Source organism: Gouania willdenowi, chromosome 10 (genome assembly GCF_900634775.1).
Source record: "Gouania willdenowi chromosome 10, fGouWil2.1, whole genome shotgun sequence".
NCBI lineage: Eukaryota > Metazoa > Chordata > Actinopteri > Blenniiformes > Gobiesocidae > Gouania > Gouania willdenowi.
This window is the reverse complement of record NC_041053.1, coordinates 39,676,286-39,747,684: the sequence shown is the minus strand read 5'-3', so window position 1 is coordinate 39,747,684 and position 71,399 is coordinate 39,676,286. Positions and strand designations below refer to the sequence as shown.

General features: G+C 39.2%; 4 protein-coding genes and 1 pseudogene across 7 annotated transcripts in view; 4 read left to right on the top strand and 1 right to left on the bottom strand.

Annotated features, from left to right (window-relative positions):
- LOC114470813 (E3 ubiquitin-protein ligase RBBP6-like) overlaps positions 1-7,235 on the top strand; it is a 7,615-nt gene extending 380 nt beyond the window's left edge. Inside the window, exons 2-11 of the mRNA XM_028459144.1 lie at positions 889-1,210; positions 1,954-2,053; positions 2,377-2,416; positions 3,756-3,874; positions 3,994-4,100; positions 4,223-4,326; positions 4,421-4,707; positions 5,181-6,552; positions 6,649-6,733; positions 7,161-7,235. Coding sequence (XP_028314945.1) covers positions 1,045-1,210; positions 1,954-2,053; positions 2,377-2,416; positions 3,756-3,874; positions 3,994-4,100; positions 4,223-4,326; positions 4,421-4,707; positions 5,181-6,552; positions 6,649-6,711 — 2,358 coding nt within the window. The 5' untranslated portion in view covers positions 889-1,044 and the 3' untranslated portion in view covers positions 6,712-6,733; positions 7,161-7,235. The remainder of the gene's footprint in view (positions 1-888; positions 1,211-1,953; positions 2,054-2,376; positions 2,417-3,755; positions 3,875-3,993; positions 4,101-4,222; positions 4,327-4,420; positions 4,708-5,180; positions 6,553-6,648; positions 6,734-7,160) is intronic.
- A 6,461-nt stretch (positions 7,236-13,696) lies between these two features.
- Positions 13,697-41,052, bottom strand: ncbp1 (nuclear cap binding protein subunit 1). Of its 3 annotated transcripts, none has more exons than XM_028458974.1 (23): positions 40,897-41,052; positions 39,240-39,328; positions 36,456-36,556; positions 36,219-36,375; positions 36,036-36,143; positions 35,106-35,227; positions 34,958-35,027; positions 34,334-34,549; positions 33,497-33,594; positions 33,366-33,429; positions 33,158-33,268; positions 32,229-32,293; positions 32,086-32,148; positions 31,913-31,987; positions 30,636-30,739; positions 30,436-30,558; positions 29,467-29,569; positions 28,343-28,436; positions 27,611-27,714; positions 26,658-26,775; positions 25,654-25,800; positions 24,464-24,577; positions 23,959-24,369 (listed from the first exon to the last, which is right to left on the bottom strand). In XM_028458974.1, the coding sequence occupies exons 1-23, from the start codon at positions 40,928-40,930 to the stop codon at positions 24,256-24,258; spliced, it is 2,394 nt and encodes a 797-aa protein (XP_028314775.1). In that variant the 5' UTR covers positions 40,931-41,052; the 3' UTR covers positions 23,959-24,255. The 3 variants fall into 3 exon arrangements, with proteins under 3 accessions (XP_028314777.1, XP_028314775.1, XP_028314776.1); XM_028458975.1 differs by having other exon boundaries at positions 24,228-24,369; positions 25,654-25,797; XM_028458976.1 differs by lacking the exons at positions 23,959-24,369; positions 24,464-24,577; positions 25,654-25,800 and adding an exon at positions 13,697-13,756.
- Positions 31,142-31,258, top strand: LOC114471698 (uncharacterized; annotated as a pseudogene).
- A 25-nt stretch (positions 41,053-41,077) lies between the features above and the next one.
- Positions 41,078-50,144, top strand: tstd2 (thiosulfate sulfurtransferase like domain containing 2). The gene is made up of 9 exons (XM_028458972.1): positions 41,078-41,355; positions 43,467-43,741; positions 44,222-44,330; positions 44,419-44,538; positions 45,718-45,823; positions 46,095-46,210; positions 47,985-48,143; positions 48,242-48,380; positions 49,821-50,144. The coding sequence occupies exons 1-9, from the start codon at positions 41,218-41,220 to the stop codon at positions 50,039-50,041; spliced, it is 1,383 nt and encodes a 460-aa protein (XP_028314773.1). The 5' UTR covers positions 41,078-41,217; the 3' UTR covers positions 50,042-50,144.
- Positions 50,145-54,941: 4,797 nt separating this feature from the next.
- sec24b (SEC24 homolog B, COPII coat complex component) overlaps positions 54,942-71,399 on the top strand; it is a 37,065-nt gene continuing 20,607 nt past the window's right edge. The window contains exons 1-11 of one of the 2 annotated variants that reach the window (XM_028458970.1): positions 54,942-55,257; positions 57,605-58,216; positions 59,632-59,739; positions 62,316-62,450; positions 65,143-65,226; positions 66,309-66,472; positions 67,975-68,159; positions 68,879-68,981; positions 69,168-69,294; positions 69,395-69,504; positions 69,795-69,907. In XM_028458970.1, coding sequence (XP_028314771.1) covers positions 55,164-55,257; positions 57,605-58,216; positions 59,632-59,739; positions 62,316-62,450; positions 65,143-65,226; positions 66,309-66,472; positions 67,975-68,159; positions 68,879-68,981; positions 69,168-69,294; positions 69,395-69,504; positions 69,795-69,907 — 1,835 coding nt within the window. In that variant the 5' untranslated portion in view covers positions 54,942-55,163. The remainder of the gene's footprint in view (positions 55,258-57,604; positions 58,217-59,631; positions 59,740-62,315; positions 62,451-65,142; positions 65,227-66,308; positions 66,473-67,974; positions 68,160-68,878; positions 68,982-69,167; positions 69,295-69,394; positions 69,505-69,794; positions 69,908-71,399) is intronic. The other variant, XM_028458971.1, reaches the window with a different exon arrangement.

The window sequence follows — 71,399 nt, the reverse complement described above, 5'->3', positions numbered from 1 at the left end:
GTTATGTTATATGTAAATTTTAAATCTAGACTAAATATTTAATTTAAGTCTAAATGTTATATATATATACATATAGATTAAATATTTAGATATATATTTAACTTTTAGATATAACATACCATTTAGATTTAAATATTTAGATTTAATGCTTTTTTTTATCTTTATATATGTGGTTAAATGTTGTGTTAAATGTAGGAAAATGTGTTAAATATGAGAAAAGTGAGATAAATAATGAAAATGCATTAGCAACAACTTTTATACTAAATTTTTACACTTGGCACCCCATAGTTTTGTAATATTGTAAAATTTAACGACTAATTTAGTGATATTACTAAGTGAATTATAGTGCCAGAGTCATTTGATGACCCCACTTTCTCCGTCTTGTCAGTGATTTTTGTCAGAACAGATTAAAACTGAAGATTCATTTGGAAATATAGCTTCTATTTTGTCCTGGATGTTCATAATTGTGCATTGAAGAGGATTGTTACTCCATTACGTGACTTGTGGATCGTGTGGTACATTTAACGGTTACCTGGCTAACGCCATTAGCTTAGCATTGTTAGGCCTCCAGGTGTAGCGTACTAACTTTTGCTTTAGTTTGCCAGTTTTCGGGGTCTAATGGTGGTCACGGACTCTGTAGTTATTTGAAATAGCTCTGTTGACGTTTTGTGGTTCATTATCTGAACTACAGTCACTGTCTGTGGGACTAAGTGTCACGGAAGGCCGGGGCCGCTGTTCACTGCCACACGGGCGGCTCGCAGGACGGCGGTCTGGGCTCTCCGTCACGGACACTACGGACCATTGATTGTGTACAGCTTGTACCTAATGGAGCTGTACGCACTTTCCTTGATGTGCTGACATACTGGTGTGTTCTGTGTTTGTTTGCAGACGAACTGAAGGAGTACGAGGTACCACTCAACGGTGATCTGGCCTTTCTCTACAGTTATTTTAATCTGAACAAATCAAGGACTCTATTTCCCACTTTGTAGTCAGCAAATATACAAGGTTTATAAACTTCAAGTGAAAGTGTAAAGACGTGTAAAAATGTCCTACATTCACTATAAGTTTGTTTCCAAAATGGAACAAAAAACTATCACTTTCAATGGGTTGCACATCAGCCTCACTGAGCTCAAGAAACGAATCATGGCTCAGGAGAACCTGAAGGCCACAACCTGTGAACTACAGATCTCCAATGAGAAGACTCGAGAAAGTACGTAACCCTAACCCTTGCTATGCAATGCTTTGTTTTATGAACTTGGAATGTGCGTCAGATTTAATTTCAGAAATATCTTGAAATTAAAAATTAAAGCAATGTATGAACAATTTCATCTTTACACATTAGTATGTAGGCTCTAAACTGAAATTACTTTTGTTTTTGAATCTAAGGATTTAAAATATGATGAAATGTAATCTGACTACACATTGATTGTTTTACCATATGGTCTGCTATTGGTATTGATGGGACACACAATGTATAACAGGCAAATATATCAGTTGACATCAATTTTCAGTGTGTGGTATTTTGCAAAAAAAAAATTTGTGAAATAAAATGTCAGCAAAATAAAAAAGTATGCAATGCATGTATTATTATCTGTTTATGAGCCGTATTGTTTGTATGAAAAATGCTGGCATTATGGAAATAGAAATATTTTTAAAGGTGGAGTATGGGCAGTGAAAGTGAAACTTTTTGTCAGCCCAACTCCCTGACACACAACAGACTCTGGATTGATTTCTTTATGAACATGTGTAAACAAAAACAACATAAAATAAAAGGAATGTCACAAAACAAGTCAAAAACACAAAGTAAGAACGTTCTGATTATAGCATCATCAGTGTTTTCAGCTTTTCTCACTGTGTAAACATGCAGCGTAATTATTTCTATAAGCTTCCTAAACTGGTAAAATGTCAAGGCTAAATATTTTTGTGTGTTTTGTAATGTTTTCTTTTTTACAGAATACACAAATGATAAAGTTCAAATTCCAAAGCTCTCATCTGTCATCGTCCGTCGTAAGCCGATCGGTGGAGTGAAAACAGGTGGCAAGATGTTAACTCTGTAAGTATATTATTTGTACATCAAAAGATTAAATTGAGAAATTTCAGATGTAATTCATTTTCATTTCTTGTGATTTAAAAAAAAAATGCTGCTCCCAAACATGACATAGGTTTAAAACTTTTCTTCTGTTGTTCTTTGTCTAGTGATTGTGCACACCTTTTTTCAAAAAACCTGACATCTTTCATACAAAATAATGATAAAATTCTCACAAATCACATGTCAATGTTTCAGAAATGACCACAAATTCAAGAACATTCTATCAGTAATTAGTGGAGAATCATGAAGTTGTCTGATTGCATCGATGTGTTCTTTTGTTTCTGCAGACATTGTTCTCAAGCATCTGTGTTGGAATCAATCAAACCCGTAAGTAAAACAATCTCACTTCATCCATTCTATTATCTCATCCTCTTTCCTGCTTCTTGAGCAATTTTACAGAACATCCTGTTCACACACATCAAGTTTGATATTTTTTGTTTGTTTAGTGTCCAGGTTCTGTGTGTTGTTGACTAAATGCTATTCTAGGTTAGCTACCTGATGTTTTTAATTGGACTTTTATCGTTATCAGGTATTCCAGTTAAAAGTGGTTTATCATTATTTCGGCTGCTAATTGTGTTTGAAAAATGATGGTAAACCATTTATTCTGCTGCCTAGGAAATTAGAACTATTAATTATTATTATTAGTATTATTATTGTTATTATTAATATTATTATTATTATTATTCCTGATTTGCTTCAAAAATTTAAAAAAAAAGACTTTTAAAACACTCCTATATAAAACCAAGCCATTATTATTTATTTATTTATTCATTTATTTATTTTTTGGCATTAAAAAAAAAAAAGACTTTTAAAACTCTGCACATCATGTAAAACTATTTAGCGATCCACACAAACATGCCAAAAGCTGCTTTAATTTTTCAAATATTTTGGCATCAAACTAGATAGGTAAAAGAACTGAAGAATTGTAATTAATTTAATGGCCTAGCAAGAAGAGATGAAACTTACAGTGTGTATAGTCCAACTTTAGAAAAGTAAATATCACTGTTTTTTGTTACCTAACTGTGTGCAGTGCTTTACAATAATATTGGACACTCCCATTAAACTGTTGAACATGAGTTACAACAAAAATCATCTTTGGTGGACCAATATTTATGGAATTTATAGATTTTTTTGTTAAAATCTTGTGTTCTCAAAAAATTCTTCCTGTTGTACGCACAACTAAAATAGATTTATTTGATGTTTAAATGATGTACCGGTACTTGGATTCCTGAACAAAACAAAACAAGACATCATTTTAAATATTCCATTCCAAACAGTAAAACGTTGAGTTAAGTTAATCAAAAAGTCCACTTGAAGCCTCTTTTTTGACAGTTGGACTAATAGATTTGTTAAGCACTGTACACCTGTAATCTTTTTGTTTTTTTTATTTTAAAAAATCTGTCAAGACAAAACCATTGGTAATTGTATCTTAAACTACTTGCTTCAATGTGCCTGTGTTAAAATGGACTACTCTGCAGAAGATCATTCAAGTTTTTGCAAAGACAAAAAGAGTTGGACTGGACACAGATGTGGAGGGGAACTGTCTGTCCAACAATGTCTGCTAGAAACTTTAATAATTCAGCCAGTAACTGTCATAATTTGTTCAGTGCTTTTTGAAAAACTTATCTTTTATAGGAGAAAGAAATGATTTAATTTTTTTCCTCAGGAATCCCAGAAACGGGACAAGGAACGTAAGCCAGCGAAAACCAGCAAGGGCATCCTTCAGAGCGTTATAATGAAAGTAGAGCCAGACACCAAAGGAGCCATGCCGATCCTGACTGCCGAGTATGTATTACCTGCTTTCAGAAATAATGAATATAATGGCACATTAAAGTACCACTGCCATGTTTATTTCACTTATGTAAATGTTTGTTGCTAAAATAATGAAACGTATGTCTTTACAGTGAAGCATATGAACTAATCCCAGATCAACTTCGATGTCCAATCTGCAACGATCTGATGATCAATGCTGTATTGGTACCCTGCTGTGGAACCAGTTATTGTGAGGAATGTGAGTAAAAATCTGCGTCTCACCAACTGCATAACATTTCCATAGTTGACCCTTGAGCTAAATAACGTGTGAACATGTTATAGTGTTAACGCGTAAGTTGATTTTGTGTGTTTTGTCTCAAGGTATCCGAACTGCCCTGTTGGACTCGGAGGATCACGACTGTTTGACATGTAAACAGTCTGATGTTTCCCCTAATAGCGTCATTGTCAATCGTGTCCTCCAAACGGTAAACCTGAGATGCACACACACTACCCATATTGTTATTTACTTGACTTTGCAGTTTTCAATATAATAAAATGCATCTGTGTTGATTCATGCAGGTTGTGACGGACTTCGAGAATATGACAGGATACACAGTGCGTAGGCGTGCACAGGTGCAACACCCAGCTCCGCCTCCCGTGTACCCGTCCCCAGCCCCCTACGGACCCCCACCACAACCATACCTCCCACCATACACCTCAGGCCCTGCCCTCATTCCGCCACCCATAATTAGTTACCAGCCTCAGTCCGTCTATGCTTCTGGACACCCAGTTTTTAATCCTCCATGGGGGGGCCCTGGTTCCCAGCCCCCGTCTGTCAGTCTTCCACTACCCCTCCAGATGGAAAAGTGAGTAACCTGTTAGTTTTGGAAGCCTCAGATAATCCACTGAATGTTAGGAGCAGAATCATCCCTCAAGTTGTAGTTGCTTTGCAGAAAAACAGTTTTAGCCTTTTTATTCACTTCAAAAGCTTTGTTCATGTTGTCTTGTTGCAAAACAAGACATTAAAAAAGATCTAGAATTCACCCTGATGAATGCCCTGCTCACTCATATATTTGACCCTGTGCAAAGTGGCTTTTCTGTTCTCTTACTGTAATATTTCTCAGTAAATGTGGCACAACAGAAGGAATGAAAGATGATGACCTACAAAGTGGTGTAGTTGAGGATTCAGACAGTGATTGGTCAAAAATGATTTATTAAAGTGGTATATTCTGTTTAAAATGCTTTAACTGCTGGTTCTGACTCAATTCACTAATGCAATATGAAAAAGTTCAGGGCATATAAAATAGTTGATACATTCCTTATCTTTTTTTTTTTTCAGAGCTACCTCCAAACTTGATGAGGTCACAAAAGGCTGCCACAAAGACGGTCAGTCTGACCCACGTTCCCCATTTTCCAGACGCGATGGGCGCAGTTATGAACAACGCTCACGGCCAAGATCTGGCTCTCATTCAAGGTCTTATGCCTACCGGCGCTCTGGGTTCCCGCAGTCCTCCTTCGCTAATCAGGGACCCTATAGATCTAGATCACGGCCTCGCTCACATGTTGGCTATCGGGCCCGCAGCCCTGGTGGACAAACGCCACCTCCCCGAGAACTGCCACCATATGAAAGAAAAGGACAGAGTTCTGGAAGCCAAAACCGCTGGGACAGAGAAAGGTATCGACAGAGGGAGAAGAACTATGCAGACAGCACGTACTTCAACGATTATGACAATCAACAGCCCTCAAAGTATCACACGGGTCACAGCAGTAGGGATAAGGAAAGAGATCGTATGTCGTCTTTACCCAGAAATTATTCAGTACATGAGAGCGCGAGACGAAGAGACAACAGGACAGACAGAAGAGCTGCGCCTCCTCCTCCTCCATCCTCTTCCTCATTTACTACCAAGTCCAGCTATGAAATCCCAAAAACCAACAAGGGTAAAAAGAGAAAGGCCGATGAACCAGAATCATCACCAGTCAGAGATGAACCAATGGATGAATTGCCCTCACAAAATAAAAAGTCTTCCTCAGCATCAAAGGCTTCAGGTAGCACAGCTGCCTCTAAAGCTGCACCTTCAAAAAGCTCTGCAACAGCTGCCAAAACCTCCACTAAGTGTGTATCAAAGGATCAGACTGACAAAGCAAAGACAGAGAAATCCTCCATAGAAAAGACCAAAACTGAGGTGGACGGTTTAAAGTTAAAAAGTGATGAAATGAGAAGATCAGAAGATGCTCCAAACTCAACCACACCCAGAAAAGAAAAGAACAACAGTTCTCGTGCAAGACATTCACCAGTGAAAGCCCCTCCACAGGCCGCCCACAGCCTCCGTCCACCACACCCCCCACTTGATGATGGACATCACACACGGATTAGAAGAGACGATCCACAGGGTGGTGGTTTTCATTCACTGCCTCCCTCCAACCAAAATGGCCTCCGACTTGTTCACCGTCCTCCATCCCCAGCTGAAAGCCGAAGGAGGATGAGAGAAGAAAGTTGGACTTCACGCGGACCACCTCTGGGAAAGATGAGGAGAGTTGATGGCCCTGGGATGGAAAGTGGAGCAAACTCCCACTCACAAGCCCCTCGTCACCCTCACTTCCACAGAGTCCCACCTTCTGACAGGCCTGGAAATCGTCCTCTGTCTGGTAGCCGTGAGCTAAATCGTAGTGATCCTAATCGTATTCCTACTGAAGCTCTCATGAACACTGAAGTAAGACTTTTTTCTGTCATTTTTGGCACATTCCTCAACTAAAGGTTATGCTACATAGTTGTCATGACACTCTTATCTTTTTTTTTCTCCTAGCAGGTAAAACCACTGAGGAGATTTAAGTTAAACAGAGATATGGGAAGAAGAGGCAGCATGAAGTAAACATCAAAGATTGTCTTGTAAAGTAAGTAAAATTAAAAAAAAAAAAAAAATTAGTCTATGCATGCTCACGTCCTTGGTAGCAAAGGTAAAATGGTGGACGTTCCAGCAGGAGAAGTCTCCATCCCGGCATTAGGCACAACGGTTACATAGCAAAGCAAAAGGAAAAAGACAGACCAATGTGGAGAAGCAACAGTCTAGAAGCACAAACATACTCAGGAGGAAAGGACTGCTTTGCGTCCTCATTATCTAGATAACGTGACTTTCTCCAAGTCTAATTGTCCTTTTTTTATCAGTGTAATGTCTTTCATCTGTAAACCTATCAATATATTATTTTTATTATACTTGGAAGTAATTTTTTATTTGTAAAATTGCCATTGATTGATTTTGATGTCCTTTACTCATATTTACGTTTCTTAAAGTGTGTTCTTTTTCATTTTGTTTTTAAAAAGAAGATCAACTCAACAAACAAAGAGAGACTTGGAAAAAGACCAGGACAATGTTTCCTCCATCACTGCAGAGCAGCCTTCATCCAGCTCAGTCACGAGTCTCTCACTTCTTTTGTAAAATCAAATAAAAATGTCATAAAATGCCATTGTTTTATTCATATTTTTTTTTTGTGTGTGTGTTTTGGTTTGCAATAATGAGGTACATGAAGGATTCTTCATAAATCTAAATTAAACATTTTTACAGTACAGCGTATCATATTAAAATGTACATACAGTGCACAAATAGTTAATGTACTACACACTCACTACTGAACAACATGCAGAGAACTGTATTTAAAAAACAACAGAAGGAGCTGATCTACTACAGACCTTAGAGCAGAACACATTCAGGTCACAGAAGACACACAGTACACCAAAAAATATCATTCACAATCGTCCATTTTTGAAAAACCACCTGTAACCACCTGTAATAAATAATAGATCACAAAAACCTATTCAAATTAAGTTAAATTCAATTTAAAACTTAGTTAACGGAGTTATGTAAAGCAAACATTACTTTCTTAAAATATTGAATTTTACTGTATAACATGAATGACCTTTATTAATTTTACTGATTAAGAATAAAAGTTTAGAATCACGTTGATTAAAAACTACCTATAGAAATAAAGATTACCCCAAGCTGTGGTTCCCAACCAGGGGTACACATACCCAGAGGGGTACGGCAGCACACTGAAGGAGCTACTAGTACCCAGAAACATTTCTTAATCAATTTTTTAAATCATAGGAAAATGTTAGAATATACAGAAATCTCTACAAACATTTTTAACCAAGGAAATATATATAATATAAAATAGTTATGTATTTGTTTATTGTTAACCTATCAGTACGATTTTTGTTAAAAGCCCATACATAATATGCCTGTTTATATTGCCTAATATGACTGTAATAATAAATAATCTTTTATTTAACTCAAAACCTCCACATCCTAAACATGAAATCAAATCACCAATTGCATGTACACAAATGGATTAAAACCTCTCATAACGCAACCAACCAGAATTAATAAACACAGCTCAACACTGATAGATAACATCTTCACAAACATACAAAACACAGATGTAAAGAGTGGTATATTAATAAATGACATTTCAGATCATTTACCAATATTTATGATACTAAACACAAAAGAGAAGAAGAACCGTGAAAATCATAACACACAGACATACAGGAGACTGGAAGGAGAAAAACAACTAGAAAACTTTAAACAACAGATAAAAAGAGAGACGTGGGAGAGTGTCTTCAAGGAAGAAGACGTGAACGTAGCGTATGACACATTTACAGACACAATAACGACAATATACGATAAATGCTGCCCTTTGAAACACATAACAACCAAAAGTAAAATAAACAATGTACCATGGATTAATAAAAAAATAGCCAACGTATGCAAAAAGAAAAACATATTATATAAAAAATATATAACAGAAAAAACATTAAAAGCAGAAGTACGTTACAAAAAATACAGAAACAAAGTTAATAATTTACTAAGAGAAAAAAAAAGAGAATATTATGAAAAACAATTAAAAGAGAATAAAAACAAAAACAAAAAATTGTGGGAAATAATAAACAATATAACCATGCGCAAATGCAAAGAAAAAAATGCAGACCATTTTATAATAAACAATGTAAAAGAATACAATAAAAACATAATAGCACAAGAACTCAACAGTTTTTTCATAAATACTGGAAAAAACACAGAGAAAGGAATAAATAAACACCCAACACTTAAATGGAACCATTATGACAATGAGAAGAAAGACATTGATAAGTATCTTGTACTTGAAGAAGTAACAGAAGCAGAGGTGGAGAGAATAATCACTACCTGTACCTCAAAAAAATCCAGAGACGTTAATAATCTAACTATGAGTCTAATAAAAACCATAACAGCTGAAATAACCCCGCCATTAACACATATAAGTAATCTCTCATTCAAGAATGGCGTTTTCCCAGAAAAGATGAAAATTGCAAAAATCAGACCGATTTACAAAGGTGGAGAAAAATGGAATTTCACTAATTATCGACCTATATCAATATTACCACAATTATCAAAAATTCTGGAAAAACTGTTCATGAACAGACTCGACAAATTTATAGAAGACAATAATATACTACATGAAGGACAATATGGATTTAGAAAAGGACGTTCAACAGCAATGGCTATAACTGACATCACGGAGAATATAAGAGAAGCATTAGAAAAAAAACTATTTGTATTCGGAATTTTTCTGGACCTAAAAAAAGCCTTTGACACAATTAATCACGATATTCTTGAACAAAAACTTCAAAATTACGGAATAAAGTACAACGCCTTAAAATGGATTAAAGGCTATATGACAAATAGGAAACAATATGTTGACTTTGAAGAACACATATCAAAATGCCAAACTATACAATGTGGTGTTCCACAGGGTTCAATTTTAGGGCCAAAACTGTTCATTCTATACATAAACGACATTTTCAAAGTCTCAAATTGCCTCAAACTAACGTTGTTTGCAGATGACACAACCATTCTATGCACAGGCAAAGACATTAACACTCTAATAGAGTCAACAAATGAGAAAAAAAGAAAAAAAGTCATTTTTTAACATGACGGTCCTGTTTTAACGTTGATTTCTACCTTCAGACTGATGTCATCACCTCCATACCAGCAGCTCTCCCTGCACTGTGGCCTCCTAATGCTAGTTTTAATCAACCACAAATTAGAAATGAAAACTAACAAGAATTTTGACAAAATACATTTATTTGTCAATATTTCACATCAACCAACTGTCCATCATTTATCTGGGGACATGTCTCATGTTGTAGGTGTTTGTCACAGATGTTGATGCCTTGATGACAGAGGCAGGGGGCTCCCACTTAAAACACTGTGGCCCAAGGCAGTGCTACCTTTACCTCAGCTCTCCTTGTCTGTAACAGAAAGGACGTCATTAAAAAGATAATCATGTAAAAAAAACATTAAACATCAAGTGATCTTTGATTGAATGAATGTCTTAGCAGCAGACTATGTCTATAGAAATACTGTAGTATTTCCCACATTAATTAATTAAATAACACTGGTTGGAGCAGCCAGGATGGACTGGAGATTCCAGTCAGAGAATCAGGAGGACTGGATGATTTAAGAATGCTTCTTTAATGATTACAGCTGATTGTTCCAGAATGACAGCATATACTTTCATGTAGGTACATATGTATTTGTGTATGTGTGTGTGTGGTCTGGAAATACAATAAGAATGTGAGAATGAATTAGCAAGATAATAACAAAGATAAACATAAGAACACAACATTTACCCAGCAGAAACCGAGCTACATTATAAGCCTGCACAAGCACTGCAGCAGTCCTATGCTAAGTTAGCATTAGCTCAGATGACAGCAGACAGGCCTGAATAAACCACTAATTAAAGCCTTAAATATCTGTCGAAACAGCAGTCAGTGTCAGCAAAATACACATAAACATCAGCAATATATATTCAAAGGTAAATTAAGAACATTTAAACAGTAATTTAACTTACTTTAGAACAGATGACGCACACATGGTAGCTCTGTCGTTTCGTTGTCGTAGAGGGCTTGTGGAAGAGAAGAATCTCTGCGACAAATGAGGAACTATTAAAAATTCAAACTTGGTTAGATGTAAACAAATTAGCCCTAAACGTCAGTAAAACAAAATTCATTAATTTCGGAAAGAGAAATAAAACGGTAGATATAAGACTGAAACTAAACATAGAAATAATAGAACAAGTAAAAGAATATAGGGTACTAGGAGTGTGGATGGACGACAAGCTGACCTGGAAAAAACATATACAAATAGTTAAAAACAAAGTTGCCAAAAGCAGTTACATCCTATGGAAGCTTCAACAAATCCTACATACCAAATCACTTAAAACAATCTATTCTTCACTCATAGTATCGCACTTAAACTACTGCTCCGAAATATGGGGTAATAACTACAAAACGTATCTTGAACCACTATTTAAACAACAAAAAAAAGCTATAAGAATTTTACATAAAGTACCATACAACACACACACAAACGATTTATTTGAGAAGTCAAAATACCTAAAACTGCAAGAAATAATACACTACAACACAAAGGGGGGCTGCATCAAAAAAACTACCACATCGAATACAAAAACGTTTCACATACAATCAAAATCCCTATGAATTCAGACATAATAATGTGTTTAGACCAAACAGGGTCATATCAAACGTTGGCAAACATAGTACTGTGCATAGAGCCATGAACCTCTGGAACAGCCTTGACGAAGAGACACAACAGTCAGATAATCTGAAACAATTTAAGGACAAAACGAGGAGTACATTTTTACACACATACAGATCTCAAGTCAACTCTTCATTGAACGCTACAGCGACGACATGGAACTCATTAACTGGTCATTGAGCGCCATTGACAAAATCTTCTCAACGAGGCAATTGCTTCAGCACGAAATACCGTGTCCAAAGGACACATACCCAAGTGGATATGTCATGGATGCACGAGGGAGAAGCCAGATGCTCTGTCTCTCCCAGCTGACAGTAGAAGATGTGGAGGACATCTATCTGCTAGGAGTCATGATCTTTGGCCTGCTAATGATGGGGGTATGTGTCTGTGCATGTGCCTTCCGGATGGATCGTAAGCAGAGACGACTTTCAGAGGATATGAAGGTACTCCGAAAGAAGAAGAACTTCACGTTTGGAGAGTTGGAGGAACGTAAACAACGACTGGAAAAGAAAGCCCGAGGAAATACGGAGGAAAAAGACTGTGAGGAGGAGTAACAACAGGAAAAATGACTGCAGACGAGAACACATCATAAAAAAAAGGGACAAAAAAAAAAAAAAGGGAAGAAACGAGGTTGGATGTAAAATTATCTGTGTTCAAATTAGGGGACGGATCTGGATAAGCATAATGCTTTTTTCCGTCGCCCTTTCCGGCATGAAAAAGGACAAAAAAAATAAATAAAAACTAAAAAAAAATGATGTGATTTTGCTCTGAATGTCAAATGAATTTCTGTGAATGCAACCATGTCGGAAATGAACTGAATAAATAAATCAAATCCCAGTAGTTTATTAAATCAGTCCAACCATGATGTGTCTACTGTATCATCCTCAGGAGATGATGATGATTGTTCATATCTATAGTGTTGTTCTCCTGAGGCTGTTTGACACTGAAAACTATCTAAAGTTGGACATTTTTAGGGTTAGCGCTGGTGTGTGTGTGTCATCTCTCTATTCTCCAACAGTCCCTGAAAGCACCACACACTCACATCCATGTACACTGAACACACCACATAGAGTGGGGGTCCTACGTACGTGGATACCACCACGACAATGTTGCTGGCTTTGGCATTTCCTGTGTTTTACTTTGTGTGTGACGGTCTGACGGACATGTCTAATGTTCTGGTCATTTATACAAATACGGAACAAACAGCGTTCAGTTTTGGCTCAGTACGGGACGCACCATTTAATGGTCAAATAAGGAACGATTCCATATTTTAAGGGACGGTGGCAACACTAAATATAATTGTAATTGCCTTTCAGGGGGAAAATAATAATTAGAATACACCTTTTCACAGGACGTCAGCACTTGACTTAGCAACGAGTGGTAATCATTTGCCTGACAACAGCTATTTACCGCTGATTTTGCAGTCTGGCTGATTTTTATCGTATAAAGCCCAAATCCTGCGTAGTCTTTGGCTGTCATAACCACGCCTGGCTGAAGGAAAATATATCATTTTACAGAATACCGACAGAAAAAGGCCAAAAACAGAAATTATAGATCCAAGCACTGAGGCGAACAAACGTAGATTAAAACACATGGAGCACAAAATCAAAGTGGTCATCTGTTTACAGTAGACATTTTGCTAATGGTAGATTGTGTATTTGAGGGATCTAATTTCATCCTGACTGATTTTATGACATTATGAATTATCCTACATTTAAACTGTAATTTATTCAGTAATGTCTGAAATGTTTATGGCTAGTACGTCTAACTTGAAGACAAGCAACGTGAAATTAACAGTAAATATACAATGCGTTGACTTGTATATTAACTGTAAGTATATTAAAGAAACAAATGTGCTTCATATACCCAGTTAAGTTATATTTTAGGCTGTATTATTATTAGTATTATTATAAGGGCTGCCAAGTTTCAGAAAATGACAAGAGTGAGACTTGAGTGACCTGATGCGTTCCGGTGAAAAAAAACAAAAAAGTCATTTTTTAACATGACGGTCCTGTTTTAACGTTGATTTCTACCTTCAGACTGATGTCATCACCTCCATACCAGCAGCTCTCCCTGCACTGTGGCCTCCTAATGCTAGTTTTAATCAACCACAAATTAGAAATGAAAACTAACAAGAATTTTGACAAAATACATTTATTTGTCAATATTTCACATCAACCAACTGTCCATCATTTATCTGGGGACATGTCTCATGTTGTAGGTGTTTGTCACAGATGTTGATGCCTTGATGACAGAGGCAGGGGGCTCCCACTTAAAACACTGTGGCCCAAGGCAGTGCTACCTTTACCTCAGCTCTCCTTGTCTGTAACAGAAAGGACGTCATTAAAAAGATAATCATGTAAAAAAAACATTAAACATCAAGTGATCTTTGATTGAATGAATGTCTTAGCAGCAGACTATGTCTATAGAAATACTGTAGTATTTCCCACATTAATTAATTAAATAACACTGGTTGGAGCAGCCAGGATGGACTGGAGATTCCAGTCAGAGAATCAGGAGGACTGGATGATTTAAGAATGCTTCTTTAATGATTACAGCTGATTGTTCCAGAATGACAGCATATACTTTCATGTAGGTACATATGTATTTGTGTATGTGTGTGTGTGGTCTGGAAATACAATAAGAATGTGAGAATGAATTAGCAAGATAATAACAAAGATAAACATAAGAACACAACATTTACCCAGCAGAAACCGAGCTACATTATAAGCCTGCACAAGCACTGCAGCAGTCCTATGCTAAGTTAGCATTAGCTCAGATGACAGCAGACAGGCCTGAATAAACCACTAATTAAAGCCTTAAATATCTGTCGAAACAGCAGTCAGTGTCAGCAAAATACACATAAACATCAGCAATATATATTCAAAGGTAAATTAAGAACATTTAAACAGTAATTTAACTTACTTTAGAACAGATGACGCACACATGGTAGCTCTGTCGTTTCGTTGTCGTAGAGGGCTTGTGGAAGAGAAGAATCTCTGCGACCCATGAGTAGCATGCTTGGTGTCACGGGATCAGGATCTGCTATGTCTGCGGAGACGTACCCAAGTGGCTTGGCATTCAGGATGCCTTCTACTTCGGTGAGCAGGGTATGTAGGACTGGCTCCGGGACAACTTCCTCTTTCAAGATGACTCTTAGAGAAGCCTTCACTGATCTGATTTCCCTCTCCCACATCCCTCCAAAGTGGGGAGCAGCTGGAGGATTAAACCGGAACCGGATCTTCTGCTCTGCAAGCTGTTCTTGGAGCTGTGGACTCATAGCTTGAAAGGCTTCTTGTAACTCACGACAACCACCAGTGAAGTTTGTACCATTGTCACAAAGTATCTCAAATGGTTTGCCTCGACGTGCTGTAAAGCGGCAAAGACCGAGCAGGAAGGCGTTGGAATCCAGGCTTTCGAGGAGGTCGATGTACAAGCATCTTGTCGTCATGCATTTGAATAGAACACCCCACCTCTTCTCTTGGCGACGACCTATCATCACCAGGAATGGGCCGAAACAGTCCACTCCAGCTGACTATGACTAAAATGGAGGTTTGTAAAGCCGCAGTCGAGCAGGTGGGAGGTCTGCTATTCTTGGATTTTAAGGCTTAGCATGCCAAAACTGGCACTCATGGCAGCTGTACTGGTGTTTGCGAATCTCCTCAGGATTCAATACTGACGTCGTAATTCTGCTAGGACACGCTCTGTGCCTGGATGATGGAGCCTTTCGTCACATTCCCTAATAAGCAGTTCAGTGGTAGGATGTCTCGAATCAAGAATGATTGGGTGAATGGAATGGCAGGGAACAAGGCCAACACAAACAAAGATAGAGAGGACAACACTGACTACAGATGGACGTTCAGAAGAAATCAAGAATGTTTGACCAGAGAGACATGTAAACCCATGTAAATTTGCGATGGTAAAACAGGGGACGGGACCCGGATAAGCAAACTGCTTCTCTCGTCTCCTTTTTCGGCATGTACAAAAAAGGAAAAAAAAAAAAAAAAAAAAAAGTGAATCTAACCATGTCGGAAATAAATTGAATAAATAAAATAAAAAATAATGGTTTCAGCTTCCAGATCAACTCCTCGCCGAAGCCTGCCCCCTACACGGATGAGGCCAGTTGCTGTCTCATACTCTGGAGCGAGGGAACCGAGCCTGCTGCCAGAAGGTACTGGACTGAGTGTCTTTAATGCTTTAACTTCTGCAGGAAAGGATTCAGCCTGGGCTTGGACTAGCACAGCTCCTTCAGCAGCGATGAAGTCTGAAGCATCAGGGGTAGCTGCCCCGTTATGGGACTGCATAGTGGCTCGAACAAGTTCTGTCCATGTATGGAACTGACTGGCTTCAGGTAGTTGGGAGGCAGATGGTGATTGAACAACTCCTATGAAGGCAATCTTTTTGAGCTCACTTTCATCAGGTTCTGCAGCAGCGCTGGGCATAGTCGGCCACCGGTCTGGAGTTTCAGATTGGAAAGAAGGACCAGATCTCCACTGTCGGTGACTCTGCAGCTCCTTCAAGGTAAGGCCCCTGGTAATATGGTCTGCAGGGTTGCGATGTGAATCAACGTACCTCCAGCTTGTGGAGTTGGTCAGTGTCTGAATTTCGGATACCCGCGTACCAACAAAAACCTTGTACCGGCATGACTCAGATTGCAGCCAATGAAGGACAGTGGTGGAATCGGACCAACATATGACTTGATGGATTGGGATGGTGAGTTCAGACTCAATCAGTTTTATGAGTTGTGCACCAGTTAGTGCTGCGCTGAGCTCGAGCGGAGGCATAGAGAGGCATTTCTTGGGACACACTTGAACGGGCTAGGAGGAATGCGATGTGGATGTTACCTTGCTCGTCAGTCGTACGCAGGTAGGCGACTGAGCCATAGGCTCTTTCAGAGGCATCACAGAACACATGGAGCTGTCTGGTTGCTGTCGAAGTATCCGCATTTGGAGGTGCATAGGCTCTGGGAAACTGCACATGAAGGAGGTTGGAAAGCTCTTTAACCCAAGCAAGCCACTGCTCTTTAATTTGTTGATGCTCAATAGGATCGTCCCAGCCTAGGTCTTGCTTCCAAATGTCCTGGATGAGAACTTTGGTTCGGGTTGTAAACGGTATTATAAACCCTAATGGGTCATACTGGCTTGCGAGTGTCTTGTAAAGGTTCCTCAGTGTCGGTTGAAGAGGCTCTGAAGGGCGTTGACGATAACCCATGGTGTCATCAAGGCAATTCCACTGCAGCCCTAATGTGGGCTCGTCCAGGTCAGCACAATCTCGGGACAGCCACTGTTCGCTGCTGACAGATCTAGTTTCAGCGGGTAAGTGTTCAATAACTGATGGCAGATTACTTGCCCATTGCCTGATCTCAAAACCGCCATCTGCCAGAAGTTGCCTCAGTCCATCTATGACAGTCTTAGAGTGGGCTGGATCTGGTGTGCTGTAAAGGCAGTTGTCAACATTGAAGGCCTGGGTCACAACTTCGGCGATACCGGAATGGTTGACTTGGGAGCCTTGGACATGGTGTTGCAGTGCATAAGTTGCACAGCATGGACTGCATGTGGTCCCAAAGGGAAGGACTTGCCACTCGTAGATAATGGGTTCTTCCTCTCGCTGCATGTTTCTCCACAAGAAGCGCATGATAGGTTTGTCTGCAGCTAGTAGAAGTACTTGGTAAAACATACTTCGAATGTCAGCACTGATGGCCACACTGTGTTGGCGAAATCTCAGGAGCACCCCCAACAATGTTGGCCCAAGGGTAGGTCCTGGGAGGAGTTGCTCGTTCAGTGTTTGACCTTTGTATTAAAAGGAGCTGTTAAAGACTATGCGATCCTTGCCGTTGTGGTGCACGATATGGTGCGGGATGTACCAGGACTCGGCAGACTTGTGTGCTTCTTCGGATGAGATCTTCGCTATGTAGCCTGCTGACTCTAGCTTTTTCATCTCAGAACAGTAGGTTGCTGCCCTATCTGGATCTTTGGCGAGTCGACGTTCAGTACTGCAAAGACTTGGTAGTGCTGCTTCTTTGGGTGCTTGGAGAATCGTGAGTGGAGAGCGGCGTAGGAGTGGTGTGGCATAGCGTTGAACGTCTCCTGTATCCACTCTAACCATAGATGTTTGGAGAAGGTTGAGGGCTTGTTGGTCGAGTTTTGACCTGGTGACTGTCCTCTCACAGTATGGTAAGATGTCAAGTTGCCAAAGACACTGTACGTGCTGGAGCAACTCTGTGTTGGTGTTAACCGTAACAATGTGCAGGCATTGGGTTGCACTGAGGGCTCTGGATAGGAGTCATTGGTCCTTGAAGACACCAACCAAGGCATGTATGAACAGCAACTGGACCTTCTAGGGGGCCTTGGATGATTGGCTGGATGGGAGTGATGAGGTGACATGTCCGAACCGATGAGGATCAGTGGATGCACAAGGTCAACTGCTTGAAGTGGAATGCCTTGTAAGTGTCTGTGAGCCTGCTGTAGAGCAGCGATTGGGGAGTTGTGCGCCGCAAAGCACAGACCATCAGCAGAGAATGCATTGGATATGTGATACTTCTCATTGGGCCTCGAAAGCGGAGAAACTTCGAAGGAGAGTGTCATGCCTTCTAACTGATTTACATTCTGGTGTATTGTCTGGATGGGAAGCGTTTCTGGCACCCCAGAAAGCTTGAGGGACTGAAGGACTGGAGATAAGACGATTGTTCTCTCCGAGCCGTCGTCTAGGATGGCATGGGCTTCAATGACTCGCTTGCCAAGATGAATGAGAATCTTTACTACCTTTAACATCACTCTCTGTGTACGGTTGGGTCGGTCAAGGTAGACTTTGGTAGAAGCAGGGCTCATTGTCAGGACTGCGTTGGAGGTGTCACGGATGGAGACGTGGAGAATGGTGAGATGCTGTTCCTTGCACACCTTACAGGGCCTCTTCAGGTTACAACTCTCAACAGCATGACTGCGGCTACATCTCCAGTAGCGACTTCCGTCTTTGATCCACTTGACGATTTGGTTGGGTGTGAGCTTCTTAAAGTTGTCACAGGCATTCAGGTAGTAATCTTTATTATCGCAATGTGGGCAGTAGGGCTGAGACTTTGACCCTAGCTTGAACTGATTAGACTTTGTGCGAGGTGATTCTTGCCCAACGGTGAGAAGCACAGGTGTGGACCGCCCTCTGTAGGTGGTTGAGCTGAAACTCCTACTAGGTTTTGCTGGTTTACTCGGCTCGGGCTGGTACAGGGATGCAGCACGACTTGAAATGCGTTTGGCTTGTGCCTTGATTTGGAGCCAAGTAGCTAGGTCTGGGAGTGTGTAGGTGCGATCGGAGCCTGACTGCAGATTACCTCTTTTGAGACAATACTCTACACAACTGTCACGGTAAGAAGGGGGTAATTTACTAAGTAGTCAGTCGACATGGGACCCGCACAAAAGCTCAATACCATTGTGTCCCTCCAGGGTTCTCAGCATGCCCACAAGTAATTGGACAGACAGGGCAAAGGAGTCAAAACTGTTGGCGTCGCTCATCTTAACCGCAGGTGAGTTTAAAATAGCACTAAGCTCAGACTGGATAACCTGCCTTGGTTGTCCATATTTATCTTGCAGTGCATTGAGGGCAGCAGTATACGGGCTTGGATGGTGCATATACGCCTTTACGAGTTGGAGGGCACTGGACAGCTTTAGATGGCTTAGCAAAACTTGGTATTTGTATTGTTTACTGATGTGGCTGTGGTTATTTAATAAGCTGTCCAACGCCATTTTCAGGAGGGCAAAGTCGCTCTCACATCCACTTTCAAACACTGGCAACGTGGGCTTTGGGATGCCAAAGGCAGAGGCGATTAGCATGTCTGCTCCGAGTTGTGGCTGTAAACCAGGATAGGGGACAGATGCTGATGGATGTGCTTGGATGGGATAGGAGGTCAGCGAAGGCTGCTCCCATCCGCGGTCTGCTATTGGCACAGGTACTGCATTGGTGCTGATAGAGATGGGTGAGATGCAGGAAATCGGTAGAATTGAGGCATTGGTTGTGGCTGAGGCTGAGTGCTTGGCTGAGGAGACACTGTGGCATTGATTTGTAGTAGCCTAGACACTGTAGTGGTTAGCTCGGTCGCCTGTTGTGCATAACTATCCTGCTGGTACTGCAACGCTTGTTGACTTGTTGTGGGTGGCGGTGTATCAGCTGGTGGGGCAATTGCTGCAGCATTATCTATCGTTGCTGTGGCAGTTAAGGGAGGCGGGCACGGCTGAGCAAAGGCTGAAGCGGAGTCCAGCTGGAGTAGTGCAGGGCTAAGGTGTGCAGAGTGAGCCATGACTCTCATTGGTGTATTTGAAGCTGTAGATGTTGGTTGTGGCTGATAAGAGGAGCTGCTGTTCGTGCTGAGCATTGATGAAACCAGTTTAGCTAGTTCAACCTCTGTCTGTAGCTGCTGCAGCCGGCGGCTTTGGTCAAGGAGTTTGCTCAGGCCTTCTCTAGCTTGGAGGGCGTCCTCTTGTGCCCGTTAAGCAGCTTTGGCTTGGGCCTGTATGTGCTGGAGTTCGTGCTCAGCTTGTGCGTCTTCTTCCATTTGCCTCCGGAGATTATTAAGTTCTAGTTGTTTAGTTTTTGTTTAGTATTGCAGTCTGCATGGGAAAGAGTCCCTCTTGTGGGTAGTAGCCGAGAGAGTGAGCTGTGCGTCTCCCTGATTGTGAACTGAAGCCAGATACAGAGCTGTGAGCTCTCCTCGAAGTACTCTTATGTTTGCTTAGGGGGCGAGATGGAGTGATTGGTGGATGTGAGCTGTGCGTTGAGTAGCTAACTTCATATTCCGTCAGGTGTGAGGGTCGACGAGTTTCTCTATGAGGCCTGGTGTGTGGCTCTTCCGTAGGTGCTGCTTGGTCCATACTGTATAATTTGCTCCAATCCGGCTTGTAGGACCAATATTTAATGTAGTATTTCCCACATTAATTAAATAACACTGGTTGGAGCAGCCAGGATGGACTGGAGATTCCGGTCAGAGAATCAGGAGGACTGGATGATTTAAGAATGCTTCTTTAATGATTACAGCTGATTGTTCCAGAATGACAGCATATACTTTCATGTAGGTACATATGTATTTGTGTATGTGTGTGTGTGGTCTGGAAGTACAATAAGAATGTGAGAATGAATTAGCAAGATAATAACAAAGATAAACATAAGAACACAACATTTACCCAGCAGAAACCGAGCTACATTATAAGCCTGCACAAGCACTGCAGCAATCCTATGCTAAGTTAGCATTAGCTCAGATGACAGCAGACAGGCCTGAATAAACCACTAATTAAAGCCTTAAATGTCTGTCCAACCAGCAGTCAGTGTCAGCAAAATACACATAAACATCAGCAATATATATTCAAAGGTAAATTAAGAACATTTAAACAGTAAATTAACTTACTTTAGAACAGATGACGCACACATGGTAGCTCTGTCAGAACAGGACATGGAACAATGTGCAACACTTAAGGAGGCACGTGTAGAAACGCGGAACAAACATTAGTCCCCCCCAGTCTTCCCAACAAATACACTATTACATACAAAAATAATCAAAAGAGCAGTTCAAATGAACATTATATTAGACAAGACATTTGTTTCATTTACTATTTTATTTTTTATTTATTCAGTTCATTTCCAACATGGTTGCAATCACAGAAATTCATTTTGACATTCAGAGCAAAGTGACATCATTGTTTTTTTTTTTTTTGTTTTTGTCCTTTTGCATGCTGGAAAGGGCGAGGGAAAAAAGCATTATGCTTATCCAGATCCGTCCCCTGATTTGAACAAAGATAATTTTACATCAAACCTCGTTTCTTCCCTAGTCAAACATTCTCATCTTCTTCATAATTTCATCTTTTCATTAACGTTTTTTTTTTTTGTCCTTTTTTTTGTGATGTGTTCTCGTCTGCAGTCATTGTTCCTGTTGTTACTCCTCCTCACTGTCCTTTTTTTCCGTATCTCCTCGAGCTTTCTTTTCCAGTCGTTGTTTACGTTCCTCCAACTCTCCAAACGAAAAGTTCTTCTTCTCTCGGAGTACCTTCATACTCTCTGAAAGTCGCCTCAGCTTACGATGCATCAGAAAGGCACATGCACATACACATACCCCCATCATTAGCAGGCCAAAGATCATGACCCCTAGCAGATAGATGTCCTCCACATCTTCCACTGTCAGCAGGGAGAGACAGAGCATCTGGCTTCTCCCTCGTGCATCCATGACATATCCACTTGGGTACTATGTATTTATGCTGATATAACCAACAAGTGTAATTCAGCTACTAACAGTGTTCATAACACTGCTAGTAGCTGAATAAGAGTTATAAATAATTTAAGTTAATGTCACGCACAGACATACACAAGTAGGAGGGGGCGATATGAGGAAAAAAATAAAAAATAAAAAAAATCACAATTTTTTTTCTTTGTAAAATCATGATCACAATATGATTTTTTTTCAATCAAATCATTTAAACTATCTTAAAGTTATTTACCAATAAAACAAACCAATTCACTTACTTAAAATCATCGCCCTAAATGGAAAAAAGGAATAAAAGATAATTTAAGACATGGTCATTTTCTAATGTTTTATCAAACTAGTTCCAAGTACAATTAACATCAAACAAAAGGACTGACATGTTCTTATAGTCACAGTCTTTTTACTTTAACTAAAGTGGTGTAGCATTACCATTAGCAACACTTGCTACATAACAAGGCAGCATATCAGTCTAGTGATTTCTATTTGTTATTGAGGTAACACACTCAAATTAATAAAATCCCACTTTAAACAGTGTTTGGACGCCTCATTTCACAGTTTAGACAATATCATTTACAAGATAAAACGTTGCTGCTTTGTGTTATTAAAATTATATTCTGTGTATTAAATAATCACAAAGGTTCACGTTGGTCAGCACTGTGTTTTATGATCTTTCAGAGTCCAAGGCAATGGTTGAAAAACACTTTATCTAACGCCTTTTATAATACCTGAAACCACAACTGTTTGCACTTCTCACTTGTATCTCGATGTGATATAAGCATGTTTTGTGTTCATTGACTAGTCACTGATAGAACCTAATCATGATTCATTTATGACTCTGGGGAAAGGTCCACAAATCGAAGGATGTCTACCTGGTATATAATCACGATGTAGAACTCATGTGTTTAGGACAACTTTGTGACACCAACTCAGGTTGTATTCTTTTGTCCTCCTTGATTTACCTGTTAATAAATAAAGTCATTATTGCAACTAAGAAGGCATATCTCTCATTTTTCCTCTGTGTGACTCTTTTTAGATTTTAAGGTACAAGCTTAAAGTAATTCCATTGACACTTTGGTTACATTAGGCCTGGGTGATATGGACCAATATTCATATCTCTATATGTTTCCTCAAAATGACAACAGGCGATATAAACCATTTATTTTTTAATCACAAGAAAAACAATAATGGGTCAAAGTCAGTGGAGCACAATAACTACATTTTGTGTCACTTTTGACTTTTTTCTTCATTAAGGCTGAAATGTGATTAAATTATGTAGTGTTGCTTTTTTCAGGGCAGCTCTGAGTTGTTAAGATTTGTGTTTAAAGTAAATCACATTCAGGACACTCTCTCTTTAAGAATGTGGAAACAGCCCCGTTAGCTGCAGCAGCAGATCTCTGCTGAGGAGAGACAGAGAGAAGAGAAACACATGCAGTGTTTCCTCAAACATCTCTGTGTTTAACACTCAGAACTGATAGTTTTATACAGACATCTGCACTGAACTTCTGACAGACAGTCGCTAACACAGCAACATAAACAGTGAACAAAATTGGTAAGTTACATACCATCTCAGACGGCGTCTGACTTCTAGAAACACTTTCTTTCTGAAAACATGTCGACGAGTTGGTGCCTGTTGTGTAGAGAGACGGCTCGTCAAGACCTGCCTTACGTTGCTTCTGATTGGTTCATTAGTGTGTGATGCATGCCGTGGTTGGTTAGATTTAGGCACAAGGAGACATGGATTGGTCATCTCGGTCAGTCAGTCAGAGTTACTCAAGCTACGGCAGGCCGCGAGGACCAAAGTTCATTATCATTAAAAAATTGGAATGGGGAAATACAGTATGAGCGTGAGAAATGTCAAGTGTGGCGTGTGGTGTGAGAATGTGTCAAATTGCGTGACTGTCACACTCAAAGCGCGAGGCTTGGCAGCTCTGGTAAACCCCTCTTAAAATGGCAAAGGTCGTTGCTAAGGCAAATGTCCCGGATGATGATGTCACCACAAAAAGTGGAAAAAATGCTGGTCAATGTTTTTTTTAATTTGAGTTAAACAATAAACATGGATAATTGAAGATGGAATTATAATTGAAAAATGTAATTGACACAGATAGACATTTAAATCCAGGGTTCAGGAGCTTTTTGATATAATAGTCAATGTTTTTACTGATGATGGAGATAAAAATGACTCATTATTTTACTGAGTTACACCAACTGTGAGTAAGAACATTGGAACCAATTCAACTGATCAATAAACAAAAATAAATAAAACACATCAAATAAAGAAACACAGACGAGCAGACGGTAAAGACTCTGGGGGCGTTTTAATTTTTTTCTTCTTCCCAATTTTGACATGAAACAAATATAAAAAGGTGAACTGGGGGCGTGCACCTGAAACCTGGCCGTGTGTGATTCCTATGGCTCTGTAGCTCCGCCTCCTCTCACACACTCTGTAACACGTTAAAAAGACTCATTGGTGGCGAGCAGACGTACAAACACGAAGGAAATCAGAAATATCACCACAAAAAAATAAAAAAAACAGCCACTACGGCTAAGGGATGATGTTTAAATGCTGAACGTCTATAGAAAGAAACGTCTCAGAGCTGCAGAGCACAGAACTGCTGATACACGGCCAGGATGTGATGGTCCAGCTCAGCTGTGAACAGGAGGTTCTCCAGGGTTCCCATGTATTGCTGGATGGTCACATGATGCTGCACAGATCAGAGAGTGGACACATTAAAGCTGCATTAACATCCCAGGCAGGAAGTGTGTGTGTGTGTGTGTGTGTGTGTGTGTGTGTGTTACCATGAGGAAGATCTGCTGCAGACGTTCGATACAGTTCTTGTACCAGGGTGTGCTGATGTCAACGCTGCCTGTCTCACAGCGTACCAGGTGCTCCGTCATTAGCATGATGAAACGCTGTAATAAAGAATATATTTTTTGGAGTCATATTGTGTATTTGCGTGTGTCATTTTGTGTTTTTTTTGTTTTTGTTTTTTTTGTATTTCTGTTGTTTTGCTTGTTTGTAGTGCTGTGGGTTTGCAGAGTAATTATTTTCACCTTTTTGTGTATTTTTGTTGTCATTTTCTAGAATTTTGTATATTTTTCAGAGTAATTTTGCATATTTCTGTTGTCGTTTTGTTTGTTTTTGTAGTAGTTGTGTGTTTTTGGAGTATTTTCTCTGTTTTTCTCTTGTCTTTTACTGTATTTTCCTGCAATGTTGTAATTCTTTGTATTTTTATGCATTCTTGCTCTTGTTTTGTGTATTTACTTTGGGGGCTGCATAAAATTAGACCGAGGACTGCATGTGGCCCCCGGACCGCCAGTTGACTATGTCTGCCCGAAGTCTAAGACTTATCATCTCAAAATTTCCCCAATTCAAATATTAGTTTTTTTGTTATACTGAGCAACGAGTACAGAGTTGCCAGTATTAGTGCACAAAGAAACAATATTTACCAGCTCATATATTTATACTGCATTTTATTATAACTAGATTTATATTTGTGAAAGTCAACGTATAGAATAAAGTTGTTTGAGATTGTGTGGATTATTCAAGTTTTCTGCCTCTTCCTGCTTTGTATATTTATTTCTGTGATATTATGTTTTTTTTTTTTATTGTGCAAAATAGATAAAAATAAATAAATAAAATTAACATTTAAAAAAATCTGTAAATTAAATTTAATATTAAATAAAAATAAAATTTGAATTCCAAATAAAAATTTAAATAAAAAATGTAAACTTAAATTAAAAATTAAATTGAAAATGTTATTGTAAAATTAAATTTAAAAAAAAAATCAAATGTAATTTTTTCAACAAAAAAAAAAAAGGTATTTATTACTAGACTCTTCCGGCGACCCCCAGGTTGGGAACCACTGTCCTAAAGTGTGTGAGCAGTGCTTCCACACCTTCTCCATTAGGTGACATTGCTAGAAATGCTTCACCATCTATTTCCACAGGCTGGTGGGAAACTCTAGAACGAGCAGGTTAATTTGTACCTGGAAGATGACGAGGAAGAGGTTCTTCTGCTCGCTCTGAGCCGACTCCACCTTCTCCTGCAGCCTCTCTATCTGCTCCTCCAGCTGACCCTCCTCATCCTCACTGTTCTTATCCATGTCCTCATCATCACCGCTGTCCCTGTGCTGCTGAGGAACACACACACACACATGCACACACACACTGCTGAGTACGAGGCCACTAGGAATGTGAATCTTTGGGTGTCTCACGATTCGATTACGGTTCAAAATCGATTCTCGATTCAAAAATTGATACAATGCACAGTGTGTTAAGGCAAATTATGGCATCAAAACAATACAGTTTGCATAAGATAATTTTAAATAAACTGATTCCAATGATGTAATCACACAAAAGCAAACTTAAGACAAAAGCTAACATTTATTTACGCTAAACAAATAAAAACACACAAACTCTATGTAATACATTGTAAGTTCGGGTTGATGTTGTTTCCTGTTGGGATCGTGTCATAGACTGTAATGGTCCGGGTGAGTTTGTGTGTTTTGACCTAACACTATTGCCGTAGTAGTCGGAAGTCGCCATCTTGAAAGCCCAAAACATCTGCTTGTATGTTTAAATGTATTGTTTGATGACACTGTGATAAGACTGTGTTTGTTAAAGTTAAGCGTAAATGGCGTGTTATATAAATCACCACCGATCGCGGTAAATGTTAGCATGAGCATGTACATGGGTTTTCCCATAGACGTTAGCATGAAGCTAGTTGACTTTTTGTATAGTGGTATTTTCTATTCATGAGAACACTAAAATGTATTTGTATGTTCAGTTTACAGTGTTTCCTGAGTAAAGACTCTAAGCGGATTTTTGTGAATCAGTTTTTCTTGAAAAAAAATAAATGAAAATTTAAAAAAATAAAACACAATCGATTTTTGAAGTTTATGAATTCATCAAAAATTGTGAATTATGTGAATCAATTTTTCCTCCACCCCTAGAGGCCACACACACACACACACAGATCTCACTGACTCACTCTCTTGTGCTGCTGTTTCTCCAGCTTGTCCTTGGCCTCCTCCAGCTCCTTCTGGATCTTCTGCACGTGTTTGTTCATCTTCCTGATGGTGGAGTGAAGGATCTCCCAGATGAAAAGCCTGCACACACGTTGACCCCGTTAGTACACACACACACACACACACACCAGTGTTTCTCAAAGTGTGGGGCGCGCCCCCTGGTGGGGTATGAAAGGTGGAGCACAACAAACTTTTTAATTTGAGGCCAAATGCCTTGATGAGATAAATGACACTAAACAAAACGCTGACACACAAAGAAAGTAATAATGAGAATCTAGAAATGTAGCATAAATTAAATAATTAGACTCCATTAGATATGGACCAGGAAGAAAATGTAACGTGGAACTAAAGAGCAAAAATAATGATTTAAAATGATTGAAATCTAGAATTATTCCCTTTTTTGGGGGTGAATGTCACATTAATTACATAGGGTTAGGGAATTTTTTTGCAGACGTGCAACTGGCGCCCCCCCCAAAGTACACACAGAAAAATACACAAAATGACAGTAAAAAACATACTAAGAATAATCAATATCACTCCAAAGACACAAGATGACTAGAAAAATAGCCAGAAATCTATAAAATAAAAAAACACTAAAAAAAATCTTTGTAGGACATGCAATTTACATTTTCCCATGTTGTTTATACATGTAAAAAAACTAAAAATGTTTTTACGCTCATATTATTTAATATTTTGAAATGTGAGACTAATTACAATCATAAAATAATACTTATTGTGAGTTAAAATGTAAGAATTTTGATTAAAGACATTTAAATGAAAATTAAGGCCTTATTTTTAAATTCATGAATTTAATGCCTTTTAAGACGTTTTAAGGATCTGCGGGAACCCTGACCTTCATACAAAGTGGGGAACATACAAAAACGTTTGAGAATTACTCGTGTACACACACACACACCTGCTGAACTCGTGAGCCATGTCCTGTGAGAAGAGCCAGTTGGCGACAGCGGCGCAGTCCACGATCTGTGTACGGATCATTTTGTCGACCAGCACCGCGATCATCTGCAGCACACGCACACACACACACACAGCTTAGGTTTGTTTGTGTAAACATGTTGTTGTTACAGGATTCCTATAGTTATAGTCAAATGAAATTCAAGACTTTAAGACTTTTTATTGCCATTTGAAATTAAATTTAAGACCAACATCTCAGTCAACATAATTGGGGAGAAAAAATGGCCACATAAATTACATAGGGTTAGGGTAGATTTTTTTCTATTGTCTAGTGCAGACGTGCAACTGGCGGCCCCCCAAAGTAAAAACACAAAAAAATACACAAAACGACAGTAAAATACACACAAAAAAAAAATAATCCAAAAATAAAAAAAATCTTTAAAACAACAAAAATACAAAAATGAAAACCATTAAGAAAATTCTTTGTTGGAGAAAACATGTTCGTTAAATTAAAAATGTTCATGTTGTTTATACAAAACACAAATGTTACCATTTTTTTGTTGAAAAGTGAGACTAAATACAATAATAAAATCCTACTTATTATGTGTTAAAATGTAAAACTTTTGAAACCTTGATTTAAGACATTTCAATGACAATTAAAGCCTTATTTTTGGATTTATGAATGTAATGCCTTTTAAAACTTTTTAAGGATCCGCGGGAACCCTGTGTTGTGTACCTGGGGATGGTTTTTCCACACTTCATAAACCACTTTGAGGATGTGCAGTTTGCCCTCGTCGCTGTCTGTCAGGGTTTTCAGGATCTCGTGGAACCTGCAGCAGAAACACGCAGCAGCTCAGCGTGACGGAACAATTCTACGATAATGTGGGAGTGTCACAAACCCTGATTCATCAAACGGTATATCTATGTAAACACAAGGGTAAACAAACTAAATTAGAGCTATTTTGACTTATTTTTGTCCTTTTTACTGGTTTTCCAGTAATCTAATCTATAAAAGGAGCAATGATCCAAAGCAGGGTGATTTGATACAAAATGCAATATTTTAAAATTATTTTATTAGTTTATAAAGCACTACACGGCCAGAAATGGTTTTGGTTTATGAACCTAGACTGTTCCAAAGAACAAATCTAAAGAGTTTGTTTTTATTATCTAGGACGGTAGAAAAGCCTGTTGGAGAATCTGAGTGTATCACGATTTTTAAACACAAACTTAAAGCCCATTTATTCTGTCTGGCTTTTATGTAGTGCTTTATCATTTTTAGGGTTCTTAATTTTTTATATTTTTTTAAAGTGTTCCCTGCTATGCTTTGTTTTTATTTTTGACTCTTATTTTATCTTTTTTTTTTTTTTAATTATTACTATTAAATTACTTCTGTGTGCATTAGTCTCTAAACCTTTTTATCATTTTTAACTTTGGTTAATCACGTTAGCACATTTCTGTGAATCACTTTTAATCGAGAATTGAATCTGTAAGAAAGGTGCTATATGAATAAAGTTTGATTGATCGATCAATCAATCAAACTTTAGCTGCCAGAAACTACAAGTACAACACGTCACACACAACGAATGAAGAGATCGCTTTGATGTTTCCTTCAATGGACACATCAAAGTAATCAGCAGACGCCTCTGATGAAGACTGGCAGTTATCAATCAAAACATGTCAGGAGATCAAAGTAGATTTCCTGAGGAAGGAACAGTTGTCTGAATAAATGAAACCTTAACATACAGATCTATATTTGTTTCTACATCTTTGTTTTTATTTAATCAATTGAACTTTAAATCAAGTACGGAGAGATTCATGATATCTAATCAAAAAATATATATAAAATAGAGTCCAACGTACTTTCCGAGGGCGCTGAAGGAGTGACTGAAGGATTTTGCTGCCAGGTGAAGAAGAGTCTGCAGGAAGACGTCGATCTTCAGAGGGTTGAAAGTCTCACCTTCGTCTGACCAGAGAAACAGGAAGTGAAAACCAGCAGCTTTGATGATTGCTCTACAACAGGGGTGTCAAAGTCTTTTTAGTTCAGGGGCCAAATACAGACCAGTTTGATCTCAAGTAGGCCACAGATTTTAGGTTGGGGGGAAAAAAACAACAATTTTAACATCATTGTGCCCTAGTTTTCACTATCACTTCAATTCATTTTAAAAATTCTTGATTTTTTTGCAAACCAATTTGTATAATTTAGAGGAATTTCATGAATTCATATGTGATAAATTGCAAGATTTGTGGAAAAATTTAGTGGTATTTCTACAATTTGCAATTAAAAATGACTGCATTCTTGTGATATAAACAAAGAAAAAATACAAACCCCTAAAAATGTTGGAGGTTCATTAAACTGGTGAATTTGAGATATCTACAACTGGTTTATTTGGTCATTTACACAATAATTCATCTTTTCTCTGTCATTTTCTCCTGTGGGCCAAACTGGATGCTCTAAAGCCTTGATTATCAAATCTTGGGTCAAGACACAAAACTGGGCCGCAGATCGCTAGTCCAAAATGAATAAGCACTTGATGTCTCTCACGTTGGACTTGTGCATGTTGCACAGGAATATATATATATATTTTAAAAAAGATTATGCGTGTGTTTACAACAGCTATTTTTTAAAAAATGAATTTGGTTGGTTGAATTCTTAAAAAAAAAAAGTGGGTCCCGATTTAATGACCGTGGTAAAATGTGGGCCCCATGGTGAGACCAATTGAGAACCCCAGATCTAAAGGGTCAGATTTGGCCACGGGCCTCGAGTTTGACACATCTTCTCTACAAGTATGACAGAGGAAACAGGAAGTGAGCAGTTGAAGGCTAACGCACCGTCGTCGTCCTCCTGGTTGGGGTTGGGCACTTCTTTGAGGATGGTGAGGATCTCCTCGTTGGACGCTCGGTTCTTGATGGCGTTGCCGACGGTGATGGAGATGGCGTATCCCGGCAACGAAGCTGCAGGGCAGCAGAGATGCGTTCATTAAAATGAAAGGAGTGAAAATAGGAAGGAGCTGATGCTCTGCGGAGTTTACCGGCGCTCTCGTCTGCGTATTTGTAGCGGAACACGGGCTCGGCGGGGATGAGAGCCGAGAAGGTCGCAGGGACGAGGTCAACGATCCTCTGGTGGTACGAAAGCCTGTGAGGAAATAACAGAGAGATCTACACAGATGTTCTCTTTTCATAACATCTTCATCCATTGTTTTCCTCCAATATTTTTATTTAAACATTTATTTCTACGATCATCTTATCTCCACTGTCTTTTTGTAACATGAACGTAAAAATAATCACGTAGGGTGGTCTAATGGAAAATACATGAAATATATTAATAAATGTTAGCGGTGGGACACGATTAAAAAATCTATCTAATTAGAGACTATGTAATTAATTCATCTATATTATTGTCATACCAATATTTGACACGAAAAACAACATTTTTGTAACTTTAATGGATTTTGGTATGAGACTAAATCAATAAAAACAATAAATGAGCTTAAATAAGAAAATGTTTTTTATTATTTCCATCACTGATGGATGCTAACATTGTGGCCACACCAGCCTGTCATTGCCCGATCCCGTTAGAACTCGGGAGCTAAGCTGGGCTGGGCCTGGTTAGTAGTTGGATGGAGACCACTGAGAATTCCAGGTGCCACAGTGGGGTGGCAGTCACCCCAGTGGTATCTGTCATTGTGCCCTTGGGCAGGGCACTACACCTACATTGCCTAGTATGAATGTAGTGAGTGAGTGTTGGTGGTGGTCGGAGGGGCCGATGGCGCACGATGGCAGTCTCGCTTCCGTCAGTCTGCCCCAGGGCAGCTGTGGCTACAATAGGAGTTTACCACCACTAAGTGTGGAGTGAAAGAATAATGCCTTAATTCTGTAAAGCGACTTTGAATGTCTATGATAAAGCGCTATATAAAACTGATGCATTATTATAACTTAATGTGCAGTAGGAATAAAGAATATTATGATTGCATTGTTACCAAAACAACTTAAATTTAAGGCCTGGATTGATCTCCGTTAGCTTCACGTCACCAAACATTTTCTTTCACTTAAACAGTGTGGTGACACGCTCTGATGGCTGAAGTTAGCGAGTAATCACGGACTGTTGAAGACGCACAAACCCGTAGAATAGAAGTCCATCAACAGTGATGGTCCTTTAGGAAAGCAACGAGAAGTTTTTTCAGTGCGTAATTTTTCTGTAATTAATTAATTAATCGCAAATAACGTGATAAAAACCCAGCCCTGATAAATATAAATAAAAATACATGGTGTGCAATCTTCAGGAGACAGCAGCGCATCGTGACTGTACCTCATGCACTTTTCCAAAACTTCTTTGACAAACTTGGGCTTTGGCTTCTCCTGATCCGTGCTCAGGCAGTCGGCCCTAAGACGTGGAAAAAACACATGGATGCAATTGATCATTGACGAGTAACTACATTCATGTTTAGGTTAAAAAAAAAAATAAAACAAACAGCTGCTCACCAGTCGTCCCAGCTCCATCGGAACTGGAAATTGCTCAGGTGATGAGAGAACCAGTTGATTAATCTGATCAATGAGAGGCACAGTGTGTTAAACATTATAATTCTAGTGTATGGTTGGTGGACGTAGAAGCGATTAGGCGTTACCTGTCCATGCAGCCGGTGTTCATAGAGTCCAGCCTCATGTAGAGCATCTCTGTGGCCTGAGCCAACTGACAGGAAACGATTAAGGCCAACGCGGACTCGGGATGGGTGATATAGAATAAAAAATGTATCCCAATAATTTCTGGTATTTATCACAGTACACCTTAGTACTGTAGTGAGTGACAGTTGGTTTCTTACTGGGGGCTTTGGATGAAGTTGATGCTGCACATGAAAAGCAAAAATACCTCCAATAGTGTTTTTACTGTTTAATATAAACCACTGCTGCTGAATCATGTTTATTTTATACCTGATAATGAGTTACATAAAATTATGGTTGATAAATATCTCTGATTTCATATAATTAAACCAGTTCAGACTTGATGCTTTAATCATTAATCCACTAAAGGCAGTACTAACTGGATATTTTGGTGTAATAATCACAATAGTTACATTAATGTCTAATGGGACCAGCTTTAAATATTGCGTTTCACAAGTTGGGACGGTTGAATAGTGACACTAGTTTAATGCTAACATTTATTTCACACGACGAGAGACATGTTAGCTTTTATCCTTCTATACAAGTTTTTATCTATCTTACATAAAGTAAATCAGTGGCCCTTTGTGGTTTGATGACGGTAAGCTGTGTACGTTTTACTCCGTCTCTTCCTTTTATAAAACTGTTAGCTTAGCTCTTAGCCCAGTCTTATATTTGGGTGGGTTAGCTTAGCATAGCATGTTTTAGTTCAGTTTCCAGTTCATAATCGTTGCTGCAGGTTCATCTTTGTCAACGTGATTGCGGGAACTTTGGGGTGATGTATTCTTACCGGTGGGAATGTTTTTGACGATATTTCGTAAACGATAAACATATTGCACATTCTTAACGCTGACCACAGAAGAAGAGAATTACAGTTACTGTCGGTAACCAAGGATACAACTTGGGGCAGTGACCCCGGCTGCAGTTTGCACAGCTCGATCAGCAGCGTGGTGTACATGACGTCAATGTGGGGCGGTGAAGGCAGCTGGAACAGCTCCCCGAAGATCACCTGAAATGGGGAAAAAGAAGAAAAAGAAGAAGAAGAAAAGTGTTGTTAAAGTGCGGAACAAGCGGAAAGAAAATGTCAAATGAATCCACCTTCGTACCTCCACGATGTGATAGTTGAGAGGGATCTTATTTTTCCCGGGGTAACTGAGTAACTGAGCTGCGCTGAAAGATCAGAAACATCATCAGAGCAAAGAATCGGGTAAGAAAGCAGCTCCCACTCACTCCTTACCAGGTTTTACGTTCTTTCCAGTGAGTTTTGATGATGCAGTGAAGATTCTCCTCGATGACAAATCTCTCCACAGAATGACTGCCGGGCATCACCGGACCCTGAGGAAGAGGAGGAATCCATCAACTGAGTTTTTTTTTTTTTTTAAAATAACAATTTGAGCTTATTTTTACCATTTTTCTGCAACTACACCAAACTTGCCACATTTTAGCTTATTTTCATCACTTTTTCATGCCGTATTTTTTGCATTTTTGCTACATTACTAGCATTTCTGACACTTCTCCATCAATTTTCAATACCTTTTCTGCACATTTGTTTCACTTTCAAGACATTTTCAGCACTTATAAATCCTATCTACCACTTTTCCACCTAATGTCACATATGTTGGCCCATTATTGTCACTTTTAACCTCTTTTCACCATATTTCATGCTTATTTTTGCCAATTTAACCACATTTATGATTCATCATGCCCATTATTTGCAAGTTTAAACTATTTGTTTTGGTCACTTTTAACCCATTTTATTTTTGACTAAAATAAGGATTTACATCTTTCAGATGACTATATACTTTGACTATAATAATAGTAAACATTCCTGGATAACAGTGGATATTATTCAGATAAATAAATAAATGTGGTTATCACAGATTCATAGAACAATGGACCATCATTTTCCTGCCTTAATGGATGGACCCCAAAAATCTCTCCCTTTATTCCCCCTTATAGATGGTCCTGTCTCCACATGACTGTTCTTCAATGTTCATATCTGTGTTCAACCACCTTCAGCTTCAGTGGGGGTCGCCACTCTCGGGAACCTTTATTTTGGGGGTCATGTTCTCACCTCTGGAGCGTCCGTGTAGTCAAAGATGCGGAAGACAACGCGGGGCATGGGGTACTGGGCGTCGGGCATGTGGCCCGGGGGCGTGAACGGGGGCAGGTTGTGCTGCAGGGCCTCACAGAGCACACTGTCGAAGGCGATGTACGGACGCAGGATGTGGCGCTCCTGCCAGCGGTCTTTCTTCAGCTTCTGGATCTGAGCCCAGAGACAATCCAGGTACTGAGGGGGGAGGGAGAGCAGCGTCACACATAGTCCACATAGAACAGGACCGAGAAGGAGGAAAACTCCCACAAAACCTAAAACTTTATCATGTTTACTCTGTGGGAAGTATTTAACTTTTCTTCTTATGATCACAAAATGCTTGTGTTCATCAAAAATATAACATGAACCAGAAAAACGTTAAAAAAAATACATAGCAAACATACACAAAATGACAACAAAAACACACAATGACAATATAGACAAAATCACCCACAAAATACAAACAGCAAACATACACAAAATTACAGAAAAAATATAATAATCAAAAATAGGACAAGAACAGAAAAACATTTTGATAAAAGAAAAAAAAAAAAAAACATAAAAAATTAACAAAATGACTCCAAAAAAAGATGTGGGACAGCTCACCTCTTCCTGTGGGTGGGGCTTCTCTGCGGTCCACACCTGCAGCATGCTGACATGAGTCTTAACTCTTCGTCTGAAAAACGAGAAAGAAAGTGAAAGGGATGTCGGGCGACTCCAGTTTGAGGAGTGAAACCAAACGTGGACGTCTTACTGGAGGTATCCTTCGATCTGGCTCAGGAGCCGATCCATCTCCACGTCCTTCTTCTCGTAGAGCTCCTTCCCCACCCACGGCAGACACGACAGCACCACGTACACGAACCAATCCGATCGCACCTGAACACGCAACACAAATTCAAGACAATTTGTGATTAGAAAACTAACAAAAACCCAGCCAAATATTTCTGTAATGGCTTAATTTGGCTTACTTTTGCAGCACGAAAGACAAAATTAGCACCAATACGAATGCTTTAATCAAACTACAATGTGTGAAGTGGTTTGCAGTTCTTCCAAGTTCCTCTAATTGATGTTTGCATAGTTTTCATTTAAGTTCAAGATAAGTTAAATTTTTCAAAGGTTAATTCAAAGTAAGCCCGTTTATATGGAGGTTTGACACAAAAAAATGATGGTTACAAAATTGTTCACCCACACGTCAACCTTCTCTAGTTGAAAAAATGTTTTTTAAACTTTAAAAAGCCAGGAGTGTAAACGAGACACTAAAGTCTCTAATTTTTTGTTTCGCAAAATTATGTGCCACGAAATTTCCTGGAATATAAAAACATGAAAAAAAATCAAAGGTGCACAAAATAAAATCCAGTAAGAAAAAAAGTTTGAAGAACATGAAAGGGAGCGTCAAATTGTTTTTGTTTTTCATCAACAAAGACTTTTTATACATTTGTTACTCTTCATTGGGAATTCATTCACTTTTAATATCGTATCATGAGCCCTTAGTTGACTATTTAGTTACACCCCTACAGTTACATCATAGCTCATTGCAAAATTTTATGCAAATTACATCACAATTAAAAGGAAAATTAAATGCAGGTTTATATATTTTTGCCTGAGGATCCTGAACGGGCGGTTTAACAAAGCTCATGTTCTAACTGTGTTTAAGCGTCTGAATCCTAATCAAAGATCGTCGTACCTGAGGAACGTCTTCTTCTTGTGTAACGCTGACAAAGTTCTCAAACATGGCCACCATGGAGGGAGCAGCAATCACATGGCAGTTCACCAAATCAGACAGAAATCGAACCTACGAGAAGAGAATCCACGTTACAAACGACACGTGGTTACAACAACACGTCAGGAAAAGGTTTGTGAGGCGTACCAAGTAAACGGCCTCGTTGTAAAAGTTGTTTTTTAGCGTCTCCTTCAGTTGCCGGATCATGGCCTCCACAAACTCGCCCCCGAAGTTGTAGTTCCTGGCGTTGAGCAGACCGACCAGCGTGGTGTACACCGTCAGCTTCTCAGGCAGGAGGCGAGCGCTGTGGACAGAGAGCAGTTTAGCGTTAAACATTAAAAACAGCCTTCAGCGATCAAATAACAACGCTTCGTCTCAACTTACACGGCACACAGGATGCGCAGGATTTTGGTTTTGTAGTTTGGGAGATCCGCTTCAAGGACGCCTGCGAGACCTTCCAGGTTGCTCTCTAGAGACGACGTGCTCTGGACACAAAGATGACACGCATTAATGGCAGATTCCCTTCAAAACACAAAGTATTTGTGTTCCTGCTCAAAACCTCCACCTCATTAAATACAAAATCAATACATCAACGAAACCTGTAAAAAAGAGGAAATCTGCTCTGATTGATGCATTACTCATTCTTAAACATCTTGACTTTGTGTTACATGAATAATGTGTGGTTTATATATTGACCATATGAATTATAATAGATGAGGATCACAGGACTTAATGACTACAGATCCGTCGCTCTGACATCTGTGGTCATGAAGTCCTTTGAACGCCTCATGCTCTCCCACATCAAGGACATCACCGACCCCCACCTGGACCCCCTGCAGTTTGCCTATAGATCCAACAGGTCTGTAGACTATGCTGTAAACCTGGCTCTCCACTTCATCCTCCAACACCTAGACTACCCAGGCTCCTACGCCAGGATCCTGTTTGTGGACTTCAGCTCTGCTTTCAACACTATAATCCCAGCTCTCCTTCAGGACAAGCTTTCCCAGCTGAACGTGCCAGACTCCACCTGCAAGTGGATCACAGACTTCCTGTCTGACAGGAAGCAGCACGTGAAGCTGGGAAAAACCATCTCTGCTCCCCGGACCATCAGCACTGGATCTCCTCAGGGCTGTGTTCTTTCTCCTCTGCTCTTCTCCCTGTACACCAACAGCTGCACCTCCTCTCACCAGTCGGTCAAACTCCTGAAGTTTGCAGACGACACGACCATCATCGGTCTCATCTCTGATGGAGACGAGTCTGACTACAGGTGGGAGACAGACGGCTGGTGTCCTGGTGCAGCCAGAACAACCTGGAGCTCAACGCTTTAAAGACAGTGAAGATGATAGCAGACTTCAGGAGGAACCCATCCCCCCTCACCCTGGGAGACTCTACAGTGAGCTCTGTGGAGTACTTCTGCTTCCTGGGGACCATCATCACTCAGGACCTCAAGTGGGAGCTGAACATCAGCTCCCTTATCAAAAAAGCTCAGCAGAGGATGTACTTCCTGCGGCAGCTGAAGAAGTTCAGTCTGCCAACAAAGATGATGGTGAACTTCTACAGCTCCATCATCCAGTCCATCCTCTGCTCCTCCATCACCATCTGGTACGCTGCAGCTACGGCCAAGGACAAGGCCAGACTGCAGCGTATCATCCACTCTGCAGAGAAGGTCATCGGCTGCACTCTGCCCTCCCTCCAGGACCTGTACGCCTCCAGGATTTTGAGGCGTGCAGGAAAGATTGTGGCCGACCCCTCCCACCCCGGTCATAAACTGTTTCAATCTCTCCCTTCTGGAAGGAGGTTTCGGTCCATCAGGACCAGAACCTCCAGACACAAAAACAGCTTCTTTCCCTCTGCCACCATCCACATGAACACACCCCAAGTCACCCACTGAACCCCCCCCCCCCCCCCCCGCACCACACCCGATCACCACCTCCATGACATTATCTGCTGCACTGTGTATATATATATATATATATATATATATATATTTATCCTATTTATCCTTTATTCTCTATCTATCCTTTATTAATCCCTCATCCTTTATATTTATCATTATTATTATTATTGTTGCTGGGTTGTTCTTTGTTTTTTTTATTTTTTTTGTTGTTTGTTTTGTGCACCAACTACCAAGACAAATTCCTTGTACTGTCCTTAAAACTGTACATGGCCATTAAAAACATTTCTGATTCTGATTTCTGATGACCAGAAAGATTGTTTGTGTACAATTGGTCCATTGTACTGTCAATCTGTGATAAAAAAACATCAATTTATTCATCTGAAAAATATATAAATAAGTTCATTAATATTTGCTCGATAGTATAGTCATCTTAATGATGGAAATCCTTGTTTTAATAGTGTAAAAGCTGGTGAAATAGGATTTTAGTATCAGAAATTGGTTAAAAGTTGCAAATTAGAGTGGCTAAAAAAGAATTCAAAGTATCAATGTTGGAACAATTAATTTAAACTGGCATATAATGGGCATGACAAATCATGAATGTGGTTAAATTGGCAAAAAAAAAAGCATAAAATATGGTGAAAAGAGGTTAAAAGTGACAACACTGGGTCAACATGTGTGACATTAGATAGAAAAGTGGTGGAAAGGGTTTATAAGTGCAGAACATGTGTTGAAAGTGGAAAAAATGAGCAAAAAAGGCATTTAAATTTGATGGAGAAATGGCAGAAATGAGATTGATGTAGCAAAAATGCATTAAAAGGAGTAAAAATATTGCAAGAAAAGATAATGAAAATAACTTAAAATATGAAAGGTTTGGTGTAGTTGCAGAAAAAGGGTAAAAATAAGCAAAAATGGGATTCAATTGATCCCAAATGGAGTCCTGACCCCAAGGTTGAGAACCCCTGCTCTATATAATGGGATTATTTGATGTAAAAACAGGTGGTGGAAAAAATGACAACACAAAATGCTTTTCAAAAATGTGACAAAATTCTATTTTATTGTACTAACCAAATCAGTAGATACTAGAAACACTGCTTGAATAAAAACAACCATCAACCAATGTGTTAAAAGTAATAGGACAGCCTTCTGTCCCCAATCTCCTTCAAAATAAAAGCCTTGTCCCTTGTTTTTGCTGTCACTCTCAGGTTGAGAACACAAACATTTTAAAAGTTGCCTTTCCTCGTTACGTGGAAAACAAAAAGATAAAGTGTCACCTTTTCCCCGACGCGACATATGAGGGACTCCAGCCGGTCCTCGATCTCAATGGGCTCCGACTGTCTCCTGCGCTTGCGAGCTTGACCTCCTGCGGGAGTAACACAGTATTCTCAGCTCTTTGGTCAAGACTTAAAACAATGATGACAGTTATAAGGGCACAAAATGAGCACAAATACATGGATAATATAGGTATTACACAGGTACATAGGGCATAAGTTTGTGGAGCTCCCAAAGTAAACATAGAAAATGATTCCAAAAACATACAAAACTTTAAAAAGAAAGACATGAAAAGTACACAAAATTACTCCAGAAATACACAAATAACTCCAAACAAAAAGAAAAATACAAAACAGAAAAATATTGAAGAAAAACAAAAATAGACAAAATGACTCCAAAAACACACAATCAACTCAAAACACACAAACCAGCAAACATACACAAAATTACAGCAAAAACACAATAATCAAAAGAACACAAAACATTTTTTAAAAATACATTAAAAAATAAACAAAATGAATTTAAAAACAAAATGACAACAAAAATAAATCAATAATAATAGGAAAACATACAAAAATACACAATATGACTAAAAACAGACAAAACAACAAAAAAAATATACAAACATAACAGCAACAGACACAAAATGATTCCAAAAAACATAAAAAAATTATAAAAAGAAATACACAAAATGGCTCCAAAAACACAAAATCACTCAAAATTAGAGCAGAAAGATAATCAGCAAAAATACAACAAAAAAGTAAAACATAAAAATAAAAAAAATGACAAAAAAAATGCATATACTCCTAATGAAAAATAAAGTTGATACACCATTTAATATTTCAGCTGAATACAGAACATTTTTCCATTGCAAACTGTTCATTTTTTAAAACATTAATTAAACTGTATATTATTTATCCCTTTAAAAAAATAAATAACCCACTGTAGATGTTAAAGCAGTTATTATAGTAGTTATATAATAGGTTTCTCACCGGGTTACCGCCCCCTAACGAAATAACGTGATCTATTACTGCAGCACCTGCGTCTCGCGTCAACTGGTCACCGTTGTAACTAGTGATCATTTAAAAACATTTACCGTCACTTTGTGGGGACGTCGACAGTTCACCAAGTTGAGTAAAAAACATTGCAAACACTGCTTGAAAAGTCTTTATTCTTCTGAATAAATGTGACAATTTAATACAACTGCAGCCAAACTGAGACGGACGTTCGCGATGCTGTCAAAACAAACTTCACCGACACCCAGAATACTTACTAAAATATGTGAGATGTTCGGTGGATAGTCTGAAACTATTTTTTAACAAGCAAAGCTAACATTTTTTATTTAGATATCCAACCTTTTAACATGAGTTATTCAAAGCAACCAGTGGCGCAGTCAGACATTAGTCACAATGTAAATCGGTCACCATTTAAGCCGATAACGCCATCTTATTCTGGCGCTGAAGAGTTAGACCGACCGTGTTGAATAAAACTCATACTATTACAACATAGAGTTAAGATGATCATCATTGGGGCTTTGCAACACTTTATTCATTAGAAAAGCGTCTGCGGTATAATTAGCAACGTGTTAACCACAGCCATGCTAACTGTAAGCTAAGCACCGCTAAACTCCATCGTGTCTAACAATGTGTGCTAACTCACCGTCATTTTCGTCACTGTGTCTCCTCCTGGACATGTTGAAAGTAATATATATGTTAGTTTAGAGCCAAAATAGAGCAAGAAATCGTTGAAATGCGCTGCGCGCGTCTCATTCACAGTCTTCAAACCTAAGCGGTACGACTCGAGACAGTGAGGCACTTCCGGTGCAGACTGAGGTCATCCGGATGTGCACCACTCATTGTGGTCCCCCCAACACACGTTTTATTCAGAGATGCGTAAATCGAGTTCAATTATTTTACACTGAAAATACTGTTATTTTTTTTTATTTAAAGCCCTAAATAATCTTTAAAGTTTTAAAGGGTTATGTCTGCTGACGATTACTGCTGCTTGGAGTTTTTGGACTTGGATTTTGACGCTAATGGCGGTGAAAATGGATGTAAACAAGGAGAGAAACAGCTCTCAGCTTCACAGAGAAGATGCTACAGTCTGTGTAGGAGGAAGGTGAGTGATAACTAACCACATAATGAGATAGATGGACCACCTCATTCTATTTCAAAAAAATATTTGAATAGTAATAATAGTGGACCTTACTTTAGCAACACAACAGCACGACCTCAAGTGTGAAATTGCGTTCATGCAGCAGTTCTACAAGCACTCATAACACACGAAATAGGACAAGAAAGGAAGGACAAAAACTCCTGGAAATATGGATTAAAACTAATATCTAGATTTTTTTTTTTCTTCTCAAAATGACGATATAAATATCAATGGAATCACTCAAATAAAGTCTTACGAGAAAGACAATTCAGGGTTAAATTTGCTGAACTTTGTAAAAATGATTCAAAGTGTCAATATTGGAACAATTAGTTTGAACTGGCAAATAATGGACATGACAAATCGTGATTGTGGTTAAGTTAGCAAAAATAAGCATGAAATATGGTAAAAAGAGGTTAAAAGTGACAATAATTTGTCAACATATGTGACATTAGGTGGAAAAGTGGTGGAAAGGGTTTATAAGTGCTGAAGATGTCTTGAAAGGGGAAAAATGTGCAGAAAAGGAATTGAAATTTGACAGAGAAGTGGCAGAAATGGGAGTAATGTAGCAAAAATGCATTAAAAGGAGCAAAAATATGGCAAGAAAAAGTGACGAAAATAGGTTAAAACATGGCATGTTTGGAGAAGTCACAGGAAAAAGGTAAAAATCAGCATTTCTTAAAAAGTTGAGAACCCCTGCTGTAGAGGGAAAAAACAAAAATAAATGTTTCAGTCTGTGACAGTGACAGCACAGAGCGAGAAAGTAGAACTATCACATGAAGAGCGGAGAAGCAGATCACAAAAATCACTTTATACGTCTCAGGTGCTTTGATTTAACTGGTGATCGATATAAGTGGTGACACTTCATGGTTGAAGCTTTAATGCTGCCACTCATTGCTTGCAATAATCTGAACAGACACACACATCAGGTGACTCTTTATTCTTCGTCTTTTTGGATCATCTGTTACAACCAGCAGTTATGTCAGAAACCTAATCACAAGACAACATGATGACTATTCTAGCCGTAGCACTGGTACCAAAACATATACATATACAGTGATGTGATCTAAGTTCAGCATTTTACTGATAAAGTAGTTTGGAATATTCTCAACATGTTAAAGTCTTACGAGAAAGACAATTCAGGGTTAAATTTGCTGATTCAAAATGCCACACAGACACATTTATTGACAAACAGTAGCACAAAATGTGCCATTTTATTCTTTTTCTTCTATAATGGACAGCATGTGTGAGTGAGTTCTTTAGTGTGGATGTTTAGGAGAAGGTCTGAGTTAGGACGCACTCAGCAATCCATCTCACTGTACTTTTCATGCTGTTCTGAGGAGTATAGAAATCTATATAGATGATATTGTAATTTTCTATATTGCCAAAATAGAAAACTCGATATATCTTGAATCTCGATATATCGCCTATCTCTAGTTTGGAGTAGGGGTGTGCATTGCCATGAATCTGACGATATGATTGACGATTTGCATGTCATGATACGATATATCCTGATACCAAACAATACAATATAAATTGCGATATGTTGCAATCAGTTATTACAAATTTCACCTTTACTAGTACAAAATGGTATGAAATACAATTTATTTCTTTTTAAATGGTAACTAACTGTAATTCAAGTAAAAATGTCAAAAACAAGTGTTATGTCAACAGATTCTTATTCTGTTTAGTTCCTAATTTCTTGAGAAAAACTAACCACATACATCTATAAAAGTACTCAGTATGTTTTATAAAAATAAAGTCCAATCAACTTCCAGCTAAAATGCATTGAGGAGTGAGGTAGTGTAACAAGGTCTGATGGTGCGTTCACTGACACCTAGTGACCGAGCGTTTACGTGCTATGCATGTATTAGTGCAATAAAATGTTTCTTTTTTTTTTTTTCTGCATTAAAAACGTGATTAAAAAAAAAATCGATTTCGACATTTGTTGGATTGATACAATAATCGCACTGTGAATTATAAATCGTTTTTTTTTCTTACACCCTTGTTTATTTTTGGCATTTTTCTAATAAAGTTTATAAAATAAAGTTTAGTTTTTATCTCTGTTCTGTGTGCAGTCGTTTGCAGCCTTCGTCGCATCCAAAAGCGACGTTGCTCTGCAGGAAGGCGGTTTGTCCTGGTGCTGCTGTGGTTTGACCTTCACTGAACACTCTGCCGTGCACAAACACGTAGCACGAACGCACGGCGGTGAAATACAGCGACTGACACAGGCTGCGTTCAGAAGCTTGTCCGACAAACTGCCAGCGGAGCCTGAACCGCAGCAGGTGGACGAGGTGGACATGTCGGCATGGATCCCCGATATCAGCCACGCCTCTGAGGAGCAGCTCACCAGGTCTGTCAACACCTCGTTTAATGTTGTAAATTCATGATTAAATCACCTTATGCTTCATTTTTGCTGCACTACCATACATGGACTGCTGTTTCACCATTTGCATTGTGTAGAAGAATTGTGCAACAGAAGAAGAACCAACCTAAAGGCTGTGTCCTAATCGTCCCTCCTATCTCCTTTCCTATCCACTTTCCTTCACCCCCAGAAGTGTTTAGGTGGTGGCCATGATAAAGAGCATCCAAGTTCTTTTTAAGCTCAGGAAAAAAGAGGCTCAATGCATACTTTATAACCTCCTTTAGCCTAGAAAACACTGATACATCCTTTACCAAAAGAGATGAGATAATGCTGACCCCCAATTGATGTCTGGCGTTTTAGCATTTTGCTAGTGTCAATTTGTACATTATGTACATTATATTAAGAACTGTCTGTGCAGTTGTGAAGTGTGTGTGTTGTGAAGCTGTTTATCTTCCATGTGTGTGTCAGTGGTGAAGGGAAGGTCCTCCTCTTCTATCACTACTGTGCTGTGAGGGATCCACAGGCCGCCTGTGTTTGGCAGAGGGCTTTGTGTGAGAAACTCCACCTAACGGGCAAAGTAAGCCATCAAACGTATTTACTATAATCTAACCTAGGATGTATTCCTCTTTTTCTTATTGTGACGTTGAATCTTCCAATGTTTCCAGGTGAGAGTGGCTACAGAGGGCATTAATGGGACAGTAGGGGGCACCAACGCAGCCACTGATCTTTACATTGATGCGATGTGTTCTCAACCACTGTTCAGGATGAGTAAAGAGGACTTTAAGGTGAAGGGAAACATACACACACACTTCAGGAGAACAGATAACTCCTGTATTGTTCTGTAGAGCAGTGGTTCTCAATGTTCTCAGCAGGGGAATAAAGGGGAGAGCATTTATTGTCTGGACCATAGTATTTAGTCATCTTAAAGATGTAAATCCTTGTTTTATTCAGAAATAAAATAGGTTAAAAATGACATGAAACAATGTGGGAAAAGGTGGTGAAATGGGATTTTAAAAACCACGGAAATTGGTTAAAAGTTGCAAATTAGAGTGGACAAAAGAAAACAAAAAACGTGGTAAAAAGGGTTCAAAGTGTCAATATTGGAACAATTAGTTTGAACTGGCAAATAATGGACATGACAAATTGTGAATGTGGTTAAGTTAGCAAAGATAAGCATGAAATATGGTAAAAAGAGTTTAAAAGTGACAATAATTTGTCAACATATGTGACATTAGGTGGAAAAGTGGTGGAAAGGGTTTATAAGTGCTGAAGATGTCTTGAAAGGGGAAAAATGTGCAGAAAAGGAATTGAAATTTGACAGAGAAGTGGCAGAAATGGGAGTAATGTAGCAAAAAAGCATTAAAAGGAGCAAAAATATGGCAAGAAAAAGTGACGAAAATAGGTTAAAACATGGCATGTTTGGAGAAGTCACAGAAAAAAGGTAAAAATCAGCATTTCTTAAAGACATCTGGCGACGCCCTCCCAGTCACCCCAAATGGAGTCCTGACCCCAAGGTTGAGAACCCTGCTGTAGAGGGAAAGAACAAAAATAAATGTTGTTTCAGCCTGTGACAGTGACAGCACAGAGCGAGAAAGTAGAACTATCACATGAAGAGCGGAGAAGCAGATCACAAAAATCACTTTATACGTCTCAGGTGCTTTGATTTAACTGGTGATCGATATAAGTGGTGACACTTCACGGTTGAAGCTTTAATGCTGCCACTCATTGTTTGCAATAATCTGAACAAACACACACATCAGGTGACTCTTTATTCTTTGTCTTTTTGGATCATCTGTTACAACCAGCAGTTATGTCAGAAACCTAATCACAAGACAACATGATGACCATTCTAGCCGTAGCACTGGTACCAAAACATATACATATACAGTGATGTGATCTAAGTTCAGCATTTTACTGATAAAGACGTTTGGAATATGGAGTAAGTCTTGTTTTGTTTGTATCAGAGCAGTGACGGCGGCGCACAGTGTTTCACTGAGCTGAAGGTCGGCGTGTTTAAGGAGATCGTCCCTATGGGAGTGGATCCTGACGTCATCTCCTACCAGTGTGCAGGTAGGGGTTTGTGCCTCTGAGGAAGACTGACAGTTTACAGTCGAAACATTTCAGGAGATTAAAGTAAATTTACTGCAAAAAGTTGTTTAAATAAATGAAACCATAACATAATACTGTGATCTTAAGATCTGCAACAAGTGGGGAAAAAAAAGTCAAAGAAAGGTGTTTTTTCCCACACATTTTCCAAGTTTTGTGCCATGGCTTGTTATTCAGCAGTGATGATAGGAGCAGCTCAGAAACAAGGCATTTTAACGTGTGCACTTGTCCTCAGGTGTTCATCTGGAACCTGAAGAGTTTCACAAAGAAGTGGAGGCTCTTCTGGAGAACGGAGAGTCCTGCAGCGACACCGTCCTGCTGGACTGCCGCAACTTTTACGAGAGTAAAATTGTACGTAAGAAAAAAAAAACCTGTTAATTTCACTTATATCCAAAGTACTTCAGCTTCGATGAAGAACCTGCCCCATCCAGCATTAAAACCTAATATGTACACACATACAGTGGGGCAAAAAAATATTTAGGCAGCCACCAATTGTGCAAGTTCTCCCACTTAAAAAGATGAGAGGCCTGTAATTTTCATCATAGGTAAACCTCAACTATGAGAGACAAAATGAGAAAATTATGGTGGAAAATAAGTATTTGGTCAATAACAAAAGTTCATCTCAATACTTTGTAATGTACCCTTTGTTGGCAATGACAGAGGTCAAACGTTTTCTGTAAGTCTTCACAAGGTTTTCACACACTGTTGCTGGTATTTTGGTCCATTCCTCCATGCAGATCTCCTCTAGAGCGGTGAGGTTTATGGGATGTCGCTGGGAAACACAGACTTTCAACTCCCTCCAAAGATTTTCTATGGGGTTGAGATCTGGAGACTGGCTAGGCCACTCCAGGACCTTGAAATGCTTTTTACGAAGCCACTCCTTTGTTGCCCGGGCGATGTGTTTGGGATTATTGTCGTGCTGAAAGACCTAGTCACGTTTCATCTTCAATGCCCTTGCTGATGGAAGGAGGTTTTCACTCAAAATCTCACGATACATGGCCCCATTCATTCTTTCCTTTACACGGATCAGTCGTCCTGGTTCCTTTTCAGAGAAACAGCCCCAAAGCATGATGTTACTACCCCCATGCTTTACAGTAGGTATGGTGTTTTTTTTCTTCTCCAAACACGACAAGTTTAGTTTTTACCAAATGACCATATGACATTCACCCAATCCTCTTCTGGATCATCCAAATGCACTCAAGCAAACTTCAGACGGGCCTGGACAAATGAAGTTACAGGTCTGTGAGAGCCAGAAATCTTGCTTGTTTATAGGTGAACACATATTTTTTTTCCAGAAAGATTTACCAATTAATTCATTAAAAATCTTACAATGTGATTTTCCTCATTTTGTCTAGTTGAGGCATACCTATGATAAAAATTACAGGCCTCTATCATCTTTTTAAGTGGGAGAACTTGCACAATTGGTGGCTGACTAAATACTTTTTTGTCCCACTATATGAAACCAATGCTAAGTGCTGTGTAAGATGGTTCTCAACTTGTGGGTTTAGACCCAAAAGAGGTTACTGGTTTATCTTTCTGTTATTTTTTGATTGTCATTGTGTGTTATTGGGGCCATCTGTTATATTTTTGTTCATCTTAAATATTTTCCTGTTTTTTTTTTTGTTATTTTATATATTTCCAAAGTAATTGTGTATTTTTGACCTGCCCCATCTTGCATTAAAAACCTAATATATATATATATATAAACCCATGCTAAGTGCTAACTGTAAGATGGTGCAGAACAAAGGTTCTCAACTTGTGGGTTTAGAGTCTAGACCCAAAAGAGGGCACTGGGTCCTGACCTACATTCTATTTATATTTCCAGCTTTTGATGATGGTCATTTGGAAATTTCCAATGCAAAACATAATTTATTTTAGGGTCCTTTTTTTGTGATTTTGTTTAGTATTTATTTTAATATTTGATTTATTTTTAATACATCAGATCATGATATGTTTAGTTTTGTGGGACATATTGTGTAATTGCACATTTTTCAGATGGAAAAAGCTCTTAAACACAGGATTCAACGTTAAAAAGCAGTGAAATCCACAAAGTGTGAGACTTGTTGTGTTTCAGACGCTGTTAAAGTCTAATCTGTTGGAATAATTTGTGTGTGTTTTTTTTTAGGGGCAATTCACACACTGTGTAGCTCCGGACATCCGTAAGTTCAGCTACTTCCCGGACTACGTGGACCAGAACCTGGAGCGGTTCAGAGATAAGAAGGTGTTGATGTACTGCACTGGAGGGATCCGCTGTGAACGAGGCTCTGCCTACCTCCGCTCCAAAGTGAGTTCTCTTATGGATTTCATTTCCGTCACCACTCGGGGGCGCTGTTGTCCATCTTTTGTCCTGTGTGTCTCCTGTCTGCTCTCCACCCCCTGCAGGATGTGTGTAAAGAGGTTTACCAGCTCAGAGGTGGGATTCACAAGTACCTGGAGCGATTCCCACAAGGTTTCTATCGTGGGAAACTATTTGTGTTTGACAAGCGTTTCTCCATCTTCTCCAACGATGATGTCATCTCAGGTTGGTGTGAACACAGGCTGTGTTGGAAATGTTACACTCCATTCTACACACTACAAACAAACAAACTATATACATGCATTTAGAACCTACAGCATTAAAAACCTTGTTCACACTGAGGCTAAATATCTCTGTTGATTCTCCACTTTTACTTTGAAAGTTCTGAAAACATTTGAAGTGAGAAAGTGACCAAGTAGAATATCAACATGTGCTCATTTTCTCCATAAAACTCACGTAGACACATTTTATTCACACATTTTCAGAGATCCTCCATTGTGCTACTGACTAAACTTCCAGTTAACTTTGAAAGCCCTATTTACTAAAGAAATAAAAAAAAACTAATTAAAGACAAGAAGAGGTGCTTTTTATTTTAGGGGATGTTGGATTTTTATCTTGAAGCTGGTCTCAGGACAATTTTACATTCTGCTCGCAATGCATCATGGGACGGTTGAGTATGACTAGTGTGCCCACCGTGCACATATAGTTGATTTTCATTTCAAATTAAATAATTCCTCTTTCTTGTAAACAGTTAATTACGGTCGTTCTGTGCATGCTCGTCCTGTCGCTAGTGACGACATAATCCAAGATGGCCGCCCAGACTCCAGCCGAGACTATTTATTTAATAAGAGCCTTAAAAGACATAGATATAATGAAAAGAGTGGATGGACAGAAGCATTAACATGAGGACATTGCGCTGACTTATTACACACACGGACATCGGCAAACGGAACAGGCTTCATCAGGACATGAAGCACCCGAGTTTCACTAATGATGCGTGTGTCATTATAAAGTTATTTTTTCACTCAACGTCCTGTAGCGTGGAGGTAGAACAGCTGTTGCCGTAACCGCTGGCTTTGATTGACCAAAGTACGGACTTCTATCTCCTTTCTCCGCTGCTCCATCTCCTTCTCCTGCTCCGTGGAAACAGTGAAACCGTGTGTTATTGTCGAGCTGTTGCTTCGAAACTACAATCAAAATAAAAGTGAAAACAGTTCGAATGTGTGGTCTTCTGTGTTATAGCCGAAAAGAAAAGGTTTGTTGTGTGTTTTTTCCTGATAGACGTGATACGTCACGTTCTCCCCCTGTCCAATCAGAACCTTCCCAACCCCCAGACCTAAAGTGGAATTAACTAAAGCTGAATAAACCTGCTTTCCATGTAAACCTCAATTCAGAATTAGTATTTCCATGTAAACTCGAAGCAGAAGACTTTAAGTTTGAATAACTAATTCCGGATTAAAAAACATCATGTAACCGTGGCCACTGACTGTCTGTGGTCTGTCTCTGTAACAACAGACTCAAAAGCGTTCTGCCTAATTCACTGGAACAAAGAATGTGTGTCGGATCACACCGTTCATTCAGCACGCACACACATACCGTGCATATTAAACTGACCGATCCGTACATGTCAGCTTTAGTATGATGTGATTCTATTGGTCCGTTCAGACTGCAGATACTGTGGATCAGCGTGGGATCAATACGAGCTGTGTTCCACCTCCTCCTGCTGCCAGCTGGTTCTGTCCTGTCCCGGCTGCAGACGGGAGGGACGCACCGCCTGCTGCCCCACCTGTCAGTCAAAGGGACGGACCCCCGGCGACGATGCCTCAGGCCGCAGAGAGCAGTGTGAGTGCACCGACGAACGACCCAGGATTCCTCAGGACGTGTAGCTGCTGTCATCAGGATGAGAATGAAGGATTTTATGGGGACTTTCTCATTCACTCATTCAATGAGCTTTTGTGCTTTCTCAATAAACATCTGAGTCTTTTTTAATCTCTGTGTTCATTGTATTTTAGTCTTTATATTATATATATACATATATATATTATAATTTTCTCTACAATTTGAGCCCGTTTTTGCTTATTTTCATCTTTTTAATCTGCAATTACACAAAACTTGCCATATTTTAACCTATTTTCATCACTTTTGTCTTGCCATATTTTAGCTGCTTTAAATGCATTTTTGCTACATTAGTCCCATTTCTGCCACTTCTCCATCAAATTTCATTGCCTTTTCTGCACATTTTTTCCCATTTCAAGACATTTTCGGCACTTTTAAACCCTTTCAACCTAATGTCACATATATTGACCCATTATTGTCACTTTAAATGTCTTATATTTCAATATTTCATGCTTATGTTTTGCCAATTTAACCACATTCACTATTTGTCATGCCCATTTATTTGCCAGTTTAAACAAATTGTTCCAAAAAGCTCTCCCCTTTATTCCGCCCTTATAGATGGACTTTATTTTGGGGGTCACGGGCTGAAAAGGTTGAAAACCACTGGTTGAACGTTATGCCATCATCATGCCTTTGTTGAATTTTTGCTGTTGATACTTGTTGGCTCTGCTTGATGACATGCACACACTGACAATCATTCAGTAAACTGACATAATCTACTGGTAAGTGTGTGAAAGTGCAAAAACAACCTAAAGGTGCAAACAGGTCACAACATGAAGAGTTAAAATCTACTCAATTCATTTATTCAACAGCATTGGAGCAAATTTAAATACCTAAAATGTAATTATATTTTTATACCCACTTAGGATATAGTTTTTCCTCAAAAAAAGAGAATTTTATCCTCAATGAGGAGTTTACGTAGTTGTTTAATAACTTGAGAGGTGAAAGTATCGGATTACAACGTTACTGTAATTGAGTTGCTTTTATGGGAACTTGTACTTTTTTGAGTGTATTCTAAATCAGTGATTTTACTAGAACTAAAGCACATTTTGAAAGAAGTAAAGTCGTTCATTTCTACACCCAACTGCTACTGAGTAAATTATCATTTTTTTGTTTTAAAATTATCAACAGACATTGTGAAACTACAAAAACTGAAATGACCAGACGACCGCGCAAATGCATCACATCATAGCCGACCAATCAGATTAAACGTAATGTACTGCGCCAAAAAAGCATTTTTAATGGAGGTTCTTTTTCTCAGTTTCTCAGAGTTAATAAATGTATACTTGGAGCCTGAGAATCTTTTTTATGTTGAATTGAATTATTGGTGATATTTTATTGTTTTCTTAAACATGTACATTTTATACAGATGCCTTTGTGGAAAATAAATTATGTTGTAATTGTGCAAGATTTGGTCTCTTTCTTTTTAAGTTTATACATGAGATGTTTACTGTATCAACCCAGTCTCACAGCAAAATGTGTCATAGCAACGTTTGTCTACATTTTGCTGTGAGACTGGGTTGACTGTATGCAAGGGAACTGTAGCAAGATACATTTCATTCTTTCATTCATTTATTTATTTAGCACGAGCGTTGGTATGTGCGGGTGTGTGCAAGTGTTAAGTGTGTGCACAAGAGTGTTGGTGTGTGCACAAGAGTGGCAATTCATGTCAAAGGGGGATGTCAGATATCTCAAATGATATTTTTGTTGATATGTAATGACGTATATATCTGCAATATTAATTTAAACCAGGCAGCTTTGAATTGTGGAAACCTCTAACCCAGTGGTTCCCAACCTTTTCTGCCCAGAATAAAGGTTCCAGAGACCGGAGTCCCCCACTGTATCTAAAAGTGGTTGAATACAGACGTGTGTGTGTCCTGGATAAACTGCAACATCTATGTTTTTTTCGTAAGCCAATTTTTTTTAAAAACGTGTAAGTGCACCTAATTGGTGCTAATTATTAAATCAATGCCTTTGTATAAATCTGAGCCCATTTAATTGAGAATGGAATTATGTCAGAAGCTGTGTTTCCATTACCCTCGGAAATGCGCAAAATCTAAATAGCGCAATAAAAACTGGTAATGGAAAGACCCAAGTTTCGAAAAAAAACCTAAAATATCGGAAAAAAATATTTATGCTTTTATGAGGAGGTATTTCAGTTGTTTGAGAAAAGCACCATGGAAACACTTTTTCCTGGTCACATCGATTGATTGATTATACTTTATTAATCCCAGAGGGGAAATTCAGTTTCAGTTACATCCCGACCAAGAAGAAGGACAATAACATATCACATGGGGGACAGGTACGGGAGTACTGGGGAGCAGCCAGCAAGAGCAGCGCTCCGTTTCTTAGATGAGAAATATGAAACAACACAGTATGGCGCTGCCCTTATGGTGCACCTCCTACAGCCAAAGGAGAAGGAGGAGGGGGTGAAACCAGAGGAGACGGTGACAAAGACAGGATATGTAGTGATGTAGGAGGAGTGAAAGTGTTGGTTGAGATAAGCCTTTTGACTCAGACTCTGCTGCTGACTCTCATGTAGAGATGACCTTGACAGTTCGTTGGCAGAGCCGGGTCCAGGTGTACATGAGAAGTGAGGGTAAGGTCAGAGCGTCTTATCAACATTCCGTCTTTGGAGAGTTTAGAGCGAAGAAAACAGAACACAGGCTGTTCATTCGGAAGGGGGTGAATGAGAATAGAGAATGGGTTTCAAGACGGGCTAGCCATAACATGGCTGCCAGCCCTACTGTTCTGTAATCCAACAGTGTGGCCATTTCCTGTGAGACAAACTATCCTCCTCTTAAAGTTCACGGTGAAATCCATCCGAGAGAGTTCGGAGAGTTTGGCTCCTTTCGTCGTTTACTGCGGCTTCCAAAAGTGCTGCCAACGTAAACCAATTTTGCGATAGATCAGGAAAATGCCAGATCCAATCAGCAGAAGGCCCGATATCATGAATTCCATTCTGGTGGTGGACGTCTTACACGTCCTCAGGACTTGCGAACTCTCCCATTGCCCGTCCTTCTAGTAGAGAGATTTGACCAAAAGCGAAGAAAGACCAGATAATCAATTCCAAGATTAGATTCAGGATTGGGATGCTGATAGATTTGAACATGACAAAACAAGACAAAAGAGCAGCAAGCAGGGAAATGAGGGAGAGGTAAAAATAGTGTCCTTCTCCTCTGAGAGCAAGCAGGAAAAAAAAAAAACAAAACACTTCTCTCCGAGTAAACATGACGGAGTACGTGTGGATAGAAGAGCGTTATTATACTTAAAGCCACACTGTGGACTTTTTGACCTACGGAGTTGACGTATATGAGTTATTTTAAATGATTCCTTAGGCTAATATACAGTACAACGCTTGACAATATCAATGGGGCTGCCCTCTTGAAATGCCGCCCATGTACGTTTGGAGAAGACAAACCGTTGTTGGTCAGGTCATGTGACCTGGAGAATGCCTGGAGAACGTTTCACTTTACACCAGTCACATGACCACAGGCTCTGATATACTCATTGGGCTAAGGCTTTTGCTACTATTTTTCACTACATGGTGCTTTTTGGTCCCTCCATCACTTTATCTTTCCACTGACGCGATGACCAGGGAACAGTGTGTGTGTGTGTGTGTGTGTGTCATAGACACCTCCGCTTTTGCAGTTTAAATTATCAACTTACGGAGTTACTAAAGGGTCCTGGGTTCAAGCCCTGGGGTGAAGACCCGGGTACTTTCTGTGTGGAGTTTGCATGTTCTCCCCGTGTTTCCTCCGGGTACGCCCGCTTCCTCCCACAATCCAAAAACACTGTAAGGTTGATTGGAGTCTCTAAATTACCCATAGGAGTGAATGAGAGAGTGAGTGGTTGTCCGTCTATGTCGCCCTGCGATGGACTGGCATCCTGTCCAGGGTGTACCCCCACCCAGTGCCCAATGAGAGCCGGAAATTGGCACCGGCAGACCCCTGCGACCCTGATAAACAGGAATTAGCGGGTTTGAAGATAGATGGATGGAGTCACTAAAGGATGAGTTCACTCAGAATGTAGGCTTATTCAAAAAGTTAAACGCTTTAATTTTGTCCCAATAAATTGAGGAAGTGTAGTACAGCCCTCTGCTGCAGCCGTCTGCACTGTAGCGAGAGGGAGGAGCAGCTGCCGCCGCTCTACAGACAGCGAAGGATGGGAGAGTTGTCGCTTGAAGTCAGATTCCTGCTTACATAAAACTAACTTTACTTTTATTTAATAGTGAGTCGATGATCTCTCTCCAACCAACAGGTCATCTACTGTCTGCATACACAATCAAAAGACAAGAGAGGCTGGCCCGACTGACTGTTGATTTTTGCGACAGGTCTTTGCGACAGGTCTCTAGCGCCCCTAGTGGCCAAAAGTTACACGGTGTTGCTTTAAAAAAAAAAAAAAAATGATTACTGCCATATCGACAGTAAACAATAACAAAAGAATACGAAGGAGGTTCTGAGCATCTCGCGGGATGAGATTTCACGGGAGTTACGAGCCTAAACCATAGACTAACTTTTTACAGCCTATGGGCTAAACACGTTCAAAGCGCAATTATGCTTTGTCGACATTTAGAAATGTTGCTTTTATTTTGCAAAATCTGTAATGGAAACCCAGTTAGCTCGCGATGCTAATAAAAATAAAATAAAAAGTAGACTAATAATAACTGTGCCCACCCATGCTTTTTACATGCCCCCCTTAAAGACAGAGGTCTGGAGACGGGTCTGCTTGTACTTGGACTTGAGTACAATTTCAATCAAGTTACAATACTTCTACTTGAGTAAGATATGTCAGTACTCTTTACACCACTGAATAAAGGCTCAAACATACATACGTTAATAGTTAGTATTTGTGTTTATTTTTTTCCCACTGATTGATTGGTGGTCATTTGTAAGTGAATGTGAGCAGTTGAATGGGACTCCAGCAGAGGGAGTGATCAGCACTGATGTATTGGTCCTGATAAGTCCCTCATCATCAGACCTCCAAGAAGCTCCGAGCCGAGCCGAGCGGACCCGACCCGACTCGACCACTGGATCCCTCTGAGGGGGAACCAGACTCCGGCTCATGTGAACGACACCCACCGGTTTATCCGTGGGCCTGGAGCCGTGAGCGATGTCTGCGCCGGGCTTCTCCAGCCTGGACAGCTCCGCCGGCTACAACCAGAACTCAGCGCCGGGTGGCGGAGCTGCGTCCGCCCGTCAGAACGGTGAGCAGGCCGGGCAAAGGCAGCGAGGCACTCCGCTGGTGTTAGCATGCTAACGCTAATAGTGTTAGCATGCTAACAGCAGCGGCATAGCAAACAGTGGAAAACATGCTAACTGTGTCTAGCTAGCTTGCTAGTACTCACTAATGAAGTTGTTGCTTTTGTTAAAAATATTTTTTATGCAACATTTAATTGACGGTTAACATCACAATTAAAACACAAAATTCATGCTAACTGTCCATAAACCGATTAAAGTTTTACATCCACGTTTAAAATGGTACAGCTTACAATGAAGCTAGCTCAATGCTAACGAGCGTTTTAACCTAGAATTAAAGTGGATTTTATTCTGTTGACATCGCTGTCATTTGCGTTTTGTGAGGGGTTGTTGATGTGACTATTTATTTTGAATAATTTATTCATTATTCCACTGTTTACTGAGGCTGTTTGTATATATGCACTTTGATTATGAAGAGCATCATTAGAGCCATCCCCAAAATAATGCTCAATCTCCATTAACAGACCAAATAAAACTAGCTTACAACTAAGAACTAATGGCAATTATTCAATTAGATCTCAAATTATATTTTATTTTAATACTTTTCACTTATTCCTTAGATTTTTTTTCTCCACTTTTTAAGTTTATGAACATTTTGATTCTCATAGGTTATCACTGGGTTTTATTTTATTTTTTTCTTAATTTGACCTAATGGGAAAGCATCATTAAAGAATAAATATGTCTTTTCAATTGTGTTTCATTAAGACAGACCTACAGCAGTTAACAGTACAGAACAATCAGCCATGCAAAGAAACTAATGTAGATTTTAGTTTTCTTTACCTCTTTATTAATAATCATTTTGATCATCCAGTAACGTCATTGATCACTGCCTCCTCCAACCTCTGAACAACACGTTTAAAGTTAGCAGATCAGCAAGATTCCATTGATCCATGCATTACGCTGCATTCCAGACAATTTGGGAATCAGAATTCACGTGTTGAAAATTATAATCTGTGAAAGACTGTATGCCAGTATTGCAAGAAAATACACACACACACACACACACACACACACACACTATTCCTTGAAAAATATGTAAATTTCAAGCCGGGAACATAAGCTGCACTTTAAAAATAGAAAGTTGCTGCTATTTTTTTCACTGTGTTTTTTATTTGAAACAACTAAAACACACAACATAAGAGAAAAATATACTGAATATAAAAAGAGCAGACAAACAGCAACAAAGTACACAAAATGACACCAAAAACACATGCACTAATAGAGAAAAATACACACTATTACCAGCAACACACAAAATGACAACAGACACACTAAATGAGATAAAAATACACTAGATCACTTGAAAATACACAAAAACAACAAACATACAAAACGACATAAGAAACAACCAAATGACACTAAAAACACACACACTGAGACAAAATAATTTCAATAATACCAACAACACACAAAAACGACAACAAAAAATCTCAAAATAAGAGAAAAATCTACTGAACCATAATAACAAAAAGAACAGAAAAACAACAACAAAATGACTCAAAATTATGATAGAACTGATCTCGATTAGAAGATGTACTGAAAATACAAGAGTCAGCGTTGGTCCCACTTCAGAATCAGAATCAACTTTATTGACCAAGAGTGTATGAATACACACGAGGAATTTGTCTTGGTGACCTGTGCTCTCTCAGATAGTGTAACATTAAATAATAACAATCAACTAGAATAAAAAAAATAAATAAAAAAAGAAGTATAAACATAAATATTAGAGTAGTTAGACTAATATGTGCAAACTAAATAAAATAACAAGATAATAATAGTAATAATAATAATAATAATAATAATAACAAAATAAAATAAAAATACAATAATAATAATAAGATAATAGTGCAGTAGTGCATTGATGAGTAGTGCAGGTGAACATTTAAATGAAAATATGTACATGAACAGTCACAGTGACAGGTAGGAGATGACTGTAAATTATAGAAATAATTCTATTCAGGAGGCAAAAAATACTATTTCACTGCACTTACTGTATTTACGTAGTTAGATTATTTAAAATGTGTGTTATCACTCATTCATTCCATCATTATGCTCTATAGTCACACATAAGGGGGGACTTGGAATCAAAAGTTATAGAAAGGGAGGACTTGAGCCCAAAAAGTTTGAGAACAACTGGTTTAAAGTATGTAAGACGGCTGAGTCACTGCATACCTACAGCTAAAAATAATGTCTACATTAGCCTGCAGCTTTGCTTTAACTAACATTGACCTGTAAAGTAATAAAAATGTGCATTAATTATTCATTTGACAGTAAATAAGGCGTTTGTGTTTGCAGGTCCGATGCAGTCCTATTCCTCCATGTATTATTATGGAGCGCCTCAGCAACAACAGGGCTACCCCACCATCCCAGCTCATCCTACTGTCAGCAAAGCCTCCGTCACAAACAGTGCAAACTACCATCAGAACAATCATCATCATCATCATCAGCAGCAGCAGCAGCAGCAGCAGCAGCCCCCCCTGCACCATGTAGCACATTTTTCATACAGCTCAGCCCCTCCACCTTCAAATACTCCGTACAATCAACCTCAGCATCATCCAACGTACGCCACCCCGGGGTCTTACTATGGACAGCAGCCGTATCATCCACCCTCACAGCCCCCACCACCACAACAACAACAACAACAACAACAGCAGCAGCAGCATCCAACTTTAATTCCTGCTCCATCGGCTGGATCCTACCCCATCGTCTCGTACCCATCTGCCCCGGGGAGCAGCCAGTACGGAACCCTCAGCTCCTCACAGGCCACTCCCCCACTCAAGGGGATGCACACACAAGTGGGGGCTCCCTTACATCAGTACACTGCGGGGCCTCCTCCTCCTCCCACTGGGTACGCTGGTGGTCACCCCAGTCAGATGATGCCCACGGTTAACGGCCAAGGAAGCACAGGTAGGTGGTTTTATTGCAGGGTTTGTTCATTGGCTGAATGGTTGATAGATTTAAACCCAGCAGAGTTCAGCTTAAAATAAAGGAAATGGGGAACTTCCTGTTTCAAAAAGCTGCCTCAGCATCATCTACATTTATTCTGCTAATCTGCTTTGGTAACGTTTCATGAAGTAAATCTGCTCCCTGGGAGAATTTGTTCATGTTTATCTTTATTCTCTGAGTTTTAGACCAGGGGTGTCAGACAAACGACAACAAAATACACAAAATGATCTTGATAAGAACATGAACTGAAAATACAATGATCAGTATTGGTCCCACATCAGGATGGAGATGACTGTAAATGATCAAAACTATAGAAATAAATCTATTTAGGAGTCACTAAATACTGTTAAATTCCACTTATTTACAAAATGAGATTTTTTAAAATCTGTCTTATCGCTCATTTATTCCATCATTATGATTTATAGTTGATTTTTCACAAAATTCTGAGCAAAATGTTGTAGTCGGGCAAAGGGGGGACTTGGATTCAGAAATAAGAGAAATGGGATACTTGAGCCAAAAAAGATTGGGAACCACTACTTCAGACGATGGAAAAAAAACTAGGGATGCACCGAAATGATTATTATTTTTTAAAAATATATGAATATATTTGAGCACTGACATTCGAACAATGCACAATATAAAATAAAATAATAAATAAGATCTTTAACTCAAAGTTTAAATAATAACGTACAAGCCTGTTAGTCTGATATCTAGCAACGAGACCTGAATTGTTGTTAAAAAAAAGTAAAAACTGAAATATAATAACTGATCAATAATGTTACAAAATTGCTGAGCCTGAAATGTGAAAACTTTGACATTTTACATTATCAACTTGTTACTTGTTTAGATTTTACATTTTGGGCTCAGAAACTTATTACATTATTGTCCAGTTGTAACAAATTTGGTCGAAAATGGCCCAAAAGTGCATTTTTGGTTTTGGTTGAATTTTCAGTGCAACAAAAAAAAAAAAACCAGTGAGGAAGTTTTACACATCCTTATTTGATGCTATTTGGCCCTAAATTCATATCTGCACAGTTTGTTTTACAATACATTATCTTCAGTTGCATTTCGGCTCATCCGACTGATAAAAAATGAGCTGTAAAAGACTTTTTTTAGTGTTTTATTACAATGATGTGACTGTATTAGGGATCAAACCTTTAAACTTCATTCCACTTGCTGATGAAAGGATTTAATTTCAATGTTGGACACGTTGTGCTAGAGTTAAACAAGTGGTGCATCATCAGCTCGTTTAGAGTGTAGGTTAAGTATTTATTAGATGAAGTAGAATTTTAACCCTTACCCTATGTCTGCCTTCATCGCTCTGACCAATAATAATTTTCATTTTCACACATTGTTTTTCCTCTTCGTCCCTGCAGCCCAACACCACTATGACCAAAGCCAACGGGCATCTCTGGGATACGACGCAGACCCCCCGCCCTCAGGGACCCCCTCCACTTCAGTCCATTCCACACCAAGTCACCAAGGTAGAAATCACTTTATTAAGTCAACACTCACGCTCTTTAAATACCTTATAATGTACTTTTTACTGTGTATTCTGATGAAATCCTGCATTTAAATCTGCAACGTGCTATATGTTGGGATGCTAAACTGCTGTTATGAATCATAACACAAAAATGGTTTACCATGTTTTTAACTTTAGATTGAAAACATCTGTGGCTTCTGCTTTAAGGAAAAGTTTTAGATGTCAGACGACTCTAGAGGTGACGGGAAAATGAACAGTTAGTCTTTTTCTGTAGAAGAGTTCTTTTCTTCATGTGATTGACCCACAACGACAGCTGCACTCTGCAAACACACTTTAATGTGCAGGTGTGTGTGTCTCTCTATGCAAACCTTTGGGTTTATGCAACACACGGCAGTTTTTGTCTTTTTTTTATGATCAGTGAAAGATTCAACTGTTGCTTTCTGTCACAATCAGTAATTCCACTTCATAGCTTATGAATCATTGTTTTTTTTAGTCCTTAAAGTAATATTGGCCTCAGGCAGTGGGGAGTAGGTAGACACGCCTTACAGAAACAGCTTAGAGTAAACTATACTAGTGTTGATATAATAACACTGACTATAGTGACGGTGCTGTCACTTTTCCTTGGAAAGAACTTCAGCAACCTTTTACTTGTGACATCTTCTGTCGATATTTTCTTGTAACGACTGAAATTTAGTTTGATCTTCATAATTTCTCTTGAAATTCGATGCTTTGTAGATGCTGTGTATTTAGGCATGTTTCAAACTCTGCAAAGAAAGTCCACAATGGTCTTTATCATCCAAGCTCTTGTTGCCATTGGACTGTTTTTCCATCTTATTCCTACTGAGATGTTTCTGGTTCAATACGAGCTGCAGTGTTGGAGATGCTAGATCGACATCATTTTTATTAGGCTTTACATGATCAGGATTTTTGGGCCGATCACCGATCCGATCATACGAATTCCTTCGGTACTACCTGATGCAGATTTACGGAAAATCAAACGGTTCCATGTTTCAGGACCTAAATGCAGCCTTGTGACTGTGAGGGAGTGGAATAGATGAAGAATTTGACCTGAACTTAACGTGCGTGCGTGTTTGTGGCCCTTTAACTGCGAATGAATGCCCTAGTCGCTCGACCAGTGTGCAGAGCGAGAAAGTGTGTTTGACCGTAGCTGATTGATTATAAGCTGTGCTGTTTTTTAGTGATTGGCAAAATAAACGCAGCAGCTGTTGAATTACACTGGAGTCCCATGTCATACCCAATGACTGCAGTGAAGCAACTACAGAGAGTTGGAGATGAAGTTGTGGAGGCAGACCACACTGGAACTATGTAAAGCCTCCATTTGCATTAGGAGCAAATGCATATTTACTGACTGTGGCATCACAAAATCTGCTGTTGCTTATAGTCTGTATTCACAGGTGCACAGCAGGGGTGGGGCGCGCGCACACACGCACACACACGTGCTTCTGTATCCACCACCGCCCTGAAACGGACAGAAGTGTCCGCTATGAACGTGAAAGTAAACTGGAGGCATCGCTCTGCTTTAGGACACTCACTTTTAACATGCTGGGGCTGAATAAACAAAACAAATGCGCACCCACACAGGCGCTAACAGCAGATGCTGTCCCCACTTTCAGAGCCAGTAGTCTGGGGAAGAAGTCCAGACATTTTCACCGTTCACTCAGGTTTTCACCTTTGTGCACAAATGTGAGTAAAATAAAGCCGTGTCACGTAGAGCAAACGACGCTTCAGTCTAAAAAAGACGATAAAACAATGCAATGGGAGCATCTACAGAAAGTTTCATCACAACAATGACGTCATTGATCAGATCGGCAAATTAAGACATTACAAACAATCACATTAATTGCATAAAATGCGAAATATCGGCCGATCCGACATAGCTGATCAGATCTGTGTAAAACCTAGTTATTAGTTTGACTTGTCTAGGATCCTTTTAATGCATGCGTACACATAGCGATTACGCTCCCTTTAATGTCAGTGTCTTACCTAATTGTTCTGATTTTTTTTTTTACAAATATTGAATTTTTCACAATTTTGTGCCATAACTTGAGCACTTTGATGTGTAAATGAGTATAAATAACAGTTCAAGCTAAATCATCGTTAGGATTGTTTAATGGAACGGATTGGGGAAGCAGGTCTTGGGTTTGACACCCGAATATTTAATGTGAATTGGTTGGTTTCAAATCTGCAGTTGTTTTTTATTTTCATTTTTGATTTTAGTGCTGTCAAACTTTGGATTTGGAAAAATGAACAAGCTTTTTAGTTTAAAAATCAAATTTTTAAATATCCAACATGCAAACATTTATTAAAGAACATACAGAATGAAAAACTCAGACATTTTACTGAATTTTAAGCGCTATCTTTTTATTTTTAGCGATACGTCTTTGCAGAAATAATTCAGAGGGCCGAGTTGAAGCCTCTGAAAGGCCGAATTCGGCCCCCAGGCCTTTAGCTTGACATGTTTCACCCCTTGTTACACACACACACACACACACGTACACGTGCACCTCATGGTGGTCTGTGCCTCTCTAAAGTCTTTCCTGCTCCCCCTCCCTACAGGCCTGCAGTATGGATATGTTGCTAACTGTGAAGCTAGCTCTGCCAATGCCTCCACCTCATGCCCTGCAGCAGCTTCATCATCCAGCTCTGATGATGATGATGATGACGAGGAGGATGATGATGATGAGGAAGCAGGTGTGCTTTCTAGCCTTTACCCCCCCCTCCACCACCACTTCACCGTAACCCCTTTGTGGCTCATTTCCTGTCCTCATCAGGTCCATAATTCTCTCACGCCTGGTAGTGGTTGATGTCAACCATCTGTCACTGCTCGTCTTCTCCCTTACCCCCCCCCCCCAACTCTGTTTTTTCACTGCCTCCTCACCAGCCACTTGTGTTCCTCCCTCACCATCATCAGTGCTTGTGTTGTTCTAAAGCAGGGGTTCTCAACCTTGGGGTCAGGACGGGGGGTTCACCAGGTGCTTTCAAGAAACAAATATTGTTTTCTGAACAATTTGAGCTCATTTTGGCTTTTTTTTTTTTTTTTTTTAAACCGTTTTTCTGCATTTATACCAAACTTTCCATATTTTAACCTATCTTCATCACTTTTTCTTGCTATTTTTTGCTCTTTTTAAAGCATTTTTTCTACATTACTCCCATTTCACCATCAAATTTAAATGCCTTTTCTGCACAATTTTTCCACTTTCAAGACATTTTCAGCACTTATAAACCCTTTCCATCACTTTTCCACCTAATTTCACATATGTTGACTCATTATTGTCATTTTTTTCTTCTGTTTACCCCATTTCATGCTTATTTTTGCTAATTTAAACACATTCATGATTTGCCATGCCCATTATTTGCCAGTTTATTCTAATTGTTCCTACTTCTTTTTGCCAGTTTTAAGCCAATATTGACACTTTGAAACCTTTTTACCACTTTTTCTGTAAATTTTTTGGCCACTCTAATCTGCAAACTTTTAACCTTTTTATTTATTTATTTTTTTTGTCATTTTGTGCTTTTGTTTGGATATTTTTTTGCCCATTTTGTGCATTTTTGTTTTGTATATTTTTTTTGTGCGTTTTTTTAGCCCTATTGTGCGTTTTTGTTGTTGTGTGTTTGTGTCATTGTGTGCATTTTTTATTTTGTATATTATTTGCTCATTTTGTGCATGTTTGTTGTTCTTTTGTGTATTTTTGGACACATTTGGAACATTTTTATTTTTGTGGTTTTGTTTATTTTTGTGTATAGCTTAGTTGTCTTGTATGTTTTTGGAGCAATGTCTATTTTTTTGTCTCTTTGTGCAATTTCTATAATATTGTACGTTTAATTTTGTAAAAAGGGTATCCTTCATGCTGACTGGAGATGCACAGATGTCTTGGTCTTTTTGTTTTTGTATTTTTTCTGCACACACTTGTTCTGAATAAAGCTAATTTACATGATATTAATTAGTTAATATTTAATGTGTGTTTTAAGATACTTTAAGGACTCATTATTCTCACATGTGATGTTCTGACAAGTCCTCCAGTGCTCAGTCATCATCAAAGGGAAATTAATGTATAATTATAGCCCGTCACAGGCTCACTCCCTGCAGAGGCTCGTTAGCTTCTGCTGCTCATTACCACTCACCATAATAAGAACCAGAGGCTGGCTTTAGCTTTCCTGTTGTCCCTGTAGGTGCACCCTGATCCCATCGTGTGACTGAGCTCCTACTGTTCAACACCAAAAACAATTTATTATGAGAAATAAGAATTGTGTCAGACAATAGTTAGATTTTCTCAGCAGGTCTGATTATTTCACATTTAAAGCTCCACATATGCCTTTTTATGACCATCACTGAGAGAGAAATGGTTTGGTCGTCTCTGACTCTGAGCGCATAATCCAGGAATTTGTCGGTCCGATTTAGTGGGAGATAATTGGATCTTGTCCTGGCTTCCTGCCTGAGGCCTGTTAAGTGTGGATTGGCTACGGTTGGTCCCGCCTCCTGGCCTGCATGGATTAAAAGGGTTCATTCAAATATTCTGTCAGTGTAATCCCTTTGGAAATCCTCCTGGTTATTAAGAATGAAGCCCAAATGTGGTTTCCTGTTGCAGATTGTTACCTTTTTAGGGGTTTTGCTCGTTAGTTTGTGAAGTAAACACTCGACCTGAGCCACAAATAAACATGTTTATTCATTTGTACAGGGTTATGAGAGCGCTTTTTTATGGGGACAGATTTGTCATAAAAATATTCACAAATATGTGCACAATTTTAATGTGTTTTATGATTAGTGTGTGTGTATTTATCATGAATAACCATGTGTAAATATTTAATTTTGCTTGTGAAATGTGTAAAGGTCATTTGTGGATCGGCCGGTTTGTGAATAGAGACCAATGTTATTTCATAATACAGCTTGTGGATCTGAGAAACACGTGAAAATCTGAAAAATACATGTGAAAATTGTGGCTATATTTGTGGATTTGAAAAATACATGTGAAAATCTGAATGCATGTGAAAATTGTGGATTTATTTGCCAATTTAAAAAAAACACGTGAAAATCTGAAAAACAAATGAAAATTGTTGGTGTGAATATTTTTGAGACAAATCTCTCCCCATACATTTCCTCTTCCTTAGTTTACAGGCATTGTTCTACCTCTCTTCTTTTTTCCACGCAAGGCTCAGAGGATACCGACCACAACGTCTTTTATTTCCCAATAAAAACATCTTGTTTAATCTTCATCCTTGACTTCCTGCACTCATTTGATATTCAACTATCACTTTTCATATCCTGAGCTCTTCTTTTTAATGTCTCCAAAATGTACCTTTTTTATCGTTCTATCATTGTCTGAGTCGCATTTGTTTGTATTCATGTCCATAATTTCATCTTTCTTTCTTCCTTTGCTTCTCTCAGGTGCCGACAGCTCCTCTTCCTCCACTGGCAGTGCCTCCCCAGTGCCCAACAACTATGATTCCCTGGAAGGAGGCAGCTTTCCAGGTACGCCCAACACGAGCATGGCACAGTAGGAGAACCAGCCACAGCCTGGGGTTAACGATGCACAGTTACAAACCTGTGGGTTTCTACGTAAACTTAAATGATGAACAACTAAAACAGTTTTCATTCTGCAAAAAGCTTCCTGTCGACACGCAAAGCTTCAAAGCTACGCAGAAATCCACAAACTTCTGCTCCAGCTTAGCTCTGTCCTCATTATTACATCATCAACTGATCGATATTATTTGATGAGACTGTGGCATGATTTCTGATGATCATTTCTGGCACGAGTTCTCAACCTTGTGGTCGCCAGATGCCGTAAAAACCACAAATATTTTTTTCGAACAATTTGAGCCCACTTTTTCCTATTTTTACCCTTTTTCTGCAACTACACTAAACTTGTTTTATTTTAACCTATTTTCATCACTTTTTCTTGCCATATTTTTGCTCGTTTTATTGCATTTTTTCTACATTACTCCCATTTCATTCCTTTCATTGCCATATTTTTGCTCCTTTTATTGCATTTTTTTCTACATTACTCCCATTTCATTACTTTCATTCAATACATTTTCAGCACTTATAAACCCTTTCCACCACTTTTCCATTTAATGTCACACATGTTGACCCATTATTGTCACTTTCAACCTCTTTTCACCATATTTCATGCTTATTTTAGTCATGCCCATTATTTGCCAGTTTAAACTAATTGTTCCTACTAATTATTTTTGGCCACTCTGCAACTTTTAACCAATTTTTGTGGTTTTTAAAATCCCATTTCACCACATTTTTCACCATTTTTGGTCACTTTGAACCCATTTTATTTCTGATTAAAACAAGAATTTCTAAATTTATGATGACTAATAATAGTAAAGTTCCTGGATAACAGTGGATATTATTCAGATGAATAAATAATTGTGGTTATCACAGATTCATAGAACAATAGACCATCATTTTTCTGACTTTATGGATGGACCCCAAAAATCTCTCCCCTTTATTCCCCCTTATAGATGACCCTGTGTTCTCCAGCCTGTAATCACATTGAAACGTTGTTTTCGACAGTATTTTAATGCAACTCGCCTCCCGCTCAGATTCAATGCCACCTTCCAACGACGTGAGCGACCAGACTCACCCCTACGGTAGCTATGGTTACCCCAGCATGCAGCCGGCCTATCAACAGGGGCCGATCTCCCATGTGAACGCCTCCCCCGCCCGCGACCCCTACAGCCAGCCGGGCTACCAGCCGTACTCTCAGGTGAGGACGGAAGATTCATAAATTAATTTTACAATCGCTGGGACGTTTGTTTCATCCTTTTATGAATAAACACTCGAGGGCAAACATGTCAAACTCAAGACCCGGGAGCTGAATCCGGGGGTGTTAAACTCATTTTAGTTCAGTGGCCAAGTACGGACCAGTTTGACCTTAAGTGGGCCACAGATTTTATGTTGGAAAAAGGGCAAATTTGACATTAATATGTCCTGGTTTGCACTTCAATGAATGATACTGTATATACATGATAATGCAGGAATTCCCTTAAATTTCCCTGATTTTAGAAATTTGGGAACATTTTCTGGAATAATTTGCAAAAAATTTGCCAAATATTGGAAAAATTAAGAATTATTTCAACAATTCTAGATAACAAAAAACTGCCCGCATGTGATATAAGAACTGGAAAACTGAGCTCTGCAAATTTTGTGGATTTTAATTGAATGTTTGGATTTGGAGGGGCTGAGACATCTACAAGTGAATTATTTTTTTTATTTCAAGCGAATAGTGTGCCACTAATAGTGTATCCTATCCTAAAGGATAGGATACACAATAATAATCACCTAAACACTGACGCTTGAAATGGAGTGGGCAGAAGTAACATTTATTGAACCCCATCCCGATCTATTAAAGAATTTATATAAACAAAATAGCTGCTTCCTATTCAATTTTCTCAAAAATACCTCATTAAGAAACAGTATTATAGTTGCACATGTGCAAAACCACACATACATACTGACTCATATTAATCAGAATAGGTAACAATGTTTTTCAAATACCAACAATAGTAATGCGAATACCATTGTTGGTATTTAGTTTGACAATTACAAAATGTTTCATGTTTTTTTCTCATTTCACTTTCTCTAGTGGGTCAAATTTGATGCTCTAAAGGGCCAGATTCAGCCCCTGGGCCTTGAGTTTGACACACGTGCTTTAGAGCATCCAAGAAACAAAGAAAATTACCAACTAATTCAGTTGTAGTTATCTTCAAATTAATACACAATTTCAATGAAACTCAGGGCTCACATAGGGCCCACGCTTATGGCAGTTATTTTTAATGGGAAATTGTTAAAAGAACTCTAAATGTTTCCCAAATCCTGCAATTTTCTTCAAATTATTCCAAAAAATGTCCTGAAATTACATAAAAATGAGTAACAAAATCAAGTAAATTGAAAGTGAAGTGACTGGGACTGATATCAGTCACTTATTACTTTGATAATATACATATTTTATAATTCATTGATACATGGAAGTGCAAACTAGATGAAAATAATGATTCCATTACTTATTTTCCCATCTAAGAAATGTGGCCCACCTAAGGTAAACTGCTCCGTATTTGGCCCCTAAACTAAAATTAGTTTGACATCCCTGACTAAAGGGTTCAGAGTTAAGTTGCTGGTGTTTTTCAAAGTGCAAACCTCTATTTCTCTCAAACTTTGTCTTCAATGATCCAAATGTTGAATAACTAATTCCTGCCTGTTTTTCCTTAGCCGTTCCCCAATCTGTCCCAGCTGTCTGCGGCCCTCGGGGGCCTGAGCGGGGTCCCTGAGCTGGAGGTGGAGGCCTTGAGGCCCGTCAACTTGTTACAGGAGAGGAACCTGCTGCCCCCCAGGCCGCTGGAGGCCCCAGAACCAAACCTCAGTGCGGACCTCAAGAAGGTCAACTGCAGTCCACAGTAAGTCCTGAGTGACACAGAAAAATCAATCTGACCCGTTTCTTTTTTCGCTCCCTCTTTTTATTTAAAATCAAGCCCCGGTCTCACACACGAATCCCTCACATGCATGTTTTGGGACAATGTCACATATTTTTCACCAGAGAACAGGTGATTTAACATCGAGAACAGGGGTATCAAATGAACAATTTAATTCCGTACATCAATCCTGTTCAAAATCTCTCACTACACACAACAGATCAAGTAGCGATCGTGTGATTGAAAATGAACGCAGAGCTTCAAATGAAGTGTGTTAATAAAATGGTTGGGCATCCTTTGAATTTGAATGAATCCGATTCCTTATCTAGATTCCAATTTCAAACAAATTCTGATTCTTTTCAGTCAGGGTGATAAAAGTCGACATGTCTTAAATGAGCTGCTAACCAGAGGAGTTTCTGGATGAATTTTAATCCGATGAACTTTTTAATTTTTATGAACTTCACCTGGAATTTCTCACAGAACCGTTTTCAACTAGTAAATATCAAATCCTGGGACCATTCGATTCTCGATGCCGAACCCTAGTCAAACAAACGTGCATAAAAGTTGCAACAAGTGGCTTTATTTGCCTGGAACGGTGTCGGACAGATACAGAGGATGCAGTCTGCTTTTCATGTTGCAGGAAGGAGCTTGCTGTCTTTACTCATCATCTAATTGTTTCTTCCTCTCTGTTTCCTGTTGATCAGAACATTCAGGTGTACCCTCACCAGCATCCCTCAAACTCAGGCTTTACTCAACAAGGCCAGGCTTCCTCTGGGCCTCGTCCTGCATCCCTTCAGAGATCTACAGGTATCACACGGTCCTAAACGCTCCTTAAATCCACTGACATTTTTATTTTCTACTGTTTACTTCTGAACGAAACAGTGATGCATGATCTCACCATTCAGCAAATGGACAATGTCCATATCAGCGATGCCTTGTGTGATGGTTTGCATTGTCTGTATCTGTATCATTGTGTGCTCTGCCTCTTTGCAGCAGTTACCAGTGATCACATCCAACACAATCGTTCGCTGTCGTTTCTGTCGAACCTACATCAACCCCTTTGTCACCTTCCTGGACCAACGCAGGTGGAAGTGTAACCTCTGTTATAGAGTCAACGACGGTAGGACTGGAAACGCACACACGTCTCTCATCCCTCTGATTATGCGCTATTCATATATATATTTTTTAAATGTATAACCTCTATATTTCATCCCCTTCAGTCCCAGACGAGTTCATGTACAATCCGGTCACACGTTCATACGGCGAGCCACACAAGAGGCCTGAGGTTCAAAACGCAACTGTGGAGTTTATAGCCTCCTCTGACTACATGGTGAGGTGACCACCTGTCCACATGGGGGCAGTGTTGCTGATTAGTCTGAGGAAGATCTTTTAAAAGACACCATTATGCTCTGTAAAGGAGGGATAAATTAAAATGACCTGAAAACTGTAGATTAATTATTGTTTATTGTATACTTTGTGTGTTCAATCTTATGTTTTACTGCACTTTATATTTTTAAAGGTCAATATCGACACTTTTCTACTGCCTTTGTGATGTATTTGAATGTGCTGCATAAATTAAGCTGCATTACGTTATTAACTCACCTGTTTATTCTTGTTTAGCTGCGACCTCCTCAGCCAGCAGCCTACCTCTTTGTACTCGATGTGTCTCACAACGCTGTCGAAGCCGGATACCTGAAGTACTTCTGTGAAGCGCTTCTAGACAAGCTGGATAAGTGAGTATCCATTAGAGCTGGGTGTTATAGCGCGTTTTTTTTTCTTTTATGTAATATCGAAAATACAAAAATAACCAAAATAAGCATGTAAATCAACTCCAGAGACACACAGATTAACAACAAAAGTAAGCACAATGACTGTAATTATACTCACAGCAACAAAACACACACACACACAAGGACTCACAAGAAAAACAGAAAAATACACTTAAGGAATCTAAAAACTCACAAAAAGATAACAAAAGTAAGCACAATGACTCCAAATATACACGCAACAAAAAATAACAGAAAAGCACACTAACAACAAAATTACACAGCATGGCTCTAAGGTATACACAAAATAACAAAAAGACACACAAAAGGACAAAAGAAAAAACCTCATCAGACAGAAAAATACACAAAAGATAATAATACAAAAAATGACAGAAAAATACACTCAACAAAAATACACAAATTGGCTTTAAAAGCACATAAAATAACAATAAATATAAACAGAATGACAACAAAAATAACAGAAAAGCACATAAATCAACTCCAGAAACACACAATGACTCTAACTAAACTCAAAACAACAAAAAACACACACGCACACAAAATGACTCGCGAGAAAAATACACAAAATAACAGGAAAATGCACTTAAGGATTCCAAAAACTCTCAAAAAGACAACAATAAGACAGCTCAGATGTGTTAACAGTTGTGACCACCTTGCCTGTACTGAAGATGAGGTTAACAAGTACCTCAGTACCACCTGCAGTGACAGTGCAAGAGAGGAACATCTTGGGCCATGCATGGCCTTGATAACTCCGCCAGAAACCACCTCGTCATTTAACATCAAGGATCCAACTTTGAAAGAAGTTTAGGAGGTTGTCAAAGCTGCTAGAACCAGTTCAGCCCCAGGTCTAAGTGGAGTGCCACATGTTGTTTACAAGAGATGCCCCAGACTCTTGAAGCGACTGTGGACAATTCTAAAAGTCATCTGGAGAAGGGTGAAGGTGGCACAGCAGTGGAGACATGCAGAGGGTGTCTGTATTCCAAAGGAGGAGAGCTACCATCAAGCAGTTCAGGGTCATCTCACTCCTCAGTGTTGAGGGCAAGATATTCTTTTGTATCGTTGCCCAGGGCTTGATGGAGTTCCATCTGAGGAACACCTACATTGACACCTCTGTGCAGAAGGGCAAAGTCCCAAAGTTTCCAGGATGCATCGAGTATACAGGAGTTGTCACCCAGCTGATCCAGGACGCACGTGAAAACAAAGGAGACCTGGCAGTTCTTTGGCTCGATCTTGCCAATGCTTACGGATCTATTCCACACAAGCTGGTGGAAACCTCGCTTGAACGACACCATGTTCCAGGCAAGATCAGGGACCTCATTCTGGACTATTACAGCTGCTTCATTTTGAGAGTCACGTCTGGAACAGAACAGGAACATCTACATTTCATTGGCTTGAGAAGGGAATTATCACCGGATTCACTATTTTGGTGATATTATTT

What these genes read in the sequence shown, in the direction of transcription:
- tstd2 (XM_028458972.1), top strand. Translation starts at nt 41,218, where the DNA reads ATGTCTGCTGACGATTACTGCTGCTTGGAGTTTTTGGACTTGGATTTT. An exon ending in TGAGTAAAGAGGACTTTAAG is followed by an intron (nt 44,539 to 45,717) that starts GTGAAGGGAAAC and finishes TGTTTGTATCAG; the next exon opens with AGCAGTGACGGCGGCGCACA. An exon ending in CTGCCTACCTCCGCTCCAAA is followed by an intron (nt 48,144 to 48,241) that starts GTGAGTTCTCTT and finishes CACCCCCTGCAG; the next exon opens with GATGTGTGTAAAGAGGTTTA.
- ncbp1 (XM_028458974.1), bottom strand. Translation starts at nt 40,930, where the DNA reads ATGTCCAGGAGGAGACACAGTGACGAAAATGACG. An exon ending in AAGAAGAAGACGTTCCTCAG is followed by an intron (nt 35,228 to 36,035) that starts GTACGACGATCT and finishes TTGCGTGTTCAG; the next exon opens with GTGCGATCGGATTGGTTCGT. An exon ending in TGTGGAAAAACCATCCCCAG is followed by an intron (nt 27,715 to 28,342) that starts GTACACAACACA and finishes CGTGTGCTGCAG; the next exon opens with ATGATCGCGGTGCTGGTCGA.